The sequence below is a fragment of the Pelophylax lessonae genome (genome assembly GCF_965119305.1).
Source record: "Pelophylax lessonae genome assembly, contig: HAP1_SCAFFOLD_261, whole genome shotgun sequence".
Classification (NCBI taxonomy): Eukaryota; Metazoa; Chordata; class Amphibia; order Anura; family Ranidae; genus Pelophylax; species Pelophylax lessonae.
Window position 1 is genome coordinate 191,159 of NW_028120079.1, and position 72,089 is coordinate 263,247.

A 72,089-nucleotide genomic window follows, 5' to 3' on the forward strand; every position below is an offset into this window, starting at 1 on the left:
TTAGGTGCAAACTGGAAATGACTTTATTGTAAATTCACACAGAATATATACCACACAAAATCAGGCAAGAGCTTGATCATGCCATCCTAAACAATGCAAACTGTAAACAGTAATATAAGTACATCTAATGAACAAGTAACATAAACAGTGATCTTAATTACCCACTTGCTGACCTCCCTATAGCACATTTACTGCTACAGGATCACTATATATATATATATATATATATATATATATATATATATATATATATATGTATATATATATATATATATATATTAGGGGTGTTGAAAATATTCGGCGCATCGATGCATCGCGATGCAGCCTTTTCCAATTCGGTTATGATGCGAACCCCAGAATAATCGATTTCTGGCCCCTCTTCTCCCTCCCTCTTCTGTCATTGCTGGATAAGATGTTTTAGGCATGTAGGCGTGCGCGTCCCGCCTAGCTCTCCTGCGCAACAGCTCTGCTTACTTCCGGCAAGCTTCTGGCTACAACCACGGACGCTGTGTAAGTGGCGGTAAAGGCTCCTCCCGCAGCGGTGAAGCACTCCCTTTGAAAAAATCCCTTGAAAAGCTGACCGACGATTGCTCTTTGGGGAAACTATTGATGGGGGTAAGGAGTTCATTTTAAATCCTAAAAGGACTCTTGCTTAGCTGATGGAACGATCGCTCTTTGGGGAAACTTTTGATGGGGGTAAGGAATTAATTTTAACCACTTTAGGACGGCTCATCGTGCTGCTACTGCGGCACAGTGGCAGCCCTGGGTCCAGCGACGCTGGACTCCTAGCTGTCTTGGTGGCGCACGCGTGCCTCCGGAGGCTCGCTCCCGCTGTGTTTAGACTCAGCGGGAGTCGGGCTGGAGGAGGAGAGGCGGCGATCACTGTCTCTCTTCCCCGATCGTCTGGGAAAATGTGAGAAGATCCGCCTGCTTGTGTAAACAAATCAGGCGGATCTTCTCTGTGACAGACAGGGAGAGATGACAGGATTCAGCATAGCTAAACCTGCGATCTGTGTCTGTGTCACATAACGCCCTCCCCCACACACGTCAGTAAGCATGAGGCATACATTTAACCCCTTGATCACCAACAGTGTTAACCCCTTCCCTGCTATGGGAGTGTGTATATATGGGAGTGTTTATATATGGGAGTGTGTATATAGGAGTGTGTATATGGAGGTGTGTATATAGTAGTGATAGACCGATATCGTTTTTTTACCACCGATACTGATATTTTGGTCATCGGATATCGATATCGGCCGATATTGGACGATATTTTCGGACATTACATTTTATTTTTTTTTTAATGTCTACAGGTACTGTGGTGAAGGGATCTGGGGGTTTTAAAGACCCCAAACCCCTCCTCTGCACTTAAAAGCATTCAAAACGCCAAGTTTGGCTGTTTTGACTGCTGTAAGTTTTTGAATTCAGCGGCCGGGCTACCCGGAAGTGATGTCATTCATGACATCACTTCCGGGTACTCTGCGGCGCCGAATTCAAAGAAATGGAGACCCGGTGAAGGTAGGATGCCCGGGTCTCCCGGTGGGACAGGAGTCCCGGGCGAGCCGCGGAAGGCTTCGGGAGGGGGGGACGTCCCCTTCTGCTCCTTGTAATGACAGCCGAGCGGCTGCTCAGCCGCATCGGTTGTCATTACAAGACAGCTGACCGTCGGCTATGGACGCCGGTACCGGGGTGATGCCTCTAGCTGCAGACATCACTCCGGTACAGCACTTTCCGAAATATCGGCAATATCGGTAAATCAAAAGGCCGATTCCGATATATCGGGAAAGTGCATATCGGCCCTCGATATATCGGCTTTGCCGATAATCGGTCAATCCCTAGTATATAGGAGTGTGTATATAGATGAGTGTATATGGGAGTGTGTATATGGGAGTGTGTATATGGGAGTGTGTATATATGGGAGTGTGTGTATATGGGAGTGTGTGTATATGGGAGTGTGTATATAGGGGTGTGTATATAAGGGTGTGTGTATATAGAAGTGTGTGTATATAAGGGTGTGTGTATATAGGGGTGTGTATATAAGGGTGTGTGTATATAGGGGTGTGTATATAAGGGTGTGTGTATATAGGGGTGTGTATATAGGGGTGTATGTGAATTATTGGTTGAAGTAGATGGAATTGCTCTAAGACTGACTCTCTATATAAGTAGGAATTGTATATTAGGAGGAGATTTGTGGTATAGAATTGTATATTAGGTTACATAGTTACATAGTAGGTGAGGTTGAATAAAGACAATAGTCCATCCAGTTCCCCCTGTGTAGGTGTGTGTGGGCGGAGTTCCCCCTGTGTAGATGTGTGTGGGCGGAGTCCCCTGTGTAGGTGTGTGTGGGCGGAGTCCCCTGTGTAGGTGTGTGGCCGCAATCATCTCACATACCCCTCAATGTTCTGATCCTTGAGATGTATGTCTAAAGCTGGATACACACTATCCAACTTTTGTGGTTAGATTAACTTCAGATTTACCTTTTCTATGTAGTGCAAGGGCATGTCAGATTGCATACAAATTGAAAGTGTTTAGGTTTGACCTCATATTATCTGGTTTTGGTAAGTCTAAAGGAAAAAGTCTTCAGAAAATCTTATAGTGTGTATGGCCCTTAAGAGTCTTTTGAAAGCCACCATACTTCCCGCAGAAACCACCTCTTGTGGTAGAGAATTCCACAATCTTGTAGCCCTAACAGTAAAGAACCCCCTGCGTTGCCTGAGGTTAAAACGCTTCTCCTCTAATCGCATTGTATGTCCTCGAGTCCTCATGCAATCCTTCCGACTGAATAGCTTTTTTTCTAAGCTGGGATCCCCATTAAGATATTTATAAATTGCTATCATGTCCCCTCTCAGGCGTCTCTTCTCCAGGGAGAATAAATCAAGCGATTGCAGCCGCTCTTCATAGTCAAGGTCCTCCAATCCCCTAATTAGTTTAGTTGCCCTTCTCTGGACTCTCTCCAGCTCCAACACATCCCTCCTGAGGACTGGCGACCAGAACTGGACAGAATACTCCAGATGCGGTCGGACCAGAGTTTTATAAAGTGGAAGGATTATAGTCTTATCTCTGGAATACATCCCTTTCTTTATGCATGCCAATATTCTGCTGGCTTTGGCAGCTGCCGCTTGACATTGCATGCTGTTTCCTAATCTATCATCAACCAAGACTCCCAGATCTTTCTCCATTTTTGAGGTGTAGATTTGTAGTATGGAATTGTATATTAGGAATAGATTTAGGAGATTTGTAGTGTAGAATTGTATATTAGATTTCCTCTTCCTCCGGAGAGTAGGATATTTATTTCCCCCTGGATTTCTCTCTTTCTCCTCATACAGAGCGATGGAGGATGGGAATTCTGTGGAGATCAGACACAGACTACATTTCCCATCATGCCTCACTTCTCCTCTCCCAGCATGCATTGCAGAGCCCGCCCCTCTCCCAGATCCTGCAGCCCATCCATAGGGAAGTGTATCCAGGTATGTGTGCCCATCGCCTGGCTGCACTCTATATGGGGGAGGGGTTCTCCTATACAATGTGTACCGGGGGAGGGGGATATCTATAATATTTATCTGTATATACTTTATATATAGAGATACCTCCCTATATCCCTCCCCGTATACCTCCCTATATTCCTCCCCGTATACCTCCCCTATATTCCTCCCCGTATACCTCCCTATATCCCTCCCCGTATACCTCCCTATATTCCTCCCCATATTCCTCCCCGTATACCTCCCCTATATTCCTCCCCGTATACCTCCCCTATATTCCTCCCCGTATACCTCCCTATATCCCTCCCCGTATACCTCCCTATATCCCTCCCCGTATACCTCCCTATATTCCTCCCCGTATACCTCCCCTATATTCCTCCCCGTATACCTCCCTATATCCCTCCCCGTATACCTCCCTATATTCCTCCCCATATTCCTCCCCGTATACCTCCCCTATATTCCTCCCCGTATACCTCCCCTATATTCCTCCCCGTATACCTCCCTATATCCCTCCCCGTATACCTCCCTATATCCCTCCCCGTATACCTCCCTATATTCCTCCCCGTATACCTCCCTATATCCCTCCCCGTATACCTCCCTATATTCCTCCCCATATATATATATATTAGAGAGAGCGGATAATAAAGGGAGAGGGATGGGGGGATGGGAGAGGGGAGTATATACTCCCTATATGTGTCCTGTATCACCCATATAATTCTATATACTGTATATAGAGAGATTTCATACCCACCTATATACATAGGGAGAGGGGGATAAAGAGAGAAGGGGGGATACAGAGAGAGGTATGGAGTGATTGGAGAGGGGGCTAAAGAGAGAGGGATGGGGGATGAGAGGGGGATGGGAAAGCGGGGAGAGTGTGAGAGGGGGATGAAGAGAGAGGAATGGGGGTAAGGGAGGGGGAGGAAAGGGGATAAAGAGAGTGGGATAGGGGGATGGGAGAGGAAGGGGATTAAGAGGGAGATAGAGAGGTATAAAGAGAGAGGGATGGGAGAGGAGGGATAGGGTGAAAGGGGGACAGGGAGGTATAAAGAGAGAGTGGTGGGGGGTGGGAGAGGGGGTGAGAGTGAGAGGGGAATAGAGGGGAAGGGGGAGGATACAGAAAGAGGGGGATACAGAGATTGGGATGGGAGAGGGGGATAAAGAGGGAGGGATGGGGGGATGGGAGTGGGGGAAGGGAGTTAGAGGGGGATACAGAGATAGGGGGTGATAATGATTGCAGATATTGTATGTAACTCTATCTGATTCCCTTGTTTTCCCAGGAAGGGTGATGCCTCCATATAATCACACATGTGCGATCCGGGACGCTGTGAGACGGGAACAACCAATCCCTTTGGTGAGTGGACGGCAGCTCCAATGTCATACCTGAGGACTAATATACAGAGAGAGGGAAAAGGACGGGGCTCCATCTCCCCTCTATACACCGCCCCCCTACCAGAGACCTCACAGAGATGATGGGAACCCCTCATAATGGGCACAGCAGGTGTACAGACCCGGGAACTCAGCACAGGGGTGGTGGGAACCCATCATAATGGGCACAGCAGGTGTACAGACCCGGGAACTCAGCACAGGGGTGGTGGGAACCCCTCATAATGGGCACAGTGGGTGTACAGACCCGGGAACTTAGCACAGGGATGGTGGGAACCTCTTATAATGGGCACAGCGGGTGTACAGACCCGGGAACTCAGCACAGGGGTGGTGGGAACCCCTCATAATGGGCACAGCGGGTGTACAGACCCGGGAACTTAGCACAGGGATGGTGGGAACCTCTCATAATGGGCACAGCGGGTGTACAGACCCGGGAACTCAGCACTGGGATGATGGGTGTTACGGACCATTTCAGCAGACAAGGGGTTAAAATCCGTTTAGGCGATATGCCCCTTTCTGAGAGACAGGCACAGCTACTGCAGAACATCAAACTCCCGAACTGGATACAAAATAGCACTCCAACCTGGAACCTCACGAATAGCTGCTAGCAGACGAACAGGAAAAGCATACATCAGCTTACACTCCTAGCAATCAGTCTCCAACAGCATACAGTGAATCCCCCCAATAACGAGACAAAGCTCCGAGTTGAGGGTAAAACAGGAACAACATTTATTGGAAGAACACAGCACACTTTTATACAGAATTTGGAACATCCTTCCCCCAACAACCGCTTTCCCATTGGTCAATTTCACAGTACCTGCAGTCCCCCATAAGGTCCTCTCCAGACATGCAAATGAGGGCTCGAAAATGAGTCAGTAGTGATTGGTCAGATAGCTTGACCAGGAGGGCTGCTATGCAAATGAGGACTTGAAAATTAGTCAACAGGGATTGGTCAGATAGCTTTGACCAATGCAAGGAGACAGAAGCCCCAGGGGGCAATCAATGTAAACTATAGTCAGACACAGAACAATGGTTCCCTAACGAGCCCTCAATACACATTACTCTGAGTGTCAATACATCTCTTAGCAGACAACAGGTGAGGTCATTAGCACACCTGACAAAAGGTGAATGGGGAGCCACCTTAGACAGTCCGTCTCCTCAGAACTTCCTGGAATGACCATATTAGGAGTTGACTTCCTGTTCCTTACAGTTTACAGGAATAAGTTTTAGCTTCCAGGATAGAGGCAAGACTCCATTAGCCACATTGGTTAAAGAAACACAAAAAGACACAAAAATGCATAACTCCCAGTCTACTGAACAGAACCCCCACATTCAACCCATCCCCAGATAGCCTGGATCGGAGCGCTCAACATATCCAAACAGCGCTCAGATGCCACAAACACAGTCAAATTGCCATGGGGTTTACGTTTAGCATGGGCTGATGAGAGAGGGTCCATAGTTACCTTGCAGGAGGCGAGCAACCAGGCTTCTCCAATGCCCAGTGGCGCGATTGGTCTCGTCACAATGGGAACCCCTCATAATGGGCACAGCAGGTGTACAGACCTGGGAACTCAGCACAGGGATGGTGGGAACCCCTCATAATGGGCACAGCGGGTGTACAGACCCGGGAACTCTGCATAGGGATGGTGGGAAACTGCCATTCCACTTCCTGACAGCGAGGTGTGAGGTTGCTGGTTCCTTAGCTCGTGTGCTTCCAGAAGCCAGGGGCTAGAGTTGTTTCTCTGCCCCAGGAGGGATGCTGGATCCTGGGGAGGACCCCGGCGGGGGCCCCCTGGATAGGCCTGAGACTAGGCCTCAGCCTATGGAAGACATGGAGCTCGGCCCAAGGAGGGGTGAATCCCTATCTACCTTTAGACAGAGGATTGTGGACAAGCTGACAAGGATTGAGAAAGAGGAGGAGAAATTGGCAGCTTTAAAAACTGAATTTAAAAAGAAAAAGTTGTATTGTGCCAAACTGTACAGTAAGAAGAGACCGGCTCTGAGGCCTGAATTAAAGGACTTGGAGCAAGCTTTGAGGAAGCAGAAAGAGTTGGTGAGCTCTCTGAAGGAAAGTAGCGGAGCTTTTAAGGAGAAATACAGGAATGAGGAACGTTTCAGCCGTATGAGGAGAGGAGCCGTTTCCAGCATGGAGAGTGACCCAGCCAGTGAAGAGATGCAGGTACCGACAGAGTCAGCAGAGAGTGAGAAAGTGGGCCCGGAGGATGAGCCCAGCTCTTCAACACCTCAGACATCTGCTGAGCCCCCAATGGCGGAGGCCTCTGTCTCCCTCCCTCTGCAGCAGCAATGTGGAACATCTGAGCAGGAGGTTGAGGGGGGTACTGGCATGTTGGAGTTCATCGCTGAGCTGGAAACCCCTCTGGATGGAAGAAAGTTACATTTTTCTGCGGATTCCTCAGATGAGGAGATGGATACCGTTCCTCGCCCTATGAAAGAGAGACCTGTGGAGAGAGGAAAATTCACCATGAAGCCTGCAACAACCAGGAGGAAGTTTGATCCCACCATCAACCATGACACTGCAGAGGTAACAACACAGCAAGCAGGTACAGTGTGTGTGCAAGGTGGTGATGTGAACTTTAATGACAATGTGCTTGCTGAGGGTTGTAGTGCTATGGGCTGTCAGCCCACACCCATAGACAATGTGCAGCATGCAGTGCAACCTGATGCACCTGCTAAAAAAACTTTAAATGCGATTGGTGGGAAAACTGAAAATAACTTTGAGCTTTTGGTTGAAGTGTCTGCAGAGAGGAGCACCACGGACATTGCAAAGGCTTTTCCTGACCCAAATAAAGCTGTTGTTCCTGAAAATGGTGCAGGAGATGCTGGGAGCAGTAGTGCTACAACTGTTGGGGATTCTGCAGTAAAAAAAACTGTGATTGAACCCAGGAAAGCAGCTGAGTGCTTAGAGAAGGGGGAGGGGGTGGGTCTTGTCTCTGCTGCTCCAAAGACTGCAAGGGATGTTTCAGGCTCCTTGTCAGCAGGTGTGGCTGTGTCTAAGGACAATGCTGTAATTACTGGTGTGTCTGGGAGGAAAACCTATGCTGGTGCTGCTACAGGATCTGGTAGGGGGGAGCATGGAAATGGTTTATCTTCCTCACTATTTAAAAGGAGGAATGTGGTTCAGCTCAGATGGGAAGGCGAAGGTATTCCCCCATATAGGAGAGCTGTGGTTGATAAGATTCTGCAGATGGGGTTTAGACCCGAAGATATCTTCGCCCTGATCAGTCCGACCGGCTCCTATGAGTATGATTTGTCCTTTATCCGTCCGGAGTCTTTGGACATATTTTGGGAGAAATATGAACATGTGTGTAGGAGCCTGCCGGACTGGAGAGGGCTCATCCCCAAAGTTGTGTCACGTCAGCCACTTATTAAAATGGTGACGATTCTTGTGCGCAATGAGTCCATACCACAAGGGGATTTATCTGTATGGCTGAGGAGATATGGAGACATCCTGAGCCCCTTACACAAAATTATGGATGACCGAGGAATATGGACGGGGGGATGGTCTGTGCAGCTAAAACTGAGGGTTATTGATAATGTCATCCAGCATCTGCCATCCTCAGCTTTCCTGGGGAGGGACAGACTGACCATCTTCTATCCAGGCCAGCCAAAACTGTGTAATAAATGTGGGGATAAAGGGCACTTTGCATCCTCCTGTCCAGTGATGAAATGCTCTCTGTGTCAGGATTTAGGGCATTTGGCAAAGGATTGCAACATTATAAGGTGCAACTTGTGCAATTCGGTTGGGCATCCTTATAGCCAGTGTCCCGAGGCAATGCATAACCAGCCTGAGCTCATGAGAGAGTTCTTCCGCCTGGACATGGAGGATGCTCAGAGCTCAGCAGCTAGGGTGCCTGCGATTCCCTCTGAGTCTGTGCCAATGCCCAGTGTGCCTGTGTCTTCCCAGTCTGTGCGTTTGCCTAGTGTGCCTGTGTCTTCCCAGTCTGTGCGTTTGCCCAGTGTGCCTGTGTCTTCCCAGTCTGTGCGTTTGCCCAGTGTGCCTGTGTCTTCCCAGTCTGTGCGTTTGCCCAGTGTGCCTGTGTCTTCCCAGTCTGTGCGTTTGCCTAGTGTGCCTGTGTCTTCCCAGTCTGTGATTTCCCAGTCTGTGCCAATTCCCAGTGTGTCAGTGTCTTCCAAATCTGTGGCGCCCCAGTCTGTGCGTTTGCATGTATCAGTTACCGAGAATGTGTCCAATCCTTCTGTGTCTATGTCCTCCAAAATTGCAGAGGCCGCAAGAGGTGCTGATGCAGGGGCATCAAGTGCAGTGCCAGTCCCACCCCCTCGACATTTCAGGGCTTCTATTGGGGACCAGGGGATGCAGAGGAGTGGGGAAAATGGTGAAGAGGCTGGCCTGGTGGCAGATAAGGTAAGGGAGAGTGGGGGTGAAGGGGAGGCTAAGAGTGGGGAGACTGTAATTTGCAGTTTGTCCAAGGATGATGTGGAATGGTTGGAGGAGAAAAGGAAGAAGGGCAAAAGAAAAAAAAAAAGGTGTTCAGTTGCCCAAAGTCCTAAGGTTTTGCCCTTGAAAAATAAGTTTGGGGTCCTGTCAGATGATGACGATGAATGGGACTCGTTGAGTACAGCGTCTTCTATGGATGATGAGTCCCAGGGTGCATTGAAGCGCACTGGTTCTCCAGGGAGAGAGAGTAGTCAGGCTAAGAAACGGCTGCCTCAATTATCCTAATGGCAGTTCCCACTCCGTTAAAAGTGGCAACCATTAATGTTGCCAGCTTAAAATCAGTGAGTGCTCGTCATATGGCCTTATTTTTGCTCAGCGAGTTTGATGCTGACATTTTGTTTTTGCAAGAGACCCATCTCAGTAATCTGGCTGATATACATCTGGCAAAGAAGGAGTGGAAGCGTGGTCCCTCCTTTTGGTCTCTTGCGGCCGAGCCTTACAGCGGGGTTGCGGTCCTTTTTTCCGGTATGGTAACATGCCGACGGGTAATTGAGGTAGAGATTGGGAGATGCATGATTTTGGATGTCTCTGTGAGGGGGCAGGACCTGCGCCTGATTAACATCTATGGTCCCCAGACAAAATGGGACAGGAAATGCCTCTTTACAAAGATTAAGCCTTTTCTTTTTACGGCTCAGCAGGTTATCTTTGGAGGTGACTTCAACACCATTACTAGGCCTAAAGACAGGAGAGGTTTCAGAGATAAGCTGGGCTATGACAGCCTTTTCCTAAATGCAATGGTTAGGGAAGCAGGTCTGGTAGATGTGCACATTAAGCGCTGCCCAGACAGCACGGGGTTCACTTTTCAGCGAGGTAATAGTCATAGTAGGATAGATAGGTTTTTTTTAAAGGAGGACTCTGCTTTTTCGGCACCTGTTTGTCGGGCAGTGGAGTTTTCTGATCACTGTATTCTATATTTGACTCTGAATGCCTCAGGCGTGCCACCTAGGGGGAGGGGTATCTGGAGATTGAATTCGGCCCTCCTGGATGACGAGGAAGTAAGACAATCCTTTGAGGAATTTTTTCAGGCACAGGTAACTATCCTAGACTTTTGCAACAGTAAGTCAGAATGGTGGGAGCTTATAAAACAGCGGACTGTTAGGCTTTTCAAGGCCATAGGGAGAAAGAGACAGCAAGATAAGTATATCACCTACCAGCGTTTGCGGAGGAAACTTGACCGCCTTGTATCGAATGGAGGAGATTCTGGGGCGATCTCTGAGGTGAAGCTCCTCCTGAGGACCCATCAATATGACCGGCACGCCTCTTTGGTTCAGGAAAGGGACTATGGGAAATACCATTCGCCTGACCCTTACCAGAATTGTAAACAGAGCGTAGCAGTTAAGACGGTCAATGGCCTGAAGGACAGTACGGGCTCTCTGACGAAGTCTAGGTCAGGGATCCTGGAGGTCGTCAGGTCATACTATGCTGATCTCCTGGGAGGAAAGAACCTTGATCGGACAGGGATGTTGAGTTTTTTGGACTCTACGCCAGGTCTGGAAAATATTGTTCCTTTGATGAATTTGACAGATGAAATCACTGCAGATGAGGTGATCCAGGCTATTGATAAACTAGCCATCAGGAAAACGCCAGGGCCAGATGGTTTGACAGCCGAATTTTATAAATGTTTTAAGAAGATCCTGGCTTCACACCTTGCGGAGGTTTTTAATGGCTGTTTGCATGAGGGTTCTCTCCCTCCTTCCATGAGGCAATCTGCAGTGGTTCTTCTGTCAAAGGGCAAAGATCCTTCGATGATTGAGAATTGGCGCCCCATTAGCCTTCTTAATGTCGATAGAAAGATACTGGCAAAGATTTTTTTCTGGCGATTATCATCAGTGGCAGGCGATTTGTTATCCCATCACCAGCACTGCGCAATCCAGGGTAGAAGCACTTTCTCAGCTGTGTTAGCTGTCCGGGAGGCCTTGGAGCGTTGTAGGGCTGCTGGTTGGGGTAAATATCTGCTGACATTGGATCAGGCTAAGGCCTTTGATAGGGTTAATCATGAGTACCTATGGCTCCTTCTTGGCAAGTATGGCCTGGAGGGGGGTTTCATTGATTGGCTCAAGATTTTGTACAAAGGGGCTGAAAGCTTTCCTCTGGTTAATGGTTGGGTTGGGCAGCCCTTTGTGGTTGGCTCAGGTGTGCGTCAGGGGTGTCCTTTGAGTCCTCTGCTATATGCGTTTGCAATCGACCCCTTCATTAGAAGGCTAGAGAGTGGACCATTGTGTGGGGTACCTTTGGGCATCGCTGGTGAGCCTCCTTTGAAGGTTGTGGCTTATGCTGATGACGTTTCTGTTTTTGTCTCTGGGACTGGGGAAGCGCAGGAGGTGGTCTCAGTGACAAGGCAGTATGCGGAAGCATCAGGTTCAAAGGTCAACCAGGACAAGTGTGAAGCTTTCTGGATGGGTGTGGAAGGTGAGAGCTTTGTTCTCCCGGATGACTTCCCGGAGCCCCAACAAAAAATTAGAGTTCTAGGCATTGAATTTGGCCCAGGTGACTATGGTCATGCAAATTGGGTGAGCAGGCTGGAGAATGCCAATGCCAAGGTGGCGAGCTGGAAAAGTTGGCGGTTTTCCTTAAGGGAAAAGGTTGATCTGATCAAAGGTTACCTGATTCCAATTTTTCTGTATGTCAGTTTTGTCTGCATTTTGCCAGTGTCTCTCTATACCAGGATCTATAGTTGTTTCTTCCAGCTGTTATGGGGAAACAGAATAAACCTTGTCAAAAGGAGTGTGACTTATCTTCCTAGGCGGGAGGGTGGTCTAGGAATGATCAACCCTGTAGTCTTTTTCTCTCTGATGTTTGTAAAGTACAACCTTGGTAACATGTTGGCAGAGAGACCGCCTGGGTGGGTTGGTATTTTCCAGTCCTGGTTTAGGCCCTTTCTGCGAAACTGGGAAAATGGTGGGCCAGTGAAAAGCCTGAGGGTCAAGCATGATAAGCTCCCGACTTATGTTGCCCCGTGTTTGAAAATACTTCGGCAGTGGCAAGTAACGGCAGGGGAGATCAGATCTCTTCCAAGGAAACTTCTTGAGAAGCGGATCATGAGCTCTGTTTTTTGCGAACCACTGGCCTTAAGGGATTGCCCAAGCCTAGTTTTGGGGGAGGGTTTGCGTTTGATTAATTTGGAGAGAATCCCAATGAAGTTTAGGGATCAGGCTTGGCTCGCTTTCCATGGAAAACTATATGTGAAGGGCAACCTGAAGTTTCTCTCTGTGAGTGATCGTGGCTGCCCGAGAGTAGAGTGTGGAGGTGCGGTGGAGTCCATGGATCATTTTTTGCTTCAGTGCCCTTTTAATATAGAGGTGTACAAGAGGGTAGGGAGGGCTCTGAGTGTACCCTTCCTCCCCCATATGAGTTATGCAGAGTGGGTGTATGGGGCATTCCAGACTCGCCGGGATTATGATTTGGAAACACTTTTTTTAGTTAGTGTAGTAGTCCGTTATTTCACGTGGAGTGCACGGTGCCAGGTATCCTTACGGAGTAAAATCCTCCCTGTTGAGGTGGTGGTGCAGAACATTCTGGGTGAGGTTGGGAAGATTCGGGGTCTTGAGAAAGACAGGTGGCAGCAGGAGGCCTGGATAAAGGCGTGGAGGAATATCAGGACTCTGTAGCTGCTGCCTGTTGATCTCGGGGTGTGCGGCTTTTCTTTCTGTCCTTGCTTCACTCCCCTAGATTTTCAGATAAAATATATTTTTGATAAAAGGCTACATGCATGGTGACGGTGATGTTCCTTAGTCTGGCTCTCTCGTAGGGTTTATGCTGTGCGCAATTTGGTTTATTTATTATGTTCTTGTTTGGTTTTTGGTTTTGTATAGTTATATTTAATTATTTTGTAAATATGTTATTTATTAATTTATTTATTATGGTTTTATTGTATATAAGTTGTTGTTTGTAAGATTTTTCAATAAACAAAATTAACCTCTTATAATGGGCACAGCGGGTGTACAGACCCGGGAACTCAGCACAGGGGTGGTGGGAACCCCTCATAATGGGCACAGCGGGTGTACAGACCCGGGAACTTAGCACAGGGATGGTGGGAACCTCTCATAATGGGCACAGCGGGTGTACAGACCCGGGAACTCAGCACTGGGATGATGGGTGTTACGGACCATTTCAGCAGACAAGGGGTTAAAATCCGTTTAGGCGATATGCCCCTTTCTGAGAGACAGGCACAGCTACTGCAGAACATCAAACTCCCGAACTGGATACAAAATAGCACTCCAACCTGGAACCTCACGAATAGCTGCTAGCAGACGAACAGGAAAAGCATACATCAGCTTACACTCCTAGCAATCAGTCTCCAACAGCATACAGTGAATCCCCCCAATAACGAGACAAAGCTCCGAGTTGAGGGTAAAACAGGAACAACATTTATTGGAAGAACACAGCACACTTTTATACAGAATTTGGAACATCCTTCCCCCAACAACCGCTTTCCCATTGGTCAATTTCACAGTACCTGCAGTCCCCCATAAGGTCCTCTCCAGACATGCAAATGAGGGCTCGAAAATGAGTCAGTAGTGATTGGTCAGATAGCTTGACCAGGAGGGCTGCTATGCAAATGAGGACTTGAAAATTAGTCAACAGGGATTGGTCAGATAGCTTTGACCAATGCAAGGAGACAGAAGCCCCAGGGGGCAATCAATGTAAACTATAGTCAGACACAGAACAATGGTTCCCTAACGAGCCCTCAATACACATTACTCTGAGTGTCAATACATCTCTTAGCAGACAACAGGTGAGGTCATTAGCACACCTGACAAAAGGTGAATGGGGAGCCACCTTAGACAGTCCGTCTCCTCAGAACTTCCTGGAATGACCATATTAGGAGTTGACTTCCTGTTCCTTACAGTTTACAGGAATAAGTTTTAGCTTCCAGGATAGAGGCAAGACTCCATTAGCCACATTGGTTAAAGAAACACAAAAAGACACAAAAATGCATAACTCCCAGTCTACTGAACAGAACCCCCACATTCAACCCATCCCCAGATAGCCTGGATCGGAGCGCTCAACATATCCAAACAGCGCTCAGATGCCACAAACACAGTCAAATTGCCATGGGGTTTACGTTTAGCATGGGCTGATGAGAGAGGGTCCATAGTCACCTTGCAGGAGGCGAGCAACCAGGCTTCTCCAATGCCCAGTGGCGCGATTGGTCTCGTCACAATGGGAACCCCTCATAATGGGCACAGCAGGTGTACAGACCTGGGAACTCAGCACAGGGATGGTGGGAACCCCTCATAATGGGCACAGCGGGTGTACAGACCCGGGAACTCTGCATAGGGATGGTGGGAACCCCTCATAATGGGCACAGCTGGTGTACAGACCCAGGAACTCAGCACAGGGATGGTGGGAATCCCTCATAATGGGCACAGCGGGTGTACAGACCCAGGAACTCAGCACAGGTATGGTGGGAACTCCTCATAATGGGCACAGCAGGTGTACAGACCCAGGAACTCAGCACAGGGATGGTGGGAACACCTCATAATGGGCACATCAGGTGTACAGACCCGGGAACTCAGCACTGGGATGATGGGAACATTGAAAAAGAAGAAATGGTCAAAACTCTGTCAATTGCAACTCATCTCCATCCCAAATTTTTTTTTTTTTCTTTATGGAGAAAACAAAAAGAGAACACCCCATGGGACTTTGAATGAGATGGATGCAGAAATGTAAATGAGTAAAAAGCATAAGTATGCAGTAACAAATTTATTTGTACATATAATACACGTAAATGCATATGGACAGCATACATCAATACATAGTGTAAAAGCATGATAACACATTAACATCAATGAATAAGAGAATGACATGCATAACTCATAATTGAAGTGTGAGCTCTACGCGTTTCGTGGGTCCTATATGCCCACTCATCAGGAGCATGAGGTAGTATGCCTGTATAAAAATACAAAAATAAATGGAATGAGTCTGGATGTGGATATGCATATAGTTAGCCAGCAGTTGTGAGACTACAACATGAGTATGTATACCCCAAATGGGGGAGTCGCACTTACATGCGGCTATAAAATTGGAACATGGTGGATGAGCACCGTCCCAGGGTGAAAAATCAAGTCTGGTCCGGGAGCTGAAGGGGCGTGGATGCACGGCAACAGAATGGAAGGCCAGGTAAGAATTCATAGGTGATGGGTGCCACATCCTGCTTGATGGTATAATAGTAACTGGAGAGATATATGGATATATATGTAAGTAATAAGATATTGCATGGCAATATAATGCAGTAACAAAATCTAAACCAGTTGGGGCAAAACCATAAGTGCAGGGAAGAGACTGTGGACCCAAGGTGAAGGAAAGGAGTGAAGTGAAGAAAGGGGGGGGGGGGCAGGGATATGTCATTCTCTTATTCATTGATGTTAATATGTTATCATGCTTTTACACTATGTATTGATGTCTGCTGTCCATATGCATTTACGTGTATTATACGTACAAATAAATTTGTTACTGCATACTTATGCTTTTTACTCATTTACATTTCTGCATCCATCTCATTCAAAGTCCCATGGGGTGTTCTCTTTTTGTTTTCTGGGATGATGGGAACCCCTCATAATGGGCACAGCGGGTGTACAGACCCGGTAACTCAGCACAGGGATGGTGGGAACTCCTCATAATGGGCACAGCAGGTGTACAGACCCGGGAACTCAGCATAGGGATGGTGGGAACCCCTCATAATGGGCACAGCAGGTGTACAGACCCGGGAACTCAGCACTGGGATGATGGGAACCCCTCATAATGGGCACAGCGGGTGTACAGACCTGGGAACTCAGCACAGGGATGGTGGGAACCCCTCATAATGGGCACAGCAGGTGTACAGACCCGGGAACTCAGCACAGGGATGGTGGGAAACTGCCATTCTACTCCTTGACAGCAAGGTGTGAGGTTGCTGGTTCCTTTGCTCCTGTGCTTCCAGAAGCCGGGGGCTAGAGTTGCTTCTCTGCCCCAGGAGGGATGCTGGATCCTGGGGAGGACCCCGGTGGGGGCCCCCTTAATAGGCCTGAGATTAGGTCTCAGTCTATGGAAGACATGGAGCTTGGCCCAAAGAAAGATGAATCCCTGTCTACCTTTAGACGGAGGATTGTGAACAAGCTGACGCGGATTGGGAAAGAGGAGGAGAAATTGGCAGCTTTAAAAGCAGAATTTAAAAAGAAAAAGCTGTTTTGTGCCAAACTGTACAGCAAGAAGAGACCGGCTCTGAGGCCTAAATTGAAGGACTTGGAGCAAGCTTTGAGGAAGCAGAAAGAGCTGGTGAGCTCTCTGAAGGAAAGTAGTGAAGCACTTCAGGAGAAATACAGGAATGAGGAACGTTTCAGCCGTATGAGGAGAAGAGCCGTTTCCAGCATGGAGAGTGACCCAGTCAGTGAGGAGATTCAGGTACCGACAGAGTCAGCAGAGAGTGAGAAAGTGGGCCCGGAGGATGAGCCCAGCTCTTCAACACCTCAAACATCTGCTGAGCCCCCAATGGTGGAGGCCTCTGTCTCCCTCCCTCTGCAGCAGCAATGTGGAACATCTGAGCAGGAGGTTGAGGGGGGTACTGGGATGTTGGAGTTCATCACTGAGCTGGAATCCCCTCTGGATGGAAGAAAGTTTCATTTTTCTGCGGATTCCTCAGATGAGGAGATGGATACTGTTCCTCGCCCTATGAAAGAGAGACCTGTGGAGAGAGGAAGATTCACCATAAAATCTGCAACAACCAGGAGGAAGTTTGATCCCGCCATCAGCCATGACACAGCAAGCAGGTACAGTGTGTGTGCAAGGTGGTGATGTGAGCTTTAATAATGACAATGTGCTTGCTTAGGATTGTAGTGCTATGGGCTGTCAGCCCAGACCCATAGACAATGTGCAGCATGCAGTGCAACCTGATGCACTTACTGAAAAAACTTCACTTTTAAATGCGATTGGTGGGAAAACTGAAAATAACTTTGAGCTTTTGGTTGAAGAGTCTGCAGAGAGGAGCACCATGGACACTGCAGAGACTTTTCCTGGACCAGATAAAGCTGTTGTTCCTGAGAAAAGTGGAGGAGATGCTGGGAGCAGTAGTGCTACAACTGTTTGGGATTCTACAGTAGACAAAACTGTGATTGAACCCAGGAAAGCAGCTGAGTGGTCAGAGCAGGGGGAGGGGGTGCGTCTTGTCTCTGCTGCTCCAAAGACTGCAATGATTGTTTTAGGTTCCTTGTCAGCAGGTGTGGTTGTGTCTAAAGACAATGCTGTAATTACTGGTGGTGTTTCTGGGAGGAAAACCTATGCTGGTGCTGCTGCAGGATCTGGGAGGGGGGTGCAAGCAGGGAAGGAGCATGGAAATGTTTTATCTTCCTCGTTATTTAAAGGAGGAATGTTGTGCAGCTTAGATGGGAGGGTGAGGGTATTCCTCCATATAGGATAGCTGTGGTGGATAAGATTTTGCAGATGGGGTTTAGACCCGCAGATATCTTCGCCCTGATCAGTCCGACCGGCTCCTATGAGTATGATTTGTCCTTTATCCGTCCGGAGTCTTTGGACATATTTTGGGAAAAATATGAACATGTGTGCAGGAGCCTGCCGGACTGGAAAGGGCTCATCCCCAAGGTTGTATCACGCCAGCCACTCATTAAAATATTGACAATTCTTGTGCGCAATTAATCTATACCACAAGGGATTTATCTGTATGACTGAGGAGATATGGAGACATCCTGAGCCCCTTACACAAAATTGTGGATGATCATGGAATATGGACGGGGGGATGGTCTGTGCAGCTAAAACTGAGAGTAATTGACAATGTTATCCAGCATCTGCCATCCTCAGCTTTCCTAGGGAGGGACAGACTGACCATCGCCTATCCAGGCCAGCCAAAGCTGTGCAATAAGTGTGGGGATAAAGGGCACTTTGCATCCTCCTGTCCAGTAATGAAATGCTCTCTGTGTCAGGATTTAGGGCATTTGGCAAAGGATTGCAATATTATAAGTTGCAACTTGTGCAATGCGGTTTGGCATCCTTATAGCCAGTGTCCTGAGGCAATGCACAACCAGCCTGAGCTCATGAGAGAGTTCTTCCGTCAGGACATGGAGGATGCTCGGAGCTCAGCAGCTAGGCTGCCTGCGAATCCCTCTGAGTCTGTGCCAATGCCCAGTGTGTCAGTGTCTTCCCAGTCTGTGGTGCCCCCGTCTGTGCTTTGCCTAGTGTGCCTGTGTCTTCCCAGTCTGTGGTGCCCCAATCTGTGCCAATTCCCAGTGTGTCAGTGTCTTCCAAATCTGTGGCGCCCCAGTCTGTGCGTTTGCATGTATCAGTTACAGAGAATGTGTCCAATCCTTCTGTGTTTATGTCCTCCAAAATTGGCCGCAAGAGGTGCTGATACAGGGGCATCAAGTGCAGTGCCAGTGCCAGTCCCACCCCCTCGACATTTCAGGGCTTCCATTGGGGACCAGGGGATGCAGAGGAGTGGGGAAAATGGTGAAGAGGCTGGCCTGGTGGCAGATAAGGTAAGGGAGAGTGGGGGTGAAGGGGAGGGTAAGAGTGGGGAAACTGTAATTTCCAGTTTGTCCAAGGATGATGTGGAATGGTTGGAGGAGAAAAGGAAGAAGGGCAAAAGAAGGAAAAAAAGGTGTTCAGTTGCCCAAAGTCCTAAGGTTTTGCCTTTGACAAATAAGTTTGGGGTCCTGTCAGATGATGACGATGAATGGGACTCATTGAGTATAGCGTCTTCTATGGATGATGAGTCCCAGGGTGCAGTGAAGCGCACTGGTTCTCCAGGGAGAGAGAGTATTCAGGCTAAGAAACGGCTGCCTTAATTATCCTAATGGCAGTTCCCACTCCGTTAAAAGTGGCAACCATTAATGTTGCCAGCTTAAAATCAGTGAGTGCTCCGTCATATGGCCTTATTTTTGCTCATCGAGTTTGATGCTGACATTTTGTTTTTGAAAGAGACCCATCTGAGTAATCTGGCTGATATACATCTGACAAAGAAGGAGTGGAAGCGTGGTCCCTCCTTTTGGTCTCTTGCGGCCAAGCCTTACAGCGGGGTGTAAGGTTCTGGCACTCTCAGTGCCTCCTATCACATTTATTCCGGGTGATTTCCATCTACCTAGACAGAAGAAACACATATAGGTGTGTTTCCCTTTAAGGCTGAAGCTGTCATCACCCAGCGCCGGACTAGATGGCTATTTAGGGCGTCGGTTCTCACTCACATGTGTTCGTTCAAACACCAGTACCTGGATACTAATCTTGCTTGAAGCTTCCATGCTTGCAAGCTCTCCTCGCTGACGAACCTCGCTGCGCTGATCCCTGCATCCTGCTACTGGATCATCCGCATCTCCTGAGCGATCCTTCGGCTATCGCTATTAGTGCTAAGTACCCCACAGGGGAAATCTCTATAGACTTGTACTAGGCTTACACTATTTAGCTCTGCATAGCAAGGACTGTCTTTTACATCTGCATAACTAGATTGCTAGCTCTTGAGGCTACTGCTACTATTTCCTGCACTGGGTTGATCTCTCCTGTATGCACCTGCTACTCTGTCATCTTTTATCATACATGATCGCTAACCCTTCCTGCATCCATCTGCACTGTCTCACCTCAAGTGTCTGTCACCTACCACTTCCACTCAAACCTATCCCTAAGACCTTCATCATTGTCTTACCACATGTATATAAAGTCACACTAGGAACCAGCTTAATTACTGTGTGTATTTACTGGCTGAAATAAGACCTTCCATACATGATGAGTCATTGAGGTTGGGATTGGTATCTCAGCATATCTCCTACATGACTACTGACGTGGAACTACTTCTGCAGCTGAAAATCCACACCTTATAAGAAACGCAAGGAGCGTTACAGCGGGGTTGCGGTCCTTTTTTCCGGTATGGTAACGTGCTGACGGGTAATTGAGGTAGAGATTGGGAGATGCATGATTTTGGATGTCTCTGTGAGGGGGCAGGACCTGCGCCTGATTAACATCTATGGTCTCCAGACGAAATGGGACAGGAAATGCCTCTTTACAAAGATTAAGCCTTTTCTTTTTACGGCTCAGCAGGTTATCTTTGGAGGTGACTTCAACACCATTACTAGGCCTAAAGACAGGAGAGGTTTCAGAGATAAGCTGGGCTATGACAGCCTTTTCCTGAATGCAATGGTTAGGGAAGCAGGTCTGGTAGATGTGCACATTAAGCGCTGCCCAGACAGCACGGGGTTCACTTTTCAGCGAGGTAATAGTCAGAGTAGGATAGATAGGTTTTTTTTTTAAAGGGGGACTCTACTTTTTTCGACACCTGTGTGATCAGGCTAAGGCCTTTGATAGGGTTAATCATGAGTACCTATGGCTCCTTCTTGGCAAGTATGACCTGGAGGGGGGTTTCATTGATTGGCTCAAGATTTTGTACAAAGGGGCTGAAAGCTTTCCTCTGGTTAATGGTTGGGTTGGGCAGCCCTTTGTGGTTGGCTCAGGTGTGTATCAGGGGTGTCCTTTGAGTCCTCTGCTATATGCGTTTGCAATCAACCCCTTCATTAGAAGGCTAGAGAGTGGACCATTGTGTGGGGTACCTTTGGGCATCGCTGGTGAGCCTCCTTTGAAGGTTGTGGCTTATGCTGCTGATGTTTCTGTTTTTGTCTCTGTGACTGGAGAAGCACAGGAGGTGGTCTCAGTGATAGGGCAGTATGCGGAAGCATCAGGTTCAAAGGTCAACCAGGACAAGTGTGAAGCTTTCTGGATGGGCGTGGAAGGTGAGAGCTTTGTTCTTCCGGATGACTTCCTAAAGCCCCAACAAAAAATTAGAGTTCTAGGCATTGAATTTGGCCCAGGTGACTATGGTCATGCAAATTGGGTGAACAGGCTGGAGAATGCCAATGCCAAGGTGGCAAGCTGGAAAAGTTGGCAGTTTTCCTTAAGGGAAATGGTTGATCTGATCAAAGGTTACCTGATTCCAATTTTTCTGTATGTCAGTTTTGTCTGCGTTTTGCCAGTGTCTCTCTATACCAGGATCTATAGTTGTTTCCTCCAGCTGTTATGGGGGAATAGAATAAACCTTGTCAAAAGTAGTGTGACTTATCTTCCTAGGTGGGAGGGTGGTCTAGGAATGATCAACCCTGCAGTCTTTTTCTCTCTGATGCTTGCAAAGTACAACCTGGGTAACATGTTGGCAGAGAGACCGCCTGGGTGGGTGGGTATTTTCCAGTCCTGGTTTAGGCCCTTTCTGCGAAACTGGGAAAATGGTGGGCCAGTGAAAAGCCTGAGGGTCAAGCATGATAAGCTCCCGACTTATGTTGCCCCGTGTTTGAAAATACTTCGGCAGTGGCAAGTAACGGCAGGGGAGATCAGATCTCTTCCAAGGAAACTTCTTGAGAAGCGGATCATGAGCTCTGTTTTTTGCGAACCACTGGCCTTAAGGGATTGCCCAAGCCTAGTTTTGGGGGAGGGTTTGCGTTTGATTAATTTGGAGAGAATCCCAATGAAGTTTAGGGATCAGGCTTGGCTCGCTTTCCATGGAAAACTATATGTGAAGGGCAACCTGAAGTTTCTCTCTGTGAGTGATCGTGGCTGCCCGAGAGTAGAGTGTGGAGGTGCGGTGGAGTCCATGGATCATTTTTTGCTTCAGTGCCCTTTTAATATAGAGGTGTACAAGAGGGTAGGGAGGGCTCTGAGTGTACCCTTCCTCCCCCATATGAGTTATGCAGAGTGGGTGTATGGGGCATTCCAGACTCGCCGGGATTATGATTTGGAAACACTTTTTTTAGTTAGTGTAGTAGTCCGTTATTTCACGTGGAGTGCACGGTGCCAGGTATCCTTACGGAGTAAAATCCTCCCTGTCGAGGTGGTGGTGCAGAACATTCTGGGTGAGGTTGGGAAGATTCGGGGTCTTGAGAAAGACAGGTGGCAGCAGGAGGCCTGGATAAAGGCGTGGAGGAATATCAGGACTCTGTAGCTGCTGCCTGTTGATCTCGGGGTGTGCGGCTTTTCTTTCTGTCCTTGCTTCACTCCCCTAGATTTTCAGATAAAATATATTTTTGATAAAAGGCTACATGCATGGTGACGGTGATGTTCCTTAGTCTGGCTCTCTCGTAGGGTTTATGCTGTGCGCAATTTGGTTTATTTATTATGTTCTTGTTTGGTTTTTGGTTTTGTATCGTTATATTCAATTATTTTGTAAATATGTTATTTATTAATTTATTTATTATGGTTTTTTTGTATATAAGTTGTTGTTTGTAAGATTTTTCAATAAACAAAATTAACCCCTCATAATGGGCACTGCGGGTGTACAGACCCGGGAACTCAGCACAGGGATGATGGGAACCCCTCATAATGGGCACAGCGTGTGTACAGACCCAGGAACTCAGCACAGGGATGATGGGAACCCCTCATAATGGGCACAGCGTGTGTACAGACCCAGGAACTCAGCACAGGGATGGTGGAACCCCTCATAATGGGCACAGCAGGGGTACAGACCCGGGAACTCAGCACAGGGATGGTGGTAACCCCTCATAATGGGCACAGCGGGTGTACAGACCCGGGAACTCAGCACAGGGATGATGGGAACTCCTCATAATGGGCACAGTGGGTGTACAGACCCTGAAAATCAGCACAGGGATGGTGGGAACCCCTCATAATGGGCACAGCAGGGGTACAGACCCGGGAACTCAGCACAGGGATGATGGGAACTCCTCATAATGGGCACAGCAGGTGTACAGACCCTGGAAATCAGCACAGGGATGGTGGGAACTCCTCATATTGGGCACAGCGGGTGTACAGACCCTGGAAATCAGCACAGGGATGGTGGGAACTCCTCATAATGGGCACAGCAGGTGTACAGACCCTGGAAATCAGCACAGGGATGATGGGAACTCCTCATAATGGGCACAGCGGGTGTACAGACCCAGGAACTCAGCACAGGGATGGAGGGAACCCCTCATATTGGGCACAGCGGGTGTACAAACCCAGGAACTCAGCACAGGGATGGTGGGAACCCCTCATATTGGGCACAGTGGGTGTACAGACCCAGGAACTCAGCACAGAGAGGGTGGGAACCCCTCATAATGGGCACAGCGGGTGTACAGACCCAGGAACTCAGCACAGGGATGGTGGGAAACTGCCATTCCACTCCCTGACAGCGAGGTGTGAGGTTGCTGGTTCCTTAGCTCGTGTGCTTCCAGAAGCCAGGGGCTAGAGTTGTTTCTCTGCCCCAGGAGGGATGCTGGATCCTGGGGAGGACCCCGGCGGGGGCCCCCTGGATAGGCCTGAGACTAGGCCTCAGCCTATGGAAGACATGGAGCTCGGCCCAAGGAGGGGTGAATCCCTATCTACCTTTAGACGGAGGATTGTGGACAAGCTGACAAGGATTGAGAAAGAGGAGGAGAAATTGGCAGCTTTAAAAACTGAATTTAAAAAGAAAAAGTTGTATTGTGCCAAACTGTACAGTAAGAAGAGACCGGCTCTGAGGCCTGAATTAAAGGACTTGGAGCAAGCTTTGAGGAAGCAGAAAGAGTTGGTGAGCTCTCTGAAGGAAAGTAGCGGAGCTTTTAAGGAAAAATACAGGAATGAGGAACGTTTCAGCCGTATGAGGAGAGGAACCGTTTCCAGCATGGAGAGTGACCCAGCCAGTGAAGAGATGCAGGTACCGACAGAGTCAGCAGAGAGTGAGAAAGTGGGCCCGGAGGATGAGCCCAGCTCTTCAACACCTCAGACATCTGCTGAGCCCCCAATGGCGGAGGCCTCTGTCTCCCTCCCTCTGCAGCAGCAATGTGGAACATCTGAGCAGGAGGTTGAGGGGGGTACTGGCATGTTGGAGTTCATCGCTGAGCTGGAAACCCCTCTGGATGGAAGAAAGTTACATTTTTCTGCGGATTCCTCAGATGAGGATATGGATACCGTTCCTCGCCCTATGAAAGAGAGACCTGTGGAGAGAGGAACATTCACCATGAAGCCTGCAACAACCAGGAGGAAGTTTGATCCCACCATCAGCCATGACACTGCAGAGGTAACAACACAGCAAGCAGGTACAGTGTGTGTGCAAGGTGGTGATGTGAACTTTAATGACAATGTGCTTGCTGAGGGTTGTAGTGCTATGGGCTGTCAGCCCACACCCATAGACAATGTGCAGCATGCAGTGCAACCTGATGCACCTGCTAAAAAAACTTTAAATGCGATTGGTGGGAAAACTGAAAATAACTTTGAGCTTTTGGTTGAAGTGTCTGCAGAGAGGAGCACCACGGACATTGCAAAGGCTTTTCCTGACCCAGATAAAGCTGTTGTTCCTGAAAATGGTGCAGGAGATGCTGGGAGCAGTAGTGCTACAACTGTTGGGGATTCTGCAGTAAAAAAAACTGTGATTGAACCCAGGAAAGCAGCTGAGTGCTTTGAGAAGGGGGAGGGGGTGGGTCTTGTCTCTGCTGCTCCAAAGACTGCAAGGGATGTTTCAGGCTCCTTGTCAGCAGGTGTGGTTGTGTCTAAGGACAATGCTGTAATTACTGGTATGTCTGGGAGGAAAACCTATGCTGGTGCTGCTACAGGATCTGGTAGGGGGGAGCATGGAAATGGTTTATCTTCCTCACTATTTAAAAGGAGGAATGTGGTTCAGCTCAGATGGGAAGGCGAAGGTATTCCCCCATATAGGAGAGCTGTGGTTGATAAGATTCTGCAGATGGGGTTTAGACCCGAAGATATCTTCGCCCTGATCAGTCCGACCGGCTCCTATGAGTATGATTTGTCCTTTATCCGTCCCGAGTCTTTGGACATATTTTGGGAGAAATATGAGCATGTGTGTAGGAGCCTGCCGGACTGGAGAGGGCTCATCCCCAAAGTTGTGTCACGTCAGCCACTTATTAAAATGGTGACGATTCTTGTGCGCAATGAGTCCATACCACAAGGGGATTTATCTGTATGGCTGAGGAGATATGGAGACATCCTGAGCCCCTTACACAAAATTATGGATGACCGAGGAATATGGACGGGGGGATGGTCTGTGCAGCTAAAACTGAGGGTTATTGATAATGTCATCCAGCATCTGCCATCCTCAGCTTTCCTGGGAAGGGACAGGCTGACCATCTTTTATCCAGGCCAGCCAAAACTGTGTAATAAATGTGGGGATAAAGGGCACTTTGCATCCTCCTGTCCAGTGATGAAATGCTCTCTGTGTCAGGATTTAGGGCATTTGGCAAAGGATTGCAACATTATAAGGTGCAACTTGTGCAATTCGGTTGGGCATCCTTATAGCCAGTGTCCTGAGGCAATGCATAACCAGCCTGAGCTCATGAGAGAGTTCTTCCGCCTGGACATGGAGGATGCTCAGAGCTCAGCAGCTAGGGTGCCTGCGATTCCCTCTGAGTCTGTGCCAATGCCCAGTGTGCCTGTGTCTTCCCAGTCTGTGCGTTTGCCTAGTGTGCCTGTGTCTTCCCAGTCTGTGCGTTTGCCTAGTGTGCCTGTGTCTTCCCAGTCTGTGCGTTTGCCCAGTGTGCCTGTGTCTTCCCAGTCTGTGCGTTTGCCCAGTGTGCCTGTGTCTTCCCAGTCTGTGCGTTTGCCCAGTGTGCCTGTGTCTTCCCAGTCTGTGCGTTTGCCTAGTGTGCCTGTGTCTTCCCAGTCTGTGATTTCCCAGTCTGTGCCAATTCCCAGTGTGTCAGTGTCTTCCAAATCTGTGGCGCCCCAGTCTGTGCGTTTGCATGTATCAGTTACCGAGAATGTGTCCAATCCTTCTGTGTCTATGTCCTCCAAAATTGCAGAGGCCGCAAGAGGTGCTGATGCAGGGGCATCAAGTGCAGTGCCAGTCCCACCCCCTCGACATTTCAGGGCTTCTATTGGGGACCAGGGGATGCAGAGGAGTGGGGAAAATGGTGAAGAGGCTGGCCTGGTGGCAGATAAGGTAAGGGAGAGTGGGGGTGAAGGGGAGGCTAAGAGTGGGGAGACTGTAATTTGCAGTTTGTCCAAGGATGATGTGGAATGGTTGGAGGAGAAAAGGAAGAAGGGCAAAAGAAAAAAAAAAAGGTGTTCAGTTGCCCAAAGTCCTAAGGTTTTGCCCTTGAAAAATAAGTTTGGGGTCCTGTCAGATGATGACGATGAATGGGACTCGTTGAGTACAGCGTCTTCTATGGATGATGAGTCCCAGGGTGCATTGAAGCGCACTGGTTCTCCAGGGAGAGAGAGTAGTCAGGCTAAGAAACGGCTGCCTCAATTATCCTAATGGCAGTTCCCACTCCGTTAAAAGTGGCAACCATTAATGTTGCCAGCTTAAAATCAGTGAGTGCTCGTCATATGGCCTTATTTTTGCTCAGCGAGTTTGATGCTGACATTTTGTTTTTGCAAGAGACCCATCTCAGTAATCTGGCTGATATACATCTGGCAAAGAAGGAGTGGAAGCGTGGTCCCTCCTTTTGGTCTCTTGCGGCCGAGCCTTACAGCGGGGTTGCGGTCCTTTTTTCTGGTATGGTAACATGCCGACGGGTAATTGAGGTAGGGATTGGGAGATGCATGATTTTGGATGTCTCTGTGAGGGGGCAGGACCTGCGCCTGATTAACATCTATGGTCCCCAGACAAAATGGGACAGGAAATGCCTCTTTACAAAGATTAAGCCTTTTCTTTTTACGGCTCAGCAGGTTATCTTTGGAGGTGACTTCAACACCATTACTAGGCCTAAAGACAGGAGAGGTTTCAGAGATAAGCTGGGCTATGACAGCCTTTTCCTAAATGCAATGGTTAGGGAAGCAGGTCTGGTAGATGTGCACATTAAGCGCTGCCCAGACAGCACGGGGTTCACTTTTCAGCGAGGTAATAGTCAGAGTAGGATAGATAGGTTTTTTTTAAAGGAGGACTCTGCTTTTTCGGCACCTGTTTGTCGGGCAGTGGAGTTTTCTGATCACTGTATTCTATATTTGACTCTGAATGCCTCAGGCGTGCCACCTAGGGGGAGGGGTATCTGGAGATTGAATTCGGCCCTCCTGGATGACGAGGAAGTAAGACAATCCTTTGAGGAATTTTTTCAGGCACAGGTAACTATCCTAGACTTTTGCAACAGTAAGTCAGAATGGTGGGAGCTTATAAAACAGCGGACTGTTAGGCTTTTCAAGGCCATAGGGAGAAAGAGACAGCAAGATAAGTATATCACCTACCAGCGTTTGCGGAGGAAACTTGACCGCCTTGTATCGAATGGAGGAGATTCTGGGGCGATCTCTGAGGTGAAGCTCCTCCTGAGGACCCATCAATATGACCGGCACGCCTCTTTGGTTCAGGAAAGGGACTATGGGAAATACCATTCGCCTGACCCTTACCAGAATTGTAAACAGAGCGTAGCAGTTAAGACGGTCAATGGCCTGAAGGACAGTACGGGCTCTCTGACGAAGTCTAGGTCAGGGATCCTGGAGGTCGTCAGGTCATACTATGCTGATCTCCTGGGAGGAAAGAACCTTGATCGGACAGGGATGTTGAGTTTTTTGGACTCTACGCCAGGTCTGGAAAATATTGTTCCTTTGATGAATTTGACAGATGAAATCACTGCAGATGAGGTGATCCAGGCTATTGATAAACTAGCCATCAGGAAAACGCCAGGGCCAGATGGTTTGACAGCCGAATTTTATAAATGTTTTAAGAAGATCCTGGCTTCACACCTTGCGGAGGTTTTTAATGGCTGTTTGCATGAGGGTTCTCTCCCTCCTTCCATGAGGCAATCTGCAGTGGTTCTTCTGTCAAAGGGCAAAGATCCTTCGATGATTGAGAATTGGCGCCCCATTAGCCTTCTTAATGTCGATAGAAAGATACTGGCAAAGATTTTTTTCTGGCGATTATCATCAGTGGCAGGCGATTTGTTATCCCATCACCAGCACTGCGCAATCCAGGGTAGAAGCACTTTCTCAGCTGTGTTAGCTGTCCGGGAGGCCTTGGAGCGTTGTAGGGCTGCTGGTTGGGGTAAATATCTGCTGACATTGGATCAGGCTAAGGCCTTTGATAGGGTTAATCATGAGTACCTATGGCTCCTTCTTGGCAAGTATGGCCTGGAGGGGGGTTTCATTGATTGGCTCAAGATTTTGTACAAAGGGGCTGAAAGCTTTCCTCTGGTTAATGGTTGGGTTGGGCAGCCCTTTGTGGTTGGCTCAGGTGTGCGTCAGGGGTGTCCTTTGAGTCCTCTGCTATATGCGTTTGCAATCGACCCCTTCATTAGAAGGCTAGAGAGTGGACCATTGTGTGGGGTACCTTTGGGCATCGCTGGTGAGCCTCCTTTGAAGGTTGTGGCTTATGCTGATGACGTTTCTGTTTTTGTCTCTGGGACTGGGGAAGCGCAGGAGGTGGTCTCAGTGACAAGGCAGTATGCGGAAGCATCAGGTTCAAAGGTCAACCAGGACAAGTGTGAAGCTTTCTGGATGGGTGTGGAAGGTGAGAGCTTTGTTCTCCCGGATGACTTCCCGGAGCCCCAACAAAAAATTAGAGTTCTAGGCATTGAATTTGGCCCAGGTGACTATGGTCATGCAAATTGGGTGAGCAGGCTGGAGAATGCCAATGCCAAGGTGGCGAGCTGGAAAAGTTGGCGGTTTTCCTTAAGGGAAAAGGTTGATCTGATCAAAGGTTACCTGATTCCAATTTTTCTGTATGTCAGTTTTGTCTGCATTTTGCCAGTGTCTCTCTATACCAGGATCTATAGTTGTTTCTTCCAGCTGTTATGGGGAAACAGAATAAACCTTGTCAAAAGGAGTGTGACTTATCTTCCTAGGCGGGAGGGTGGTCTAGGAATGATCAACCCTGTAGTCTTTTTCTCTCTGATGTTTGTAAAGTACAACCTTGGTAACATGTTGGCAGAGAGACCGCCTGGGTGGGTTGGTATTTTCCAGTCCTGGTTTAGGCCCTTTCTGCGAAACTGGGAAAATGGTGGGCCAGTGAAAAGCCTGAGGGTCAAGCATGATAAGCTCCCGACTTATGTTGCCCCGTGTTTGAAAATACTTCGGCAGTGGCAAGTAACGGCAGGGGAGATCAGATCTCTTCCAAGGAAACTTCTTGAGAAGCGGATCATGAGCTCTGTTTTTTGCGAACCACTGGCCTTAAGGGATTGCCCAAGCCTAGTTTTGGGGGAGGGTTTGCGTTTGATTAATTTGGAGAGAATCCCAATGAAGTTTAGGGATCAGGCTTGGCTCGCTTTCCATGGAAAACTATATGTGAAGGGCAACCTGAAGTTTCTCTCTGTGAGTGATCGTGGCTGCCCGAGAGTAGAGTGTGGAGGTGCGGTGGAGTCCATGGATCATTTTTTGCTTCAGTGCCCTTTTAATATAGAGGTGTACAAGAGGGTAGGGAGGGCTCTGAGTGTACCCTTCCTCCCCCATATGAGTTATGCAGAGTGGGTGTATGGGGCATTCCAGACTCGCCGGGATTATGATTTGGAAACACTTTTTTTAGTTAGTGTAGTAGTCCGTTATTTCACGTGGAGTGCACGGTGCCAGGTATCCTTACGGAGTAAAATCCTCCCTGTTGAGGTGGTGGTGCAGAACATTCTGGGTGAGGTTGGGAAGATTCGGGGTCTTGAGAAAGACAGGTGGCAGCAGGAGGCCTGGATAAAGGCGTGGAGGAATATCAGGACTCTGTAGCTGCTGCCTGTTGATCTCGGGGTGTGCGGCTTTTCTTTCTGTCCTTGCTTCACTCCCCTAGATTTTCAGATAAAATATATTTTTGATAAAAGGCTACATGCATGGTGACGGTGATGTTCCTTAGTCTGGCTCTCTCGTAGGGTTTATGCTGTGCGCAATTTGGTTTATTTATTATGTTCTTGTTTGGTTTTTGGTTTTGTATAGTTATATTTAATTATTTTGTAAATATGTTATTTATTAATTTATTTATTATGGTTTTATTGTATATAAGTTGTTGTTTGTAAGATTTTTCAATAAACAAAATTAACCCCTCATATTGGGCACAGCGGGTGTACAGACCCGGGAACTCAGCACAGGGATGGTGGAACCCCTCATATTGGGCACAGCGTGTGTACAGACCCAGGAACTCAGCACAGGGATGGTGGGAACCCCTCATAATGGGCACAGCGGGTGTACAGACCCGGGAACTCAGCACAGGGATGGTGGGAACCCCTCATAATGGGCACAGCGGGGGTACAGACCCAGGAACTCAGCACAGGGATGGTGGGAAACTGCCATTCCACTCCCTGACAGCGAGGTGTGAGGTTGCTGGTTCCTTAGCTCGTGGGCTTCCAGAAGCCAGGGGCTAGAGTTGCTTCTCTGCCCCAGGAAGGATGCTGGATCCTGGGGAGGACCCTGGCAGGGGCCCCCTGGATAGGCCTGAGACTAGGCCTCAGCCTATGGAAGACATGGAGCTCGGCCCAAGGAGGGGTGAATCCCTGCCTACCTTTAGACGGAGGACTGTTGAAAAGCTGATGCGGATTGAGAAAGAGGAGGAGAAATTGGCAACTTTGAAAGTAGAATTTAAAAAGAAAAAGTTGTATTGTGCCAAACTGTACAGTAAGAAGAGACCGGCTCTGAGGCCTGAATTAAAGGACTTGGAGCAAGCTTTGAAGAAGCAGAAAGAGTTGGTGAGCTCTCTGAAGGAAAGCAGTGAAGCACTTCAGGAGAAATACAGGAATGAGGAACGTTTCAGCCGTATGAGGAGAGGAGCCGTTTCCAGCATGGAGAGTGACCCAGTCAGTGAGGAGATTCAGGTACCGACAGAGTCAGCAGAGAGTGAGAAAGTGGGCCCGGAGGATGAGCCCAGCTCTTCGACACCTCAGACATCTGCTGAGCCGCCAATGGCGGAGGCCTCTGTCTCCCTCCCTCTGCAGCAGCAATGTGGAACATCTGAGCAGGAGGTTGAGGGGGTACTGGGATGCTGGAGTTCATCGCTGAGCTGGAAACCCCTCTGGATGGAAAAAAGTTACATTTTTCTGCAGATTCCTCAGATGAGGAGATGGATACCGTTCCTCGCCCTATGAAAGAGAGACCTGTGGAGAGAGGAAAATTCACCATTAAGCCTGCAACAACCAGGAGGGAGTTTGATCCCGCCATCAACCATGACACTGCAGAGGTAACACAGCAAGCAGGTACAGTGTGTGTGCAAAGTGGTGATATGAACTTTATTAATGACAATATGCTTGCTGAGGGTTGTAGTGCTATGGGCTGTCAGCCCACACCCATAGACAATGTGCAGCATGCAGTGCAACCTGATACACCTGCTGAAAAAATTCCACTTTTAAATGCAAGTGGTGAGAAAATTGGAAAAAACTGTGTGTTTCTGGTTGAAGAGTCTGCAGAGAGGAGCACCACGGACATTGCAGAGGCTTTGCCTGGACCAAATACAGTGGCTGTTCCTGAGCATGGTGGAGGAGATGCTGGGAGCAGTAGTACTATAACTTTTTTGGAGTCTGCAGTAGACAAGGCTGTGATTGAACCCAGGAAAGCAGCTGAGTGCTCAGAGAAGGGGGAGGGGGTGGGTCTTGTCTCTGCTGCTCCAAAGACTGCAAGGGTTGATTCAGGCTCCTTGTCATCAGGTGTGGTTGTGTCTAAAGACAATGCTGCAATTGCTGATGTTTCTGGGAGGAAAACCTATGCTGGTGCTGCTGAAGGGTTTGGGAGGGGGGTGCAAGCAGGGAAGGAGCATGGAAATGTTTTATCTTCCTCATTATTTAAAAGGAGGAATGTGGTACAGCTCAGATGGGAAGGCGAAGGTATTCCGCCATATAGGAGAGCTGTGGTTGATAAGATTCTACAAATGGGTTTTAAACCTGCAGATATCTTTGCCCTGATCAGTCCGACCGGCTCTTATGAGTACGATTTGTCCTTTGTCCGTCCGGAGTCTTTGGACATATTTTGGGAGAAATATGAATATGTGTGTAGGAGCCTGCCGGACTGGAAAGGGCTCATCCCCAAAGTTGTGTCACGTCAGCCACTTATTAAAATGGTGACGATTCTTGTGCGCAATGAGTCCATACCACAAGGGGATTTATCTGTATGGCTGAGGAGATATGGAGACATCCTGAGCCCCTTACACAAAATTATGGATGATCGAGGAATATGGACGGGGGGATGGTCTGTGCAGCTAAAACTAAGAGTCATTGATAATGTCATCCAGCATCTGCCATCCTCAGCTTTCCTGGGGAGGGACAGACTGACCATATTCTATCCAGGCCAGCCAAAGCTGTGCAATAAGTGTGGGGATAAAGGGCACTTTGCATCCTCCTGTCCAGTAATGAAATGCTCTCTGTGTCAGGATTTAGGGCATTTGGCAAAAGATTGCAATATTATAAGGTGCAACTTGTGCAATGCAGTTGGGCATCCTTATAGCCAGTGTCCTGAGGCAATGCACAACCAGCCTGAGCTCATGAGAGAGTTCTTCCGTCGGGACATGGAGGATGCTCAGAGCTCAGCAGCTAGGGTGCCTGCGATTCCCTCCGAGACTGTACCAATACCCAGTGTGTCAGTGTCTTACCAGTCTGTAGTGCCCCAGTCTGTGCCAATGCCCAGTGTGTCAGTGTCTTCCCAGTCTGTGGTGCCCCAGTCTGTGCCGATTCCCAGTGTGTCAGTGTCTTCCCAGTCTGTATGTAAGGTATTGGTTACTAAGAATGTGTCCAATCTTTCTGTGTCTATGTCTTCCAAAATTGCAGAGGCGGCAAGAGGTGCTGAGGCAGGGGCATCAAGTACAGTGCCAGTCCCCTCCCCTAGACATTGCAGGGCTTCTATTAGGGACCATGGGGTGCAGAGGAGTGGGGAGAATGGTGAAGAGGCTGGCCTGGTGGTAGATCAGGTAAGGGAGAGTGGGGGTGAAGGGGAGGGTGAGAGTGGGGAAACTGTTATTTCCAATTTGTCCAAGGAGGATGTGGAATGGTTGGAGGAGAAAAGAAAGAAGGGCAAAAGAAGGAAAAAAAGTGTTCAGCTACCCACAGTCCTGAGGTTTTGCCTTTGACAAATAAGTTTGGGGTCCTGTCAGATGATGAATGGGACTTGTTGAGTACAGAATCTTCCATGGATGAGGAGTCGCAGGGTGCAGTGAAGCGCACTGGTTCTCCAGGGGGAGAGAGTAGTCAGGCTAAGAAACGGCTGCCTCAATTATCCGTTAAAAGTGGCAACCAATAATGTTATCAGCTGAAAATCAGTCCTAAAATATAATTTTTGATTAAAGGCTCCATGCATGGTGAAGTTTCTTAGTCCGGCTCTCTCGTAGGGTTTATGCTGTGTGCAATTTGGTTTATTTATTATGTTCTTGTTTTGTATAGTTATATTCAATTATTTTGTAAATATGTTATTTATTATGGTTTTATTGTATATAAGTTGATTGTTTGTAAGAATTTCCAATAAACAAAATTAACCCCTCATAATGGGCACAGCGGGTGTACAGACCCGGGAACTCAGCACAGGGATGGTGGGAAACTGCCATTCCACTCCCTGACAGCGAGGTGTGAGGTTGCTGGTTCCTTAGCTCGTGTGCTTCCAGAAGCCAGGGGCTAGAGTTGCTTCTCTGCCCCAGGAGGGATGCTGGATCCTGGGGAGGACCCTGGCGGGGGCCCCCTGGATAGGCCTGAGACTATGGAAGACATGGAGCTCGGCCGAAGGAGGGGTGAATCCCTGCCTACCTTTAGACGGAGGACTGTTGAAAAGCTGAGGCGGATTGAGAAAGAGGAGGAGAAATTGGCAACTTTGAAAGTAGAATTTAAAAAGAAAAAGTTGTATTGTGCCAAACTGTACAGCAAGAAGAGACCGGCTCTGAGGCCTGAATTGAAGGACTTGGAGCAAGCTTTGAAGAAGCAGAAAGAGTTGGTGAGCTCTCTGAAGGAAAGCTGTGAAGCACTTCAGGAGAAATACAGGAATGAGGAACGTTTCAGCCGTATGAGGAGAGGAGCCGTTTCCAGCATGGAGAGTGACCCAGTCAGTGAAGAGATGCAGGTACCGACAGAGTCAGCAGAGAGTGAGAAAGTGGGCCCGGAGGATGAGCCCAGCTCTTCAACACCTCAGACATCTGCTGAGCCCCCAATGGCGGAGGCCTCTGTCTCCCTCCCTCTGCAGCAGCAATGTGGAACATCTGAGCAGGAGGTTGAGGGGGGTACTGGCATGTTGGAGTTCGTCGCTGAGCTGGAATCCCCTCTGGATGGAAGAAAGTTCCATTTTTCTGCAGATTCCCCAGATGAGGAGATGGATACCGTTCCTCGCCCTATGAAAGAGAGACCTGTGGAGAGAGGAAAATTCACCATTAAGCCTGCAACAACCAGGAGGGAGTTTGATCCCGCCATCAGCCATGACACTGCAGAGGTAACACAGCAAGCAGGTACAGTGTGTGTGCAAAGTGGTGATATGAACTTTATTAATGACAATATGCTTGCTGAGGGTTGTAGTGCTATGGGCTGTCAGCCCACACCCATAGACAATGTGCAGCATGCAGTGCAACCTGATACACCTGCTGAAAAAATTCCACTTTTAAATGCAAGTGGTGAGAAAATTGGAAAAAACTGTGAGCTTCTGGTTGAAGAGTCTGCAGAGAGGAGCACCACGGACATTGCAGAGGCTTTGCCTGGACCAAATACAGTGGCTGTTCCTGAGCATGGTGGAGGAGATGCTGGGAGCAGTAGTACTATAACTATATCAGCAGGGAGCATCGATAGTTTCAAAAAACTAGTAGATGGACACCTTAAAGACCACAACATACAGGGGTATACAATGTACGATTAAAAGCAAACACACACACACATTCATAGGTTGAACTGGATGCATAGGTTGAACTGGATGGACTGATGTCTTTTTTCAACCTTACTAACTATGTAATTAAAACTATGTAATTATAACTTTTTTGGAGTTTGCAGTAGACAAGGCTGTGATTGAACCCAGGAAATCAGCTGAGTGCTCAGAGAAGGGGGAGGGGGTGGGTCTTGTCTGCTGCTCCAAAGACTGCAAGGGTTGATTCAGGCTCCTTGTCATCAGGTGTGGCTGTGTCTAAAGACAATGCTGTAATTGCTGGTGTTTCTGGGAGGAAAACATATGCTGGTGCTGCTGAAGGGTTTGGGAGGGGGGTGCAAGCAGGGAAGGAGCATGGAAATGTTTTATCTTCCTCATTATTTAAAAGGAGGAATGTTGTGCAGCTCAGATGGGAAGGCGAAGGTATTCCCCCATATAGGAGAGCTGTGGTTGATAAGATTCTGCAGATGGGCTTTAAACCTGCAGATATCTTCGCCCTGATCAGTCCGACCGGCTCCTATGAGTACGATTTGTCCTTTGTCCGTCCGGAGTCTTTGGACATATTTTGGGAGAAATATGAACATGTGTGTAGGAGCCTGCCGGACTGGAAAGGGCTCATCCCCAAAGTTGTGTCACGTCAGCCACTTATTAAAATGGTGACAATTCTTGTGCGCAATGAGTCCATACCGCAAGAGGATTTATCTGTATGGCTGAGGAGATATGGAGACATCCTGAGCCCCTTACACAAAATTATGGATGATCGAGGAATATGGACAGGGGGATGGTCTGTGCAGCTAAAACTAAGAGTCATTGATAATGTCATCCAGCATCTGCCATCCTCAGCTTTCCTGGGGAGGGACAGGCTGACCATATTCTATCCAGGCCAGCCAAAGCTGTGCAATAAGTGTGGGGATAAAGGGCACTTTGCATCCTCCTGTCCAGTAATGAAATGCTCTCTGTGTCAGGATTTAGGGCATTTGGCAAAAGATTGCAATATTATAAGGTGCAACTTGTGCAATGCAGTTGGGCATCCTTATAGTCAGTGTCCTGAGGCAATGCACAACCAGCCTGAGCTCATGAGAGAGTTTTTCCGTCTGGACATGGAGGATGCTCAGAGCTCAGCAGCTAGGGTGCCTGCGATTCCCTCCGAGACTGTACCAATACCCAGTGTGTCAGTGTCTTCCCAGTCTGTGGTGCCCCAGTCTGTGCCAATGCCCAGTGTGTCAGTGTCTTCCCAGTCTGTGGTGCCCCAGTCTGTGCCAATGCCCAGTGTGTCAGTGTCTTCTCAGTCTGTGGTGCCCCAGTCTGTGCCGATTCCCAGTGTGTCAGTGTCTTCCCAGTCTGTATGTAAGGTATCGGTTACTAAGAATGTGTCCAATCCTTCTGTGTCTATGTCTTCCAAAATTGCAGAGGCGGCAAGAGGTGCTGAGGCAGGGGCATCAAGTACAGTGCCAGTCCCCTCCCCTAGACATTGCTGTGCTTCTATTAGGGACCATGGGGTGCAGAGGAGTGGGGAGAATGGTGAAGAGGCTGGCCTGGTGGTAGATAAGGTAAGGGAGAGTGGGGGTGAAGGGGAGGGTGAGAGTGGGGAAACTGTTATTTCCAATTTGTCCAAGGGGGATGTGGAATGGTTGGAGGCGAAAAGAAAGGAGGGCAAAAGAAGGAAAAAAAAGTGTTCAGTTACCCACAGTCCTGAGGTTTTGCCTTTGACAAATAAGTTTGGGGTCCTGTCAGATGATGACGATGAATGGGACTTGTTGAGTACAGAATCTTCTATGGATGATGAGTCGCAGGGTGCATTGAAGCGCACTGGTTCTCCAGGGGGAGAGAGTAGTCAGGCTAAGAAACGGCTGCCTCAATTATCCGTTAAAAGTGGCAACCAATAATGTTATCAGCTGAAAATCAGTCCTAAAATATAATTTTTGATTAAAGGCTCCATGCATGGTGAAGTTTCTTAGTCTGGCTCTCTCGTAGGGTTTATGCTGTGCGCAATTTGGTTTATTTATTATGTTCTTGTTTTGTATCGTTATATTCAATTATTTTGTAAATATGTTATTTATTATGGTTTTATTGTATATAAGTTGATTGTTTGTAAGAATTTCCAATAAACAAAATGAACCCCTCATAATGGGCACAGCGGGTGTACAGACCCAGGAACTCAGCACAGGGATGGTGGGAACCCCTCATAATGGGCACAGCGGGTGTACAGACCCAGGAACTCAGCACAGGGATGTGGGAACCCCTCATAATGGGCACAGCGGGTGTACAGACCCAGGAACTCAGCACAGGGATGGTGGGAACCCCTCATAATGGGCACAGCGGGGGTACAGACCCAGGAACTCAGCACAGGGATGGTGGGAACCCCTCATAATGGGCACAGCCGGTGTACAGCAAAAACATCTTAAGAACTGAGCTCTAAGTTTTGCAGTGGGGCGGTGGGGGGGGGGGGGTGTTATCGAGCATCCTCCAAGCCCTGTGGTATCAGGAAGGGTAGATACACTCTGTGAACTGTAATGGTGTATCTCTCTGCAGGGTGTTATCGAGCGGGTTGGATGGTGGTGATGGGTTCATCATTCCAGCATTGGCCGATTCTCCTGCACCATCCCCTAACCTGACAAGAAGCCCCGCATTCCAGCAAACAGTGACATGACACAGAAGGAGGGGCCAGACCTGGATCCCATGGAACAGAAGGAGGGGCCAGACCTGGATCACATGGCACAGAAAGAGGGGCTGGACCTGGAGCTGTCAGTGGATTCCCTCATTGGTGAGTGCTCATTTTCTGTACACATCTCTTCTGTACGAGAACTCCTTCATTTCCCCATCCTTCTGCAATACATGTGTAGCCTTTTCTGGGGGGATGAGGCAAAGAAAAATGCCCCCCCCCAAACAGGAATCCTAAGTAGGGATGGGCTGGACATCCCCCCAGTTCGGTTTGCACCAGAGCAACTTGACATCACAAAGTTCAGACCGGAACACCGAACCCCATTACAGTCTATGGGAGCCAAACTTAAAAAAGCAAAAGTCCCCATTTTGAAGGAAGTAATATAACGTAATAATATAATATAAAGTAATTGGCCATAAAAAGGTTATGGAAAATGAAAAATGACTTTAAATATACTGTCTGGGGTGTCCCCTTAGTCTGCCTCTAATGTGGCACATCTGTACGATGTATAGAGCCTGCTGCAGCAAACCTGACATTTCTAAATGAAAAAGAAAAGGAATTAAAAGTACTTTATGGCTGCAACCTATTGCCGGCAATCCCAAAAAAAAAAGAAAAACGGCATAGGCTCCCCCCCAAAATCTACACTAGACCCTTATCAGTGCATGCGAGCAAACAAGTGCTCCCTCCTCCTGAAAAATACTAGGCCACATGCCCTCAACATGGCTCTGCCCCCCCAAAGCACCTTGTCCCCATGTTGATAGGGACGAGGTCCTCTTCCCGACAACCCTGGGCTGTGGTTATAGGAGTCGACGGGCTTATCGGAATCTGGAAGGCCCCTTTAACAAGGGGGCCCCCAGATCCGTCCCCCCCATGTGAATGAGTATGGGGTACATTGTGTCCCTACCCATTCACCAGAAAGGTGACAAAAAACAATAAAACACACACAGTTTTTGACAATTCCTTAAATTATAATTTTCCTTTATTTAAAAAAAATAAGAGATAAAAAAACAATGTCCACTGATGTAGATCTGAAGCCCGTCGCCTCCTGCGGACCTGAGAAAAAAAAAATGCTCTGTCCGGGTGACAGTTCTTAAAAAGGCAAGGGGTGGAGCCACCTGGTGATGTCACCTGGTGGCCCCGCTACCTTGTGACATCACTAACCCAAATGGTACCGGTAAATGTCACAAGGGCCGTTGCCACCAGGTGACATCACTAGATGGCCCCATCCCTTACCTGTGTAAGAACGGCAGAGCAGGCATGGGGATCGGTCAGCATTCCTCATGGGCGGAGCTTTGTTTTTTCAGATCCAGCGGTGGCAGCAGGCATCGGATCTACATCAGGGGACATTGTTTTTTTTTCATTTTTGTATTTTTAATAAAAAGATTGTCAAAAAACTGTGTTTGTGGGTTTTTTTTCTTTCTTATTGACCCTTTTTTTGGTGAATGAGTAGGAGTACAATGTAACCCTACTCATTCACATGTTAGGGGGGGCTTCCCGTTAAAGGGGGGCTTCCGGATTCCAATAAACCCCTTGCCCACAGACCCCCCACAACCACCGCCTAGGGTTATCGTGAAGAGACCCTTGTCCCCATCAATAAGGTGCTTTGGGGTAGGGGTGCAAAGCCTGCCTTTCCCCCCCCCCATGTTGAGGGCATATGACCTGGTATGGATTGGAGGGGGGGCCCCCACACTATTATTTTTTTTCACTTTTTTTTAAATTGCCAGCAATGTTCTTTTTATTCAGCAGGTTTAGAATGTACTGTGCCGCGTGCAATGCATTATGGGACGCTGTGGGTAAACATCCCGCTGAGCGTCCTGCAAATTCCGATGATTGCCAAACTGCTTACAAGCGATGTTTCGGCCGACCTTTTGCTTGACCCGAACCGTTTGCCCAACACTAATCCTGTCCCTAACTAACCCTAACCCTACCTGTATTCCTAATCCTAATCCTAGCTGTATTCCTAATCCTAACCCTACCTGTATTCCTAATCCTATCTGTATTCCTAATCCTAACCCTACCTGTATTCTAATCCTAACCCTACCTGTATTCCTAATCCTAACCCTAACCCTACCTGTATTCCTAATCCTAACCCTAGCTGTATTCCTAATCCTAACCCTACCTGTATTCCTAACCCTAGCTGTATTCCTAATCCTAACCCTACCTGTATTCCTAATCCTAGCTGTATTCCTAATCCTAACCCTAATCCTATCTGTATTCCTAATCCTAACCCTACCTGTATTCCTAATCCTAATCCTAGCTGTATTCCTAATCCTAACCCTAGCTGTATTCCTAATCCTAATCCTATCTGTATTCCTAATCCTAACCCTAGCTGTATTCATAATCCTAACCCTAGTTGTAATCCTAACCCTAACCCTAGCTGTATCCCTAATCCTAGCTGTATTCCTAACCCTAGTTGTAATCCTAACCCTGATCCTAGTTTTATTCCGAACCCTAGTCCTATCTGTATTCCTAATCCTAACCCTAACCTTATCTGTATTCCTAATCCTATCTTTATTCCTATTCCCAATCCTAGTTTTATTTCTAACCCTAACCCTAACTAGTAGGCAACAGACTATAGCAGGAGACATACTTACAATAAACACTTTATGGCCGGGGGCCCAGTGGTTTGAGCTGATAACATAACATCTACAGTCATTGCTGGTTTGAGGCCTAGAGGCCCCAAATATGGAACCTCCAGTTCCCAGAGTCAGTGTGTTTTGGAGGGACATAAATTTGAATCAGAAAAAAGACCACTCCACGGATCCCCCAGGTATACACCTTCCAAAGAGTAGGGTTCCCCTAAAAGCCAGGGCCCATAGTCAGTGGGTAAGAGGCTCACTCCCAGTCCTCTCCAAAAGCCCCCGTCCCGGCCAGGTCTGTCACACCACTCATGTTCCTCCTTGGTTTAAATATGGCCCCTAAACTCAGTGATCAATCCTAAACTCAATACCTAATGTTATTCTGACAATACAATACCAGTGTAGAAATATATATATAATATGTTTATGTTGGTAAGCTGGCACCAAAATGACACAACCCCTTCCTTCCGGCTTTCCTCTGATAATATCCCAGTCCTGGAATAACCGGACTCTGCTGCATGACCCTCAGACCCCAAGAGCTGCCGAGCCTCCCAGAAAATAGAAAGAGCTCTCATCTAGGTAGAGCGAGGTGTTATAAGGCCAACATCCCAAAATGAGACAAACCCCCCTGGTAGGGAACGGGACTTTAAGGGCCAAAAGTAACACCACAATGGTTAAAAGAATATATAAATTTTAATATATCACAATAAAATCAACATAACAATAAAGGTAAATACATATAACAAAAGAATGAAATATAAAAACTTGTCATGGTTCGACAAAAAAGTGATGGAGCATAGATTTCCAGAGAGGACCCCACACCCTACGCCTTGCGGGAATACCCTTCATCAGGGGTGTGAGCGACGGAACTCAATATGCATTCATACATTTATTTCTGCAATAGAAAATACAGCAGATAATAACGAATAGAACAGAATGAAATTGCATTGAAAATACATTACATCCAAAAGGAAACTGTATATGAAAAAATCACAAAGTCATGTTGAGTTGAACAACGTATCCTGAATAGAAGAACTGACCATGTCCAGGGGGAATGGGAATCCAATAAAGGAGGCAGATGGAGAATGTGACGGAATCCGGTCACCCCGACTGGGTATCTCCGCCAAGAAGCTGCTTCCTAAGCTCTGGAACACGAGATCCGTGAATCTGGCTATAGTTACCCCAAGAAATAGACAGTACAAGTTTTGGAGTGAAACCAGAATCAAACTGTTTATTTAAACACAACGCATAAGGAGATATACACTTCTGGGACAACCCCTCCCCCTTAGTCAATCCACTCAAACATACACATCCCATAATAAGCTTACTCAAGGCAGACATGAACAACAGAACAATGGAATGCAGGTATTCAACAATAATAAACCCCCACCCCCTAGCAAGAGTCTGAAACACTTTTGAAATATCCTAGCAATCTGCAATATATCTTCATATATTTCCTGAGGGACACCTTTCAGAAATATTATTGTCCCAAGTGAAAGAGGCCCTTCATTCTTTCAACACAAACCACACATATAGAACCCAGGATATCCGGGGTCACACAAACCACACATATAGAACCCAGGATATCCGGGGTCACACAAACCACACATATAGAACCCATTATATCCGGGGTCACACAAACCACACATATAGAACCCAGGATATCCGGGGTCACACAAACCACACATATAGAACCCAGGATAACCGGGGTCACACAAACCACACATATAGAACCCAGGATAACCGGGGTCACACAAACCACACATATAGAACCCAGGATATCCGGGGTCACACAAATCACACATATAGAACCCAGGATATCCGGGGTCACACAAACCACACATATAGAACCCAGGATATCCGGGGTCACACAAACCACACATATAGAACCCAGGATATCCGGGGTCACACAAACCACACATATAGAACCCAGGATATCCGGGGTCACACAAATCACACATATAGAACCCAGGATATACGGGGGCACACAAACGACACATATAGAACCCAGGATATCCGGGTCACACAAACCACACATATAGAACCCAGGATATCCGGGGTCACACAAACCACACATATAGAACCCAGGATAACCGGGGTAACACAAACCGCACATATAGAACCCAGGATAACCGGGTCACACAAACCGCACATATAGAACCCAGGATAACCGGGTCACACAAACGACACATATAGAACCCAGGATATCCGGGTCACACAAACCACACATATAGAACCCAGGATAACCGGGGTCACACAAACCACACATATAGAACCCAGGATAACCGGGGTAACACAAACCGCACATATAGAACCCAGGATAACCGGGGTCACACAAACCACACATATAGAACCCAGGATAACCGGGGTCACACAAACCACACATATAGAACCCAGGATATCCGGGGTCACACAAACCACACATATAGAACCCAGGATAACCGGGGTCACACAAACCACACATATAGAACCCAGGATATCCGGGGTAACACAAACCACACATATAGAACCCAGGATATCCGGGGTCACACAAACCACACATATAGAACCCAGGATATCCGGGGTCACACAAACCACACATATAGAACCCAGGATAACCGTGGTCACACAAACCACACATATAGAACCCAGGATATCCGGGGTCACACAAACCACACATATAGTACCCAGGATATCCGGGGTCACACAAACCACACATATAGAACCCAGGATAACCGGGGTCACACAAACCACACATATAGAACCCAGGATATCCGGGGTCACACAAATCACACATATAGAACCCAGGATATCTGGGGTCACACAAACCGCACATATAGAACCCAGGATATCCGGGGTCACACAAACCACACATATAGAACCCAGGATATCCGGGGTCACACAAACCACACATATAGAACCCAGGATATCCGGGGTCACACAAACCACACATATAGAACCCAGGATATCCGGGGTCACACAAATCACACATATAGAACCCAGGATATCCGGGGTCACACAAACCACACATATAGAACCCAGGATAACCGGGGTCACACAAACCACACATATAGAACCCAGGATATCCGGGGTCACACAAATCACACATATAGAACCCAGGATATCCGGGGTCACACAAACCACACATATAGAACCCAGGATATCCGGGGTCACACAAACCACACATATAGAACCCAGGATATCCGGGGTCACACAAACCACACATATAGAACCCAGGATATCCGGGGTCACACAAACCACACATATAGAACCCAGGATATCTGGGGTCACACAAACCACACATATAGAACCCAGGATATCCGGGGTCACACAAACCACACATATAGAACCCAGGATATCTGGGGTCACACAAACCACACATATAGAACCCAGGATATCCGGGGTCACACAAACCACACATATAGAACCCAGGATATCCGGGGTCACACAAACCACACATATAGAACCCAGGATATCCGGGGTCACACAAACCACACATATAGAACCCAGGATATCTGGGGTCACACAAACCACACATATAGAACCCAGGATAACCGGGGTCACACAAATCACACATATAGAACCCAGGATATCTGGGGTCACACAAACCACACATATAGAACCCAGGATAACCGGGGTCACACAAACCACACATATAGAACCCAGGATAACCGGGGTCACACAAACCACACATATAGAACCCAGGATAACCAGGGTCACACAAATCACACATATAGAACCCAGGATATCCGGGGTCACACAAACCACACATATAGAACCCAGGATATCCGGGGTCACACAAATCACACATATAGAACCCAGGATATCCGGGGTCACACAAACCACACATATAGAACCCAGGATAACCAGGGTCACACAAATCACACATATAGAACCCAGGATATCCGGGGTCACACAAACCACACATATAGAACCCAGGATATCCGGGGTCACACAAACCACACATATAGAACCCAGGATAACCGGGGTCACACAAACCACACATATAGAATCCAGGATATCCGGGGTCACACAAACCACACATATAGAACCCAGGATATCCGGGGTCACACAAACCACACATATAGAACCCCCTGATGAAGGGTATTCCCGCAACGCGTAGGGTGTCGGGTGCTCACTGGAAATCTATGCTCCATCACTTTTTTGTTGAACCATGACAAGTTTTTATATTTCATTCTTTTTTTATATGTATTTACCTTTATTGTTATGTTGATTTTATTGTGATATATTAAAATTTATATATTCTTTTAACCATTGTGGTGTTACTTTTGGCCCTTAAAGTCCCAGGCCGCGTTCCAGGTCATATACCTGTTGGGTTATATCATTATTATATGGAGATGACATTAATTATATCATTATTATTATATGGAGACAATATAAATGATAGAATTATTATTATATGGTGATGATATGAATGATGATGTCATTATATGGAGATGAGATGAATGATGTCATTATTATATAAGGGTGATATGAATGATGTCATTATATGGAGATGAGATGAAGGATGTCATTATTATATAAGGGTGATATGAAGGATGTCATTATTATATAAGGGTGATATGAATGATGTCATTATATGGAGATGAGATGAATGATGTCATTATTATATAAGGGTGATATGAAGGATGTCATTATTATATAAGGGTGATATGAATGATGTCATTATATGGAGATGAGATGAATGATGTCATTATTATATAAGGGTGATATGAAGGATGTCATTATTATATAAGGGTGATATGAAGGATGTCATTATTATTCTGAGAGGAAAAAATAAATGATGATGTCATAATATGGAGATGAGATGAATGATGTCATCATTATATGGAGACGATATGCATGCCATGACTTGCCCTCCGGAATATCCATCACCTATCACACAGACTTTCTCTGCAGAGCTCCAGCTTTTGGATTGCTGTGACACGGATGGATCTCCGGGATTCCTGACAGATGGAGATTCAGAGAGGATTCAATGTAATGCCAATGAGGAGATGATGGAGGCCATTGGTCCAGGTGAGGTTTCTGGGGGCGGGGTTCCAGGATCCTATGTGTCTAATTATAATACATTCCGAGGACTAGGAGAATGAAGCTCCCATTAGGAGGTTGTGTCTCATCCAAGGTTTTATGTATTCGGGGTGATTTCATTCGTTACACATTATTATATATTTTCCTGATAACAATAAATACCTCCACCAATGTGAGAAGAGCCCAACTCACTGTCACTCCAGTGACCTCTAAATGAATCGGTCAGTAAGGTCAGTAAGCCCTTTGGGATATTTGATGATCATACCATCCGAATTTATCACAGTCTCACCATCAGATCTTCCAATATTATTCTAAATCTGTTGCTCTCCCTCCAAACGATTTCACCACCATAAACCAAATAAAATATTATAGTGGAGTCATTTTTTTTGCACCAGATTTTGAAATTACAAAAAATATTGCACCAACATGTAACTGTGCCCTGACTCAGCACAAATGTATACAGCTTTTTTGTTTTGTCCCTCCCGGGATTGGTGTGCATTCCACCACCAGGAGGTTCAGGCCAGACGTGACATCAGAAGTGACGACGTCTGTGAACCCCAGTTATAATATGCCTGACAACACCTTGACACGCCTCAACAGGCTTTTTTGGGGCATTGGCACAGTAAAGGCTTCATTGTGGCAACTCCACCATGCAGCTCATTTTTGTTCAAGTATCATTGTATTGTGCTTCATATTTTTGCAGAGCAGCCGGTATTTTTCCTGAGGTTACCTATGGGGTGTTTTCTTTGTATCCCGAACAATTGTTCTGGCAGTTGCGGCTGCAATCTTTATTGGCTTGGTATCAAGAGATCACCAAATTTTTCACTTCTTAATAATAAATTGAACGGTACTGACTGGCATTTTCTAGGCTTTGGATATTTACTTTTTTATATCCTTTTTCATCTTTAGAAGGTTCCATTACCTTTTTACGCAGGTCTATTGACAGTTCTTTTCTGCTCCCCATATCTCAGTATCTAGCCTGCTCAGTGCATCAACGTGAGCGCTAACAAACTCATTGACTATTTATATCCAGACACCACAGATGTGGGAAATGACCCTCCTGTTTTTGTCTTTACAATGGCCAAACATTCCGGATGGGGGGGGGCAACTCTTCATCAGGGAAATTTGGGGGCTTTCTGGTATCATTAGGATTTTAAAAGGAGCCAAACAACTATGTGATAATAAATGGCTTCATATTATCACAATCTAAAAATAAAGCTGTGCCAAAATTTCACCAGTTCTGCCGGGGAGGCAAACTTTTCAGTGCAACTGTATATACAGTGGGGAAAAAAATGATTTGATCCCCTGCAAATTGTTTAAGTTTGCCCACTTACAAATAAATGGCGGGTCTATATTTTTTATCATAGGTGTATTTTAAATAATAGAGACAGAAAAAACACGATACAAATGTTATAAATGGAGTTGCAGTTATGTGAGTAAAATAAGTATTTGATCTCCAAGCAAAACATGACTTAGTAGTTGGTGGAGAAACCCTTGTTGGCAAGCACAGATTTAAGACGTTTCTTGTAGTTGGTGACCAGGTTTTCACAGAACTCAGGAGGGAATTTAGTGCACTCTTCTTTACACATCTTCTTTAAATCCTTAAGGTTTCTTGGCAACTCAAAGTTTCAGCTCCCTTCATAAATTTATTGACGTCAGTAATTTATTCACTGCACCTGAGCAGTGGATTATGGGGCGCTGGGGACATCAGAGCCCTATAAAAGAGCTGTCAAACTCAGATAGAAGTTAGTTAGGCAGAGAGAGTCTTAGGTTAATCCGCTTGCTCGGTGGCGTAGCTGGTAGAATAACGGTTTTGCAATTTAGAGGCTATGGGTTTGAGAGTCTCCCCTGGCCAGCAGGTGATTAATAGTCACTTACATTTAAGCCTTTAAAATGAGGACTTGTGATTGTTCGTGTACGTATGTTCACTAGAACATTTCCCCTGTTTGAGATGTTCTGGTGTGAACCAAACAAGGGGTGTTCGGCTCATCACTACTAGCCAGTCTCCAGACCCTAATGCTAAAGAAAATTTATGGAGGGAGCTGAGACTTCGAGCTACCAAGCGACATCCAAGAAACCTTAATGATTTAGAGAAGATCTGTAAAGAAAAGTGAACCAAAATCCCTCCTGAGATGTGTGAAAACCTGGTGGCCAACTACGAGAAACGTCTGACCTCTGTGCTTGCCAACAAGGGTTTCTCCACCAACTACTAAGTCATGTTTTGCTTGGGGTTTAATTCCTTTTTTTACTCATTGAACTGCAACTCCATTTATAACATTTGTATCATGTGTTTATTCTGGATTTTTGGTTTATATTCTGTCTCTATCATATAAAATACACCTATGATAAAAATTATACACCTGCCATTTCTTTGTAATCTGCAGGGATCAAATCATTATTTTCCCCCACTGTAGGGGGATCTAAATATTACTCACCCCACATTATCCATCCCTTACGACTACATAGTGGGTTATTATCTACACATCATCTGCCTTTTTCATGTTATTATATAATTGCGACCTTGGTAATACTGAACAAGTGGGCAATGGTACTGTACTGTATATAATGGTAACGGGACACGTGGGTAATGGTATATATTGGTAATACTGAATATGTGGATAATGGTATATAATGGTGTGATGGGAGTCACTTTGGTTGGGGGGCCCATGGAACCCAGCTTGCCTTAGAGAGGTTGGGAAGTCCCTGTTTCAGCTCCCTAGACCCCTCTTTTGTGTAAGTCACCCTGTGTCTATTAGGGGCACAGGGTGACCAAGGAAATGATGGACTTCATGGACACTGAGAATATGGTTTGGATTACTCAAATGGGACAGTAATATTTGTCAATAATATATCGCAAAGAATGTATGAAGACTCTGGGACTCTAAGCCTAGCTGCCTATTTCTAATAAGGCTTCACACATTTAGACTCATAGCAGATGCAAATATTAGCTCAACCACCTGTCTTCCACACATCGTAATTATGCTGATTTACTCTGTGTTACACTTATAATAATGTGTATTGTATTTTGTTTTAGCCTTGGGGCCAAAAGTCTGGTCTTCCAGTCTGGTTTAAGTGCGCTGAGTTAATTAGCATGTGAATGATAACATTGTCTAGATGGGATTAGCCATGAGTCAGCTGTACCTCGTTATCTAACCATTGTGTGATGTTTTGGGTAAATATTTGGGTCATTGTTCATGTAGTGACTGACATACTTCTCAAGTGTATAAAAGTCTGTTTCTTGTTCAATAAAGGAGTTGATGTTTTCAGATACATACAAGCTAAGTTGTCGGCTAGTTTTGGTAATGGTAATAATGAACATGTGGATAATGGTATCTATTGGTAATACTGAACATGTGGATAATGGTATATGTAGCAATATTGGGTCTGCCATCAGTACCGGTAACACTTCCAACACATTTAAGTTGTGAACCCAGGTGTGAGAACTGAGACAATGACCATTCCGGCATCTTTGGTTTGTTTTGTTTTATTATATTTAGGGGATGGGAGAAGGGAATGAGTGGGATACTCCTCTGGCTCTTCTAGGCTTAACTGGGACTTTGTACAAAAAATGCTCACTAGCGCTGTCTTGGTGCCAACTGAATGCTGACCAGTGCTTCTTGACGCTTCAAATGCTGCTTGACTGAATTAGTGCTGAAACCTCGACTTTAGCTTGGATTGTTAGCTCAGAAGCTCCAGGACTGTAGAACTCTTGACTCCTGATACTTGGTATAGCTCAAAAGTCACTGAACAGCTCCCTCTAACCCTTCACTGGCTGAGGTAGCTCCTTGTCACTACTTGTGCTGCTGCAACTCTTAACTTTGTACACTTCACACTGTGCACTGACTCTTCAGGGCCCAAACTGCAGGTACCCCCTCTAATACTTCAGGGTCCTCTGACTAGGCACCCCCTTTAACAGTTAGCTGACTCCTGGATCCCTAGAACCTTCTCTGGAGTGGTCCCCTCTGACACTAGGCAGACCACCAGGGGCAGTCCACAGTATTCACAACCTTTGTAGGCTTTCCTGGAACTGGACCCATCTCTCTCTCTGCTGGTTCTCGGGAAAACTGGATCCCCTCTGCAGCTCCACACTCTTCGGATTCCCAGGCCGCTACCCGGGACACCCGCTTCCTCTGACAGGAGGAGAGACAGCTGTACTCTCCCTCCTGGGACTCTGCTTTCCACCAAAGACGCTGTGTCATGCGTTCCTTCATAACTTATACCCACTCCCAGAATCCTCTGCGGCAGCTTATGCCTTCAGGGGTAGATACAGGCCTGAGTGTGTCTCTGATTGGGTTTCCTCCACTGTCCAATGAGAAGTCTCTCATGGAGCCAGTGGGGAGACTCCCCTCTCAGCAGACACACCTGGAAGACATGACAGCCAGCTGAAATCATGGCCCTGCTGTTAGGCAGCCAAGGCCCACTATACTTTACCTAGCACCTACCTGTATTGTGCTACATATAAATTGGTAATACTGAACATGTGGGTAATGGTATATAATGGTAATACTGAACATGTGGGTAATGGTATATAATGGCAATACTGAACATGTGGGTAATGGTATATAATGGCAATACTGAACATGTGGGTAATGGTATATAATGGTAATACTGAACATGTGGATAATGGCAATACTGAACATGTGGATAATAGTATATAATGGTAATACTGAACATGTGGGTAATGGTATATAATACTGAACATGTGGGTAATAATCATGGCCCTGCTGTTAGGCAGCCAAGGCCCACTATACTTTACCTAGCACCTACCTGTAGGGGGCTACATATGTAATGGTAATACTGAACATGTGGGTAATGGTATATAATGGTAATACTGAACATGTGGGTAATGGTATATTATGGTAATACTGGACATGTGGGTAATGGTATATAAAGGTAATACTGAACATGTGGGTAATGGTATATTATGGTAATACTGAACATATGGGTAATGGTATATACAGTAATGATAACTAAGTGCTAGCTTTTGTGCATTCCATATAATCTTCATAATGTTCTGTATCTCATTTTTCCTTTAGTTGGGGATTCGGGTCACCCAAAAAACGCCTTCCCATCCACAGGCACAGCTAACACAACAGGTGATTTTCTGCTGCAAATTCCACGGAGAAGAAACCGCAGGACAAGGTGTGACCCTGTGAAGGTCCTGTCAGCCGATGTTCCTATTGGTTGCAGGGCATTTGGGCACCTAACAATCCCTAGCAGTCAGCGGAGAACCATATTAAACCACGGCCTTGTGTTTGGTGGGTCGGAGAGTGAGGACTGTTCGGAGTCAGCTCTAGCTGTGGATTTTGGGTCGTATATTTGTATCGAGTGTGGTCAAAGCTTTTCTCAGGAGACGTCATACATTGAGCACCGCCAGCTGCACAACCCATATAGTCCCGCTGTTGTTCTTATTGCCAGTAGTAAAGTATGTGATGGTGACCCTAAAATGCGCTCAGTAGAACAGAAGCGATCAGGGAAAGAGTTTGTGTGTGCGGATTGTGGTAAAACATTTATTGGGAAGTCCAATCTTATCGTTCATCAACGTTCCCACACCGGTGAGAAGCCGTATGGCTGTATCTTCTGCGGGAAACACTTTGGACGAAGTTCAATTCTTCGTAAACATGAGCGCATTCACACCGGGGAGAAGCCGTACGCGTGTGTTTACTGTGGGAAACAATTCAGCCAGAATTCTGGGTTGAAGAACCATGAGCGAATTCACACAGGTGAGAAACCATATGCTTGTATCGAATGTGGACGGCGATTCAGCCAGAGTGCTGACCTTATGGTTCATTATAGGACCCACACGGGTGAAAAGCCCTTTATATGTATTGAGTGCGGAAACAGCTTCATCCGCAGCTCCGACCTCGTCATACACCAAAGAACTCATTCTGGCATTAAACCATTTACTTGTACAGACTGTGGGAAAAGCTTTAGTCAGAGATCCCAAATTATACGCCACCGGAGAACCCACACAGGTGAGCGCCCATTTACCTGTGAAGTGTGCAGAAAAAGCTTTATCTTCAGCTCTGAACTAAAGAAACATCACCGTGTCCATACTGGGGAGAAGCCTTACAAGTGTAAAGATTGTGGAAAGTCCTTCCGCCATTGTTCCAACATGAGCCGCCACCAGAAGATGCACATCGAGCTCGAGCTTCTCTAGATGTGAGCACATTCATAACTCCTGTCCTATTTTATACAACAGATGAGCTGTGTGAGCTTCAATCACTGCTCCTCCATGAACAGCCACCAGAAGATGCACATCGAGCTCGAGCTTCTCTAGATGTTAGCACATTCATGATTCCTGTCCTATTTTATACCACAGATGAGCTTCAATCACTGCTCCACCGTGATATGCTACCATCGAGCTGAAGCTTCTATAGATGTGAAAACACAGTTTCTGTCCTATTTTATACCACAGATGAACTTAAATCACTGCTCAACCATGAACTGCCATCAGAAGATGCACATCAAACTCAAGCTTCTCTAGATGTCAGCACATTCGTAAGCTGTTTGCACTTCAATCACTTCTTCACCATGAAGGTCCTTTAGAAGATGGATATTAAACTCCAGCCCTTATAGATTTGAGCCCCATTGTAATTTCTGTATGTGCTTCAATCAGTGCTTCACCATGAAAATTGTCATCAGAAGGTACATATGGAGCTTGAGTTCCTCTAGATGTGAACACTATTGGCTTCTGTTCCTCTTGTGTAATATGATAGACGAGTGTACTTCAATCACTTCTCCACCATGAAGGTCAATCAGAACATTCACATGGAGCGTAAGCTCCTCAGGATGTGAGCACAGTCATAGTTTATTTGATGTGATAGATGTCTATGCTTGTCACCGCTCCACCATGCGCTGACACCAGAAGATGCACATCGAGCTCCTCTAGATGTCAACCAAGTCACAGTTCTTATCCATCGTATTTATTATGGGAAATAAGCTGTGTGCACTTCAATCACTTCTTCACCGTGAAGATCCATCAGTAGGTACACATGGAGCTTGAGTTCTTCTAGATGTAAACACTGTCACGGCTTCTGTTCTTCTTAGTTAATATGATAGATGAGTGTACTTTAATCACTTCTCCATTATGAAGGTTCACTTTAATCACCAGCTCCTCTAGACATGAGCACAGTTATGGTTTCTATCCTTATTTCTTGTGATAGATGACCTGTGTTTGCTTCAGTCTTTACTCCACTATGAGCTGTCATCAGAAGGAACACATGGACCTCCTAGTTGTGAACCCATTTATGGTTGCTGTTTATCTTTTTTCAGATAGATGAGCTGTGTGAAGTTCAATCACTTCACCCCCATGAATGTCCATCAGAGGTTACACATGGAGCTCAGCTCCTCTAAATGTGAGCAGTGCACCCCCATATTTCTTATTTCATATAATAGCTGAGCTGTGTGCTTCAATCTCTGCTCCCCCATAAATCTTCCATCCACCAGCAGGTTCACATGGAGATGGAGCTCCTCTGGATGTGAACACAATCATGGCTCCTGCTCTTCTCATCTCGTGTGATAAATGAGTTGTGAGGACACCAAGAGTAAAAAAGAGGAGCATCACTCTAATAAATGTTCTAAAATAGTTTATTATTGTAGTGCCTGTTTAAAAGCCAACACAATTCCGGAGTTCCACCGGCCCCCATCATCAGGGCTAGAGAATGGCTAAAAAGAGAAAAAAAAGGTTTCCTGAAGGATTTGGTTGGGAACAATGTGATGCAGTTAGATATTTGGGCTGCTTCTATTTGTGTTTTCATCCACCACGAATATCTTCATAAGATGCGCATAGATCCAAGCTCCTCTAGATGTGAGCACCATCAGAACTCTGCTTCATCTGATATAATAAAGACGTTTCAATCACTGCTCCGCCATGGATGACCAATAGAAGGTTTTTATATTAGGTCATGGTTTCTGTATTAGACATCAATGAAAGATGCACATGAAGCTTGGTCCTCTCTAAGCAGACCAACACCAACCTAGCGCCCATTTCTTCTAAGTCAGATAAGCTTTGTACATCTAGCTCTGGTTGTGTTTGCCTCCATCTCCAAATCTTTATCATGAATCACCATACGTAGAGGCACACAGAGCTTCTCCAGATGTGTCTGGTGTGTATAATTTCCTAGATATATACATGAACCAACTGGAACACGGGTCTGATAAGTCCTTCCATCACTGCTCCAAGGTTAGCCACCGGCATAAAATGTGAACATAGCTGGGCCAAGATTGTGTTCATCCATGACTTTTCATATCAGTTCATTGCCAATAATCAATACACTTTGACCTTGCAGTGACATTTGGGCTGATCTCTGAGCTTTCATCACATCACGCTTCCATCACTATTCCAACATAAGCATTTATTACTTCCTTGCCATCACTCTTTCACTATGGATCATTAGAAGATGAATAAAAAGCTTCTAGCCACAAGTGCCATCATAGTGTCCAATATCTCCTATATCTCTCCAATATCTCTCCAATATCTCCTATATCTCCTATATCTCTCCAATATCTCCCATATCTCTCCAATATCTCTCCAATATCTCCTATATCTCTCCAATATCTCTCCAATATCTCCTATATCTCTCCAATATCTCTCCAATATCTCCTATATCTCTCCAATATCTCTCCAATATCTCCTATATCTCTCCAATATCTCCTATATCTCTCCAATATCTCCAATATCTCTCCAATCTCTCCAATATCTCCTATATCTCTCCAATATCTCTCCAATATCTCCTATATCTCTCCAATATCTCCTATATCTCTCCAATATCTCCAATATCTCCTATATCTCTCCAATATCTCTCCAATATCTCCTATATCTCCAATATCTCCTATATCTCTCCAATATCTCCAATATCTCTCCAATATCTCCTATATCGCTCCAATATCTCCAATATCTCCTATATCTCTCCAATATCTCTCCAATATCTCTAATATCTCTCCAATATCTCCTATATCTCTCCAATATCTCCTATATCTCTCCAATATCTCTCCAATATCTCCTATATCTCTCCAATATCTCCTATATCTCTCCAATATCTCTCCAATATCTCCTATATCTCTCCAATATCTCCTATATCTCTCCAATATCTCTCCAATATCTCCTATATCTCCTATATCTCTCCAATATCTCCCATATCTCTCCAATATCTCTCCAATATCTCCTATATCTCTCCAATATCTCTCCAATATCTCCTATATCTCTCCAATATCTCTCCAATATCTCCTATATCTCTCCAATATCTCTCCAATATCTCCTATATCTCTCCAATATCTCCTATATCTCTCCAATATCTCCAATATCTCTCCAATCTCTCCAATATCTCCTATATCTCTCCAATATCTCTCCAATATCTCCTATATCTCTCCAATATCTCCTATATCTCTCCAATATCTCCAATATCTCCTATATCTCTCCAATATCTCTCCAATATCTCCTATATCTCCAATATCTCCTATATCTCTCCAATATCTCCAATATCTCTCCAATATCTCCTATATCGCTCCAATATCTCCAATATCTCCTATATCTCTCCAATATCTCTCCAATATCTCTAATATCTCTCCAATATCTCCTATATCTCTCCAATATCTCCTATATCTCTCCAATATCTCTCCAATATCTCCTATATCTCTCCAATATCTCCTATATCTCTCCAATATCTCTCCAATATCTCCTATATCTCTCCAATATCTCCTATATCTCTCCAATATCTCCAATATCTCCTATATCTCTCCAATATCTCTCCAATATCTCCTATATCTCCAATATCTCCTATATCTCTCCAATATCTCCAATATCTCTCCAATATCTCCTATATCGCTCCAATATCTCCAATATCTCCTATATCTCTCCAATATCTCTCCAATATCTCTAATATCTCTCCAATATCTCCTATATCTCTCCAATATCTCCTATATCTCTCCAATATCTCTCCAATATCTCCTATATCTCTCCAATATCTCCTATATCTCTCCAATATCTCTCCAATATCTCCTATCATTGTACATAGATGTTACTTCTACAGCTTTGCTTGTGTGCCATAGAGCTGGACCTGTGTGTGGAATGCCCTTACATTCATTCTGCAATGCGTGCCTCTATGAGAAGAGACATTTGAGAGCTGTTGTTTGAGCATTCATTACTCTGTTTCCATCCCTCTTCCATTCATTCATTACTCTGTTTCCATCCCTCTTCCATTCATTCATTACTATGTTTCCATCCCTCTTCCATTCATTCATTACTATGTATCCATCCCTCTTCCATTCATTCATTACTCTGTTTCCATCCCTCTTCCATTCATTCATTACTCTGTTTCCATCCCTCTTCCATTCATTCATTACTCTGTTTCCATCCCTCTTCCATTCATTCATTACTATGTATCCATCCATCTTCCATTCATTCATTACTCTGTATCCATCCATCTTCCATTCATTTATTACTCTGTATCCATCCTTCTTCCATTCATTTATTACTTTGTATCCATCCCTCTTCCATTCATTCATTACTCTGTATCCATCCCTCTTCCATTCATTCATTACTTTGTATCCATCCTTGTTCCATTCATTTATTACTGTCTATATTTGTTTCCATCTTGGGCCATCATCGGAAGATACATATAAATCTTCTAGCTGCGAACCCCAGGATGGTGTGTGTCTTCTCCCTGTCGTAGAAGATAGGTCTACAACTATGTTTGTGTGCCATCACCACCATCCAGTGAGAAGATGGACTTGGAGCTTCTTGGTCATACATTTGTTTTATCTCATGAAGATCTTTGTACTGAGTGCCAACTACCCCCAGGCAGGAAGAAGTCCTTCCATCACTGCTCCAACAGATGCCATCTAAATATCTACATAGAGCTGAAATGTCTTTATATTGCCCCCATCTGTGTTCCATCCAAACCAGTGAAAGTTAAATCCAGAGAACGTTTGTTGGGTCACTTCTCCCCTGGTATATGCCTGCTGTGAGATTTACACTGCCACGAATACAGAATCATTTCTGGTTCTGAGTCAGTTACCGCTTTCTAGTACCTAACAGTCAATATGCCTTGCCTGACAATGGGGAACCTTTATGGGCCCTAAAACAGGTGCACTTTAAAATGAATCAGTTATGCTTTATATTGTGTTATTGATTCTCTGTATACTGTTACTTTGCACAAAGTCTGTCTGTTATGCAGTGACTTGGCCATGGTTGCCATACGTCATCCAAATGTCTGTCTGTGTTATGATAGTGTGTTCAGCCATTGTACTACCTATCCAATAAATCGTGTTTCTCATTTCATCCTTCATCGTTGGTAAATACTGGATTGGAGAGACAATTAGGGTTTAAGGCAGGCCATACAGTAGAAACCCAGAGATTGGTAGAGGTGACACCGACACAAAGCCAAAGATTGGTAGAGGTGACACCGACACAAAGCCAAAGATTGGTAGAGGTGACACCGACACCAAGCCAAAGCTTGGTAGAGGTGACACCGACACAAAGCCAAAGATTAGTAGAGATGACACCGACACAAAGCCAAAGCTTGGTAGAGGTGACACCGACACAAAGCCAAAGCTTGGTAGAGGTGACACCGACACAAACCCAAAGATTGGTAGAGGTGACACCGACACCAAGCCAAAGCTTGGTAGAGGTGACACCGACAAAGCCATAGATTGGTAGAGGTGACACCGACACAAAGCCAAAGCTTGGTAGAGGTGACACCGACACAAAGCCAAAGCTTGGTAGAGGTGACACCGACACAAAGCCAAAGGTTGGTAGAGGTGACACCGACACAAAGCCAAAGATTGGTAGAGGCGACACTGACAAAGCCATAGATTGGTAGAGGCGACACCGACAAAGCCATAGATTGGTAGAGGTGACACCGACACAAACCCAAAGATTGGTAAAGGTGACACCGACACAAAGCCAGAGATTGGTAGAGGTGACACTGACACAAACCCAAAGATCGGTAGAGATGGCACCGACACAAAGCCAAAGATTGGTAGAGGTGACACCGACACAAAGCCAAAGATTGGTAGAGGTGACACCGACACAAAGCCAAAGATTGGTAGAGGCGACACCGACACAAAGCCAAAGGTTGGTAGAGGTGACACCGACACAAAGCCAAAGATTGGTAGAGGCGACACCAACACAAAGCCAAAGATTGGTAGAGGCGACACTGACAAAGCCATAGATTGGTAGAGGTGACACCGACACAAACCCAAAGATTGGTAGAGGTGACACCGACACAAAGCCAAAGGTTGGTAGAGGTGACACCGACACAAAGCCAAAGATTGGTAGAGGCGACACTGACAAAGCCATAGATTGGTAGAGGTGACACCGACAGAAACCCAAAGATTGGTAGAGGTGACACCGACACAAAGCCAAAGATTGGTAGAGGTGACACTGACACAAAGCCAAAGATTGGTAGAGGCGACACTGACAAAGCCATAGATTGGTAGAGGTGACACCGACACAAACCCAAAGATTGGTAAAGGTGACACCGACACAAAGCCAGAGATTGGTAGAGGTGACACTGACACAAACCCAAAGATCGGTAGAGATGGCACCGACACAAAGCCAAAGATTGGTAGAGGTGACACCGACACAAAGCCAAAGATTGGTAGAGGTGACACCGACACAAAGCCAAAGATTGGTAGAGGCGACACCGACACAAAGCCAAAGGTTGGTAGAGGTGACACCGACACAAAGCCAAAGATTGGTAGAGGCGACACTGACAAAGCCATAGATTGGTAGAGGTGACACCGACACAAAGCCAAAGATTGGTAGAGATGGCACCGACACAAAGCCAAAGATTGGTAGGAGGTGTCACCAACACAAAGCCAGAGATTGGTAGAGGTGACACTGACACAAAGCCAGAGATTGGTAGAGGTGACACCAACACAAAGCCAGAGATTGGTAGAGGTCACACCAACACAAAGCCAGAGATTGGTAGAGGCGACACCAATACAAAGCCGGAGAATGGTAGAGGTGACACCGACACAAAGCCAGAGATTGGTAGAGGTGACACCGACACAAAGCCAAAGATTGGTAGAGGTGACACCGACACAAAGCCAAAGATTGGTAGAGGTGACACCGACACAAAGCCAAAGGTTGGTAGAGGTGACACCGACACAAAGCCAAAGATTGGTAGAGGCGACACTGACAAAGCCATAGATTGGTAGAGGTGACACCGACACAAACCCAAAGATTGGTAGAGGTGACACCGACACAAACCCAAAGATTGGTAGAGGTGACACCGACACAAAGCCAAAGATTGGTAGAGGCGACACCGACAAAGCCATAGATTGGTAGAGGTGACACTGACACAAAGCCAAAGATTGGTAGAGGTGACACTGACACAAAGCCAGAGATTGGTAGAGGTGACACCAACATAAACCCAAAGATTGGTAGAGGTGACACCAACACAAACCCAAAGATTGGTAGAGGTGACACGGACACAAAGCCAAAGATTGGTAGAGGCGACACCGACAAAGCCATAGATTGGTAGAGGTGACACTGACACAAAGCCAAAGATTGGTAGAGGTGACACTGACACAAAGCCAAAGATTGGTAGAGGCGACACCGACAAAGCCATAGATTGGTAGAGGTGACACCGACACAAAGCCAAAGATTGGTAGAGGTGACACCGACACAAAGCCAAAGATTGGTAGAGGCGACACCGGCACAAAGCCAAAGGTTGGTAGAGGTGACACTGACACAAAGCCAAAGATTGGTAGAGGCGACACCGACAAAGCCATAGATTGGTAGAGGTGACACCGACACAAAGCCAAAGATTGGTAGAGGTGACACCGACACAAAGCCAAAGATTGGTAGAGGTGACACCGACACAAACCCAAAGATTGGTAGAGGTGACACCGACACAAAGCCAAAGATTGGTAGAGGCGACACTGACAAAGCCATAGATTGGTAGAGGTGACACCGACACAAACCCAAAGATTGGTAAAGGTGACACCGACACAAAGCCAGAGATTGGTAGAGGTGACACTGACACAAAGCCATAGATTGGTAGAGGTGACACTGACACAAACCCAAAGATCGGTAGAGGTGACACCGACACAAAGCCAAAGATTGGTAGAGATGGCACCGACACAAAGCCAAAGATTGGTAGAGGCGACACCGACACAAAGCCAAAGATTGGTAGAGGCGACACCGACAAAGCCATAGATTGGTAGAGGTGACACTGACACAAAGCCAAAGATTGGTAGAGGTGACACTGACACAAAGCCAGAGATTGGTAGAGGTGACACCAACATAAACCCAAAGATTGGTAGAGGTGACACCAACACAAACCCAAAGATTGGTAGAGGTGACACCGACACAAACCCAAAGATTGGTAGAGGTGACACCGACACAAAGCCAAAGATTGGTAGAGGCGACACCGACAAAGCCATAGATTGGTAGAGGTGACACTGACACAAAGCCAAAGATTGGTAGAGGTGACACTGACACAAAGCCAGAGATTGGTAGAGGTGACACCAACATAAACCCAAAGATTGGTAGAGGTGACACGGACACAAAGCCAAAGATTGGTAGAGGCGACACCGACAAAGCCATAGATTGGTAGAGGTGACACTGACACAAAGCCAAAGATTGGTAGAGGTGACACTGACACAAAGCCAAAGATTGGTAGAGGCGACACCGACAAAGCCATAGATTGGTAGAGGTGACACCGACACAAAGCCAAAGATTGGTAGAGGTGACACCGACACAAAGCCAAAGATTGGTAGAGGCGACACCGACACAAAGCCAAAGGTTGGTAGAGGTGACACTGACACAAAGCCAAAGATTGGTAGAGGCGACACCGACACAAAGCCATAGATTGGTAGAGGTGACACCGACACAAAGCCAAAGATTGGTAGAGGTGACACCGACACAAAGCCAAAGATTGGTAGAGGTGACACCGACACAAACCCAAAGATTGGTAGAGGTGACACCGACACAAAGCCAAAGATTGGTAGAGGCGACACTGACAAAGCCATAGATTGGTAGAGGTGACACCGACACAAACCCAAAGATTGGTAAAGGTGACACCGACACAAAGCCAGAGATTGGTAGAGGTGACACTGACACAAAGCCATAGATTGGTAGAGGTGACACTGACACAAACCCAAAGATCGGTAGAGGTGACACCGACACAAAGCCAAAGATTGGTAGAGATGGCACCGACACAAAGCCAAAGATTGGTAGAGGCGACACCGACACAAAGCCAAAGATTGGTAGAGGCGACACCGACAAAGCCATAGATTGGTAGAGGTGACACTGACACAAAGCCAAAGATTGGTAGAGGTGACACTGACACAAAGCCAGAGATTGGTAGAGGTGACACCAACATAAACCCAAAGATTGGTAGAGGTGACACCAACACAAACCCAAAGATTGGTAGAGGTGACACGGACACAAAGCCAAAGATTGGTAGAGGCGACACCGACAAAGCCATAGATTGGTAGAGGTGACACTGACACAAAGCCAAAGATTGGTAGAGGTGACACTGACACAAAGCCAAAGATTGGTAGAGGCGACACCGACAAAGCCATAGATTGGTAGAGGTGACACCGACACAAAGCCAAAGATTGGTAGAGGTGACACCGACACAAAGCCAAAGATTGGTAGAGGCGACACCGACACAAAGCCAAAGGTTGGTAGAGGTGACACTGACACAAAGCCAAAGATTGGTAGAGGCGACACCGACAAAGCCATAGATTGGTAGAGGTGACACCGACACAAAGCCAAAGATTGGTAGAGGTGACACCGACACAAAGCCAAAGATTGGTAGAGGTGACACCGACACAAACCCAAAGATTGGTAGAGGTGACACCGACACAAAGCCAAAGATTGGTAGAGGCGACACTGACAAAGCCATAGATTGGTAGAGGTGACACCGACACAAACCCAAAGATTGGTAAAGGTGACACCGACACAAAGCCAGAGATTGGTAGAGGTGACACTGACACAAAGCCATAGATTGGTAGAGGTGACACTGACACAAACCCAAAGATCGGTAGAGGTGACACCGACACAAAGCCAAAGATTGGTAGAGATGGCACCGACACAAAGCCAAAGATTGGTAGGAGGTGACACCAACACAAAGCCAGAGATTGGTAGAGGTGACACTGACACAAAGCCAAAGATTGGTAGAGGTGACACCGACACAAAGCCAAAGATTGGTAAAGGTGACACCGACACAAAGCCAAAGATTGGTAAAGGTGACACCGACACAAACCCAGAGATTGGTAGAGGTGACACCAATACAAAGCCGGAGATTGGTAGAGGTGACACCGACACAAAGCCAGAGATTGGTAGAGGTGACACTGACAAACCCAAAGATTGGTAGAGGTGACACCGACACAAAGCCAGAGATTGGTAAAGGTAACACAAGCATTACGACAAGCTGTAAAGGTGAGGCAGGAAGAGATCCTGTCAGGAATGTTAAGATGGTGGGGGGGGGGGGGTGATACAATTTGGAATTTAAGGAGGCAGTGCTTTATTATATGTATTCCAGAGACAAAACTATAATCCTTCCAACTTTATAAAACTCTGGTCCGACCACATCTGGAGTATTCTGTCCAGTTCTGGTCTCCAGTCCTCAGGAGGGATGTGTTGGAGCTGGAGAGAGTCCAGAGAAGGGCAACTAAACTGATTAGGGGATTGGAGGACCTTAATTACGAAGAGTGTCTGCAATCGCTTGATTTATTCTCCCTGGAGAAGAGACGCCTGAGAGGGGACATGATAGCAATTTATAAATACCTCAACGGTGATCTCAGCATAGAAAATAAACTATTCAGTCCCAAGGAATGTATGAGGACACGGGGCCATACAATGTGATTAGAGGAGAATCGTTTTAACCTCAGGCTACGCAGGGGGTTCTTTACTGTTAGGGCTACAAGACTGTGGAATTCTCTACCACAAATGGTAGTTACTGCGGGAAGTATGGCTACTTTTAAAACACTCTTAGACGTACATCTCAAGGATCAGAACATTCAGGGGTATGTGAGATGATTACAGCCACACACACCTACACAGGTTGAACTGGATGGACTATTGTCTTTATTCAATCTCACCTACTATGTAACCTATGCAGAGGATAGAAAGCATTAATAGACATATAAAAAGGAGCCCGGAGTGCCGTCTGGAAATAAGAAAGGTTTTAAATATTAATAAGCAATGATTCACATTAGTCTTAAAAACTTTTAGAGGAAATATATATTTTTAATTTTATTTTTAGTGATGAGTATATACAAAATGATTTTATGTTCCCTTAAAGGCCAAGTTCATCTTTTCCAGGTGCCAACCCAATAGCAATTATTAAATAAATGGATGCATTATTAAAGTGCAGCTGCCCCTTTAAGTGTAAAACACACTAGAATCATATATGATAATGTAATAGTACACAATGAACAATTTTTATATCACATATGGATAACTTCTCATCCATATCATATCAAGTACAAGGAGTGCATGTGGGGACAAGCAAGCGGTGCATCGCATGTAGTCTAACCGGAGTCATAGAAGATTGATGCAACATAAATAAGTGGATCAGCTTGTTGTTAACCGCTGGAGATACTGAGAGGTGAGAGGAGCAAACTTCCTCCCAATCCTCATCTGACAGATCAGGAACAAGCTGCCGCCACCTATTGCAGACCTACAATGGGGTCCTGTTAGTGGGGGCTGACAACAAATGCAGATATAGGGTTGAAATAAGTCCCCGTGGCCCCTGGCACCTCAGAATGCCTATCAAAGTATAATCGGAAAAACTGGTATCATGAGTCCCAAATTCCTAAATTGGGTCTGGACCACATGACGAAGTTGTAGATAAGCTACAGAGACTTTAATAGAGGGAGGATGCAAGGCTGAAGAAACTTCCATTGGAGGAAAATCCAAAGCGGCAGAAAATTCCATTGGGGGAGAATCCAAGGCTGCAGCGACTTCAGCAGGAGGAATCCTCGAGACTGTGGGGACTTGTGTGGCAGCTGCAGAGATTTCAGTGAAATGAGGCCTCAAGAATAAGGGGACTTCAGCAGGAGGGGACTCAAGTAAGTGGGGACTTCAAGGGGAGGAGGTCTGGAACTGCGGAGACTTCAATGGGAGGAGGTCTGGGACTGCAGAGACTTCAATGGGAGGAGGTCTGGGACTGCAGAGACTTCAATGGGAGGAGGTCTGGGACTGCAGAGACTTCAATGGGAGGAGGTCTAGAATTGCGGAGACTTCAATGGGAGGAGGTCTGGGACTGCGGAGACTTCAATGGGAGGAGGTCTGGGACTGCGGAGACTTCAATGGGAGGAGGTCTGGGACTGCGGAGACTTCAATGGGAGGAGGTCTGGGACTGCGGAGACTTCAATGGGAGGAGGTCTGGAATTGCAGAGACTTCAATGGGAGGAGGTCTGGGACTGCGGAGACTTCAATGGGAGGAGGTGTGGAACTGCGGAGACTTCAATGGGAGGAGGTCTGGAACTGCGGAGACTTCAATGGGAGGAGGTCTGGGACTGCGGAGACTTCAATGGGAGGTGGTCTGGAACTGCAGAGACTTCAATGGGAGGAGGTCTGGAACTGCGGAGACTTCAATGGGAGGAGGTCTGGAACTGCGGAGACTTCAATGGGAGGAGGTCTGGAACTGCGGAGACTTCAATGGGAGGAGGTCTGGAATTGCAGAGACTTCAATGGGAGGAGGTCTGGGACTGCGGAGACTTCAATGGGAGGAGGTCTGGGACTGCGGAGACTTCAATGGGAGGAGGTCTGGGACTGCGGAGACTTCAATGGGAGGAGGTCTGGGACTGCGGAGACTTCAATGGGAGGAGGTCTGGGACTGCGGAGACTTCAATGGGAGGAGGCCCTGAGACTGCGGAGACTTCAATGGGAGGAGGTCTGGGACTGCAGAGACTTCAATGGGAGGAGGTCTGGAACTGCGGAGACTTCAATGGGAGGAGGTCTGGGACTGCAGAGACTTCAATGGGAGGAGGTCTGGAACTGCGGAGACTTCAATGGGAGGAGGTCTGGGACTGCGGAGACATCAATGGGAGGAGGTCTGGGACTGCGGAGACTTCAATGGGAGGAGGTCTGGAACTGCAGAGACTTCAATGGGAGGAGGTCTGGGACTGCGGAGACTTCAATGGGAGGAGGTCTGGAACTGCGGAGACTTCAATGGGAGGAGGTCTGGGACTGCGGAGACTTCAATGGGAGGAGGCCCTGAGACTGCGGAGACTTTAATGGGAGGAGGTCTGGAACTGCAGAGACTTCAATGGGAGGAGGTCTGGGACTGCAGAGACTTCAATGGGAGGAGGTCTGGGACTGCAGAGACTTCAATGGGAGGAGGTCTGGGACTGCAGAGACTTCAATGGGAGGAGGCCCTGAGACTGCAGTGTTCAGCAAATGAAATACTCAGAATATTTACACTGATTGATACTGGTGATAGTTCTCCATTCAGAGCTCTTGTAAGATATTAGCTTTGATCTGGCTGTTAATGAGGACATCTTCTCACCAGGGGCCACTTCATTGTCTCTTGTATTCAGACTGCAAGAAGAACATATAGACAGGTGAGATAAAAGGAAGCTCTTTACACAGATAAGACCGCCTAGAAGTGAGAGAATCACAGCTGGAAGATATCTGCCTGACCTGCTGGGAGCCACCCCAATACTCTTCCAATGGTCTGCACATGAAACCTCCCACCACTGCCTCTGCTTTATTACACAGAATAGCATCGGATCAGAGGAATCTCCAACAATCCAGAAATCTCTCAGTGATAAGGAAGGTCTGTGATCGATGGATGGGTTCCTTAACATGTAATCGGTCAACAATTTTGTGCATCTCCCTTCTACCCCAATCTGCAGGGTCACAAAAGGCTTGCCAAGGTTGGAGGGGAGGGGGAGGGGGGGTTTTGAAAGATTAGGACTACCTGCCTTCTCTGTACACCTGGAACGGAGTACTAGAAGAACAGGCAAACAATCCCTCTACTACCAGTCCAGTTCAAGGTGTGCGGGCCCAGAGTGGGTGGCTCAGTATGGAAGAACACTACAATATTCCACTAAAATTGTACAAAGCGTGCATGGAGAGCAGCCAGAGGATTGCATTAGAAAGGCATGGTGGTATTCTGTAACTTTATATTATATATGGCAGTAATGTCTGTACTATGATATGTGGTGCCCCCTGGCAGCCCATCTATGGCATGGCCAACTAACAGCAAACCCCCCTCTGCTGTATAGGAGCTAACTCTTCATACTTGAAAGTACGAAAATTTGCAGAATTCAGACCTTATAAAATCAAAAACTCTGGCACAATTTTAAACGTTTCATAGTGCAAACGGAAATATAACACCACCACCAACGATGGACGCTGCAAATATACATCCCGGTGTCTCCTCTGGTCACCGTGTAGCCTCTGTGACAAAGTCAGATGTGACAAAACGCGTCAGAGCGTGGCTACAGGGCGATCAGAGGAGACACCGGGATGTATATTTGCAGCGTCCATCGGTGGTGAGATAGGATACCATAGCAGCATTTTATGTGATCTAAACTGTAAATGCCTAAACTGCTTTCAAACAATGTGAGCGTCTCTCTTTTATCTTTTTAATACATTTTGGTGGTTTTGGTTACTTTGCCATCGGAAATTTCCCTTTTGTTTCCACATGATATCTGACAGATTACATTGTGCAGACTGAGTGTTCTGACACCTGCCCTTGAGTCGATGATTCCAACTAAAAAGCTGGTTTGCCAACCATAAGAATGGAAGGAATTTGTAGCTGGTGAGTTTTCCATCTAAAGGCGGAGGGATCCCCAATTACACGCGAGGTGGGGGTTCGGAAGTGGAGACTTGGAAAAAGGAGGATTTCACCTATTATATGTGTATATAGAGCATTGGGACCTTATAATATCACCACGAAGAACAGCGCTGGGTGTTTTACATTATAACGACTTTTATTTACTATTATTTTTTACTGTTTTTAAGTTTTCACATTTTTGTTTGCATTATCGCAGCGCTTCCTGTTAGAGTGACACACGGTAACTTTGTTCTTTGTTAGCATTCAGACCTCGCCCGTTCCTGACACATGCAATGTAAGTACAATAAGTCCATACACTTCTTACTCAGACGGAGGGTTATTATATAAGTAGTATACACAGGTATGGAGTCATCTACAGGGGAACCTTGATGCGTTTCGCACATTCATAGGATGAGCCCTAACCCTGAGGATTTCCTAACAAATAAGCACTGCAGGCAAAACGCATCAATGTTCCTCTGTAATGACTGCATACCTTTTATACAATAAACCTCCGTCTGAGCAAGAGGACTACAGTATGGGGACCAATTGTATTCCATAAGACATGGCCTAGGTTGGCTCAGCAGAGAGGTGACCCTGGTGTGAGATATCATCTGTATAAAGGGCCATTCCCAGTTCTGACTATAGAGTGGACTCCCATAATGATAGAAAAGCTTCCTATTTGTTTATTCTCATCCCGTTTTACCGGAAGCAAGGGAGTTGACGTCATCATATTCAGAAGATCCATCATAACTCTGCGGAGGAGGCATCAAATCCTGGGCACCTAAATGAAGGAGGACAATGATAACAAGACAGGTCAGAAGATTCACAAACAGATCTACAAAATTACATCACAAATCCTGACAACCTGGGCTGTGACATCACAGATCCTGAAAACCCAGGCTGTGACATCACAGATCCTGACAACCCGGGCTGTGACATCACAAATCCTGACAACCTGGGCTGTGACATCACAGATCCTGACAACCCGGGCTGTGACATCACAAATCCTGACAACCCTGGCTGTGACATCACAGATCCTGACAACCCAGGCTGTGACATCACAGATCCTGACAACCCGGGCTGTGACATCACAAATCCTGACAACCTGGGCTGTGACATCACAAATCCTGACAACCCGGGCTGTGACATCACAGATCCTGACAACCCAGGCTGTGACATCACAGATCCTGACAACCCGGGCTGTGACATCACAGATCCTGACAACCCGGGCTGTAACATCACAGATCCTGAAAACCCAGGCTGTGACATCACAGATCCTGACAACCCGGGCTGTGACATCACAAATCCTGACAACCTGGGCTGTGACATCACAGATCCTGACAACCCGGGCTGTGACATCACAAATCCTGACAACCCTGGCTGTGACATCACAGATCCTGACAACCCAGGCTGTGACATCACAGATCCTGACAACCCGGGCTGTGACATCACAAATCCTGACAACCTGGGCTGTGACATCACAGATCCTGACAACCCGGGCTGTGACATCACAAATCCTGACAACCCGGGCTGTGACATCACAGATCCTGACAACCCGGGCTGTGACATCACAGATCCTGACAACCCGGGCTGTGACATCACAGATCCTGACAACCCGGGCTGTGACATCACAAATCCTGTAAACCCGGGCTGTGACATCACAGATTCTGACTACCCAGGCTGTGACATCACTGATCCTGATAACCTGGGTTGTGACACGGCAGATTAAATGGAATACTGAATGATGGAAGGTGATGTACCCAGGCTGGAAGAACAGGATAACTCCCTATACAAACAATACCGGACATTTGTGGAAAGACCTGGAAAGGCAGAGATGGGAAAGGGCTCAGGAATACAGAGCTGGAAAAGGGTTCAGGAATACCAAGCTGATAAAGGGCTCAGGTATACCGAGCTGAGAAAAGCCTCAGGAACACCAAGCTGGGAAAGGGCTCAGGTATACCGAGCTGGAAAAGGGTTCAGGAATACCGAGCTTTGAAAAGACTCAGGAATAAAGAGCTAGGAAAAGGCTCAGGAATACAGGGCTGGGAAAGGGCTCAGGAATACCGAGCTGCAAAAGGGCTTGGGAATATTGAGCTGGGAAAGGGTTCAAGAATACCGAGCTGGGAAAGGGTTCAGGAGTACCAAGCTGGGTAAGAGCTCAGGAATACCGAGCTGGGAGAGGGTTCAGGAATACCGAGATGGAAAAGGGCTCAGGAATACCGAGCTAGGAAAGGGCTCAGGAACACCGAGCTGGGAAAGAGCTCAGGAATACGGAGCTTGAAAAGGGTTCAGGAAAATCGAGCTTTGGAAAGGGTTCAGGAGACCTGAGCTGGGAAAGGGCTCAGGAATACCAAGCTGGGAAAGGGCTCAGCAATACAGAGCTGGGAAAAGGCTCAGGAATAATGAGCTAGGAAAGGGCTCAGGAATACCGAGCTGGGAAAGGGCTCAGGAATAATGAGCTAGGAAAGTGCTCAGTAATACCGAGCTAGGAAAGGGCTCAGGAACACTGAGCTGGGAAAGGGCTCAGGAATACCGAGTTGGGAAAGGGCTCAGGAATAATGAGCTAGGAAAGGGCTCAGGAATACCGAGCTAGGAAAGCGCTCAGGAATACCGAGCTAGGAAAGGGCTCAGGAATACCGAGCTGGGAAAGGGCTCAGGAACACTGAGCTGGGAAAGGGTTCAGGAATACCGAGCTGGGAAAGGGTTCAGGAATACCGAGCTAGGAAAGGGCTCAAGAATACCGAGCTAGGAAAGGGTTCAGGAACACCGAGCTAGGAAAGGGCTCAGGAATACACAGCTGGGAAAGGGCTCAGGAACACTGAGCTGGGAAAGGGCTCAGGAATACCAAGCTGCAAAAGGGCTTGGGAATACCGAGCTAGGAAAGGCCTCAGGAATACCGAGCTAGGAAAGGGCTCAGGAATACACAGCTAGGAAAGGCCTTAGGAATACCGAACTGGGAAAAGGCTCAGGAGTACCAAGCTGGGAAAAGGGCTCAGGAATACCAAGCTGGAAGAGGGCTCAGGAATACCGAGCTAGGAAAGGGCTCAGTAACCCAGAGCTAGGAAAGGGCTCAGGAATACGGAGCTGGGAAAGGGTTCAGGAAAATCAAACTTTGGAAAGGGTTCAGGAGTACCAAGCTGGGAAAAGACTCAGGAATACCAAGCTGGAAAAAGTTTCAGGAATACCGAGCTGATAAAGGGCTCAGGAATACCGAGCTAGGAAAGGGCTCAGGAATACCGAGCTAGGAAAGGGCTCAGGAACACTGAGCTGGGAAAGGGTTTAGGAATACCGAGCTGGGAAAGGGTTCAGGAATACCGAGCTGGGAAAGGGCTCAGGAATACCGAGCTGGGAAAGGGCTCAGGAATACCGAGCTGGGAAAGGGCTCAGGAATACTGAGCTGGGAAAGGGTTCAGGAATACCGAGCTGGGAAAGGGTTCAGGAATACCGAGCTGGGAAAGGGCTCAGGAATACCGAGCTGGGAAAGGGCTCAGGAATACCGAGCTGGGAAAGGGTTCAGGAATACCGAGCTGGGAAAGGGTTCAGGAATACCGAGCTGGGAAAGGGCTCAGGAAAACACAGCTGGGAAAGGGCTCAGGAACACTGAGCTGGGAAAGGGTTCAGGAATACCGAGCTAGGAAAGGGCTCAGGAATACCGAGCTAGGAAAGGGCTGAGGAATACACAGCTGGGAAAGGGCTCAGGAACACTGTGCTGGGAAAGGGTTCAGGAATACCGAGCTGCAAAAGGGCTTGGGAATACCGAGCTAGGAAAGGCCTCAGGAATACCGAGCTGGGAAAAGGCTCAGGAGTACCAAGCTGGGAAAAGGGCTCAGAAATTCCGAGCTAGGAAAGGGCTCAGGAATACGGAGCTGGGAAAGGGTTCAGGAAAATCAAACTTTGGAAAGGGTTCACGAGTACCAAGCTGGGAAAAGACTCAGGAATACCAAGCTGGAAAAGGGTTCAGGAATACAGAGCTGGGAAATAGCTTAGGAATACCGAGCTAGGAAAGGGCTCAGGAACACCAAGCTGGGAAACGGTTCAGGAATACCAAGCTGGAAAAGGGCTCCCGAGCTGGGAAAGGGTTCAGGAAAACCGAGCTGGGAAAGGGCTCAGGAATGCCAAGCTGGGAAAGGGTTCAGGAAAACCAAGCTGGGAAAGGGTTCAGGAAAACCAAGCTGGGAAAGGGTTCAGGAATATTGAGCTGGGAAAGGATTCAGCAATATTGATCTTTGAAAAGGGTTCAGAAATATCAAGCTGTGAAAGGACTCGGGGAAAAAAACGAGCTGGGAAAGGCATTTGGGAAAACAGGACTGGGCCAGGATTAGGAATACATAGATGGAAAAGGATTTGGGAATCATAAACTAGTGAAGGATTTGGGAAAACAAGACTCTGGGCCTGGATTGGTAATAAGTAGATGGGGAAGGATTTGGGAATGCAAATCTGGGAAAGAAGGGAAATATATATTTTTGGATGGGAATAGTTAGGACTGGGAGTAATGGAAACCTTCACTGGGAAAGGCATAGGATACCCCTGCTGACCTCTCTTTATGAAAATGCCAATGTCCTGGCTCATTTGTTGATCGTCTGCCTTAAGTACTTTAAATCCGGATTAGGTGTTCTGGGTCTAATCCCTGAAGGCAGACATAGAACGGCATTTGGCAGGTTCAGAATTTGATCGGGAATTGCCATCTTATATGTGTCAGTAAAGGTCATTGTGGAATTGTTCAGAAAAGACTTATAAGAGGTTATGGAGGATGTGGAACATTGTGGAACTATTGACATGACAGCGCAGAACTCACTCAAATGAGGCCCTCATCCACTTACCTTCAACCGGGTATCTGTAATTCTCATACCAGTTGTGCTCCCCGGAGGAAGTACTAGAAGAGCCTCGAGATCCAGCTGATGCTACAAGACAATCAAGGAGCGAATTATCCATCAGAAACACCAACGTCTACAGATCGCGCCTCACACGTCATATACTTATTACCCCCTAAACCCTATAAAATGGACCTTACACTTCACATCCATAGTCATCACCCTCTACACCCCTATAGACCGGACCACGAACTTCACATCCATAGTCATCACCCTACATTCCTATAGACCATACCACACACTTCACATCCATAGTCATCAACACCCTACACGCCTAAAGACTGGACCACGAACTTCACATCCATAGTCATCACCCTCTACACCCCTAAAGACAGGACCACACACTTCACATCCATAGTCATCACCCCCTACACACCTATAGACTGGACCACGATCTTCACATCCATAGTCATCACCCTCTACACCCGTATAGACTGGACCACACACTTCACATCCATAGTCATCACCCTCTACACCCATATAGACTGGACCACGCACTTCACATCCATAGTCATCACCCTCTACACCCGTATAGACTGGACCACGCACTTCACATCCATAGTCATCACCCTCTACACCCCTATAGACTGGACCACGCACTTCACATCCATAGTCATCACCCTCTACACCCGTATAGACTGGACCACACACTTCACATCCATAGTCATCACCCTCTACACCCGTATAGACTGGACCACGCACTTCACATCCATAGTCATCACCCTACATTCCTATAGACTGGACCACGAACTTCACATCCATAGTCATCACCCTCTACACCCATATAGACTGGACCACGCACTTCACATCCATAGTCATCACCCTCTACACCCGTATAGACTGGACCACGCACTTCACATCCATAGTCATCACCCTCTACACCCCTATAGACTGGACCACGAACTTCACATCCATAGTCATCACCCTCTACACCCGTATAGACTGGACCACACACTTCACATCCATAGTCATCACCCTCTACACCCGTATAGACTGGACCACGCACTTCACATCCATAGTCATCACCCTCTACACCCGTATAGACTGGACCACGCACTTCACATCCATAGTCATCACCCTACATTCCTATAGACTGGACCACGAACTTCACATCCATAGTCATCACCCTACATTCCTATAGACTGGACCTCACACTTTACATCCATAGTCATCACCCTCTACACCCCTATAGACTGTACCACACACTTTACATCCATAGTCATCATCCCCTACACCCCTAAAGACTGGACCACAT

General features: G+C 46.8%; 1 protein-coding gene across 1 annotated transcript; it reads left to right on the plus strand.

Moving 5' to 3' along the window:
• The first annotated feature begins 4,737 nt into the window (after positions 1 to 4,737).
• LOC309543594 (uncharacterized protein) lies at positions 4,738 to 51,567 on the plus strand. The gene is made up of 4 exons (XM_082276055.1): positions 4,738 to 4,833; positions 37,477 to 37,708; positions 45,085 to 45,201; positions 50,250 to 51,567. The coding sequence occupies exons 2-4, from the start codon at positions 37,591 to 37,593 to the stop codon at positions 51,371 to 51,373; spliced, it is 1,359 nt and encodes a 452-aa protein (XP_082132181.1). The 5' UTR covers positions 4,738 to 4,833; positions 37,477 to 37,590; the 3' UTR covers positions 51,374 to 51,567.
• The last annotated feature ends 20,522 nt before the right edge of the window (positions 51,568 to 72,089 follow it).

Coding starts and splice junctions, on each gene's coding strand:
- LOC309543594 (XM_082276055.1), top strand. CDS start 37,591: ATGACACAGAAGGAGGGGCCAGACCTGGATCCCATGGAACAGAAGGAG. Junction 37,709..45,084: donor GTCAGTGGATTCCCTCATTG/GTGAGTGCTCAT, acceptor CTTTCTCTGCAG/AGCTCCAGCTTTTGGATTGC. Junction 45,202..50,249: donor GATGGAGGCCATTGGTCCAG/GTGAGGTTTCTG, acceptor TTTTTCCTTTAG/TTGGGGATTCGGGTCACCCA.